This window comes from Canis lupus, chromosome X (genome assembly GCF_048164855.1).
Source record: "Canis lupus baileyi chromosome X, mCanLup2.hap1, whole genome shotgun sequence".
In the NCBI taxonomy this organism is placed as follows: domain Eukaryota; kingdom Metazoa; phylum Chordata; class Mammalia; order Carnivora; family Canidae; genus Canis; species Canis lupus.
Window position 1 is genome coordinate 34,428,027 of NC_132876.1, and position 72,089 is coordinate 34,500,115.

Consider the following 72,089-nt stretch of genomic DNA (forward strand, 5'->3'; position numbering starts at 1 on the left):
GATACTAACCATTCTGACTGGTGTAAGGTGGTATCTCACTGTGGTATTGATTTCCATTTCTCTATCAGTAATGTTGAACATCTTTTCATGGATCAAATAGGTCCTCTGCTCAGTTTTTAATCAGATTATTATTATTTTTATTTGGAACCAGCATTGAGTTGTAGCAGCTTTCCATATTTTTAAAATATTAACCTATTAGATAAATCATTTGCAAAGATCTTCTCCCATTCATTAGCTTGTCTTTTGTTGGTTTCCTTCATTGTGCAAAAGATTTTTATTTTGATATAGTCCCAATACATTATTTTTTGTTTCCCTTGCCTGTGGAAACATATCCACAGATATATGTTGCTAAGGCTGATGTCCAAGAGATTACTGCCTATGTTTCCTTTTAGGGGTTTTATGATCTCAGGTCTCAAATTTAGGTCTTTAATCCATTTTCAGTTTATTTCTGCATTTAAGAAATTGACCCGGTTTCATTCTTTTGCACATAGCTGCTTAGATGTCCCAGCACCATTTATTGAATAGACTGTCTTTTCCCCAGTGTATATTCTTGCCTTTGTCATAGACTAATTGACCATATAAACGTGGGTTAATTTCTAGGTTCTCTATACTGTTCTATAGATCTCTGTGTCTTTTTGTGTGTGTCAGTACCATACTGTTGTGATTACTATAGCTTTGTATTATATCTTAAAATCTGGGATTGTGATACCTCCAACTTTGTTCTGCTTTCTCAAGATTCCTTTGGGTATTCAGGGTCATTTGTGGTTCCATAGAAATTTTAGGATTACTTGTTTTAGTTCTGAAAAAAATACTATTACTATTTTGATAGGAATTGCACTGAATCGGTAGAGTGCTTCGGGTAGTATGGACATTTTATTTTTCTTTCTCCTAATCTTTATTTAAATTCCAGCTAGTTAACATACAGTGTAATATTAGTTTCAGGTGTAGAATTTAGTGGCCCATCACTTACAACACCCAGTGCTCATCACAAGTGCCTCCTTAATATCTATCATCTGTTTAATTCATTCCCCACCCCCAACCTCCCCTCCAGTAACCCTCAGTTCGTCCTCTATACTTAAGAAACAGTAGAGAGTCTGTTTCTTGGTTTGCTTCTCTCGCCCTATCATGCTCATTTGTTTCTTAAATTCCACATATGAGTGAAATCATTTAGTATTTGTCCTTCTCTTATTTTGCTTAGCATAATATGTTCTACTTCCATCCATGCCATTGCAAATGGCAAGACTTCATTCTTTTTTTATGGCTGAATAACATCCCATTGTGACGTGTGTGTACACACATACATAGGTACATACCATATCTTCTTTATCCACTTATCAGTTGATAGACATTTGGGCTTTTTCTATAATTTGGTATTGTTGATAATGCTGCTATAAACATTGGGATGTATGTATCCCTTCAAATCAGTATTTTTGTAACAATATTAATTCTTTCAGTCTACAAGCATGATATATCTATCCATTTGTGCCATTTTTTTCTTTCTTTTACCATTTGTGCCATTTTTTATTTCTTTTACCAATGTCTTACAGTTTTCAGAGTACAGACCTTTCACCTCCTTGGTAAATTTATTCCTAGGCAATTTATTCTTTTTGGTGTAATTGGAAATGGAATTGTTTTCTTAATTTCTCTTTCTGCTCCTTCATTAGCGTATAGAAATGCAATAGATTTATTTGCATTAATTTTGTATTCTGCAACTTTACTGAATTCACTTACTAGTTTTAATAGCTTCTTGGTGGAGTCTTTAGAGTTTTCTGTAAACAGTATCATGTTATCTGCAAATATTTTCAGTTTTACTTCTACTTATCAATTTGGATGTCTTTTACTTCTTTTCTTGCGCCAGGCTAGGGCTTTTGATACTATATTGAGTGTGGATATCCTTGTCTTGTCCCTTATCTTAAAGAAAAAGCTTCCAGTTTTTCCACCAAGTATGGTGTTAGCTGGGTTTTTCATATGTGCCCTTTATTATTTTGAGGTATGTTCCCTCAAAGCCCACTTGTGGAGAATTTTTATAATGAACAGATGTTGTATTTTGTCAAATGCTTTTTCTGCAATTATTGAGATGATCATGTAATTTTTCTTTTTCCTCTTTTTAATGTATTGTATCACACTGCTTTGCAAATATTGAACCACCCTTGCATCCCTGAAATAAATCCTACTTGATCACAATGAAGGATTTCTTCAGTTTATTATTGAATTTGAATTCCTAATACTTTGTTGATTTTTGCATCTATGTTTATCAGAGATATTGAACTGTATTTTTTTTTGCAGTATCTTTGTCCTCATAGATTGGATAATGCTGACCACATAGAATGAATTTGGAAGTTTTCCCTCCTTTTCTATTTTTTGGAATAGTTTGAGAAAAATAGGAATTTTTTTAAAGGTTTGGTGGAATTTACTTGCAAAGTCATCTGGTCCTGTACTTTTCTTTGTTGAGAGTTTTTTGATTACCAATTCAATTTCATCACTGAGTCTATTCAAATTTTCTATGTCTTCCTGATTCAGTTTTGGAAGACTATATATTTTAAGCAGTTTAGCCAATTCCAGGGTGTCCAATTTGTGTGCAATATTTCCTAGTATTCTTTTACAAACATTTGTATTTTTGTGCTGTTGGTTTTTTCTCCCCTTTCATTTCCAATTTTTGAGTCTTCTTTTTTTCCTATGTCTGGCTAAAGGTTTGTCAATTCTGTTATCTTTTCAAAGAAACAGCTCTTGGTTCCACTGATCTTTTGTATTTAGTCTCTGTTTCAATTATTTTTGCTCTAAATTTGTTTCCCTTCTTCTACTAACTTTGGGTTTGGTCTTTTTCTAGTTCTATTACATGTAAGGTTATTTTATATATAACTATTTTATATTTATAAGGTTAAAAATATTTAGATTTTTCTTCTTTCTTGAGATAGGCCTGTATTGCTACATACCTCCCTCTTAGAACTGCTTTTACTGGGTCTCAAAGATTTTGGATCATTGTGTTTATAACTTCATTTGTCTCTTGTGTATTTTTTAACAATTTATTATTTCAGAGACAGAGAGGGAACAGGTGAGGGACAGAAGGAAATAGGGACAGAGAAAATCTCAAGCAGACTCACCACTGACCACAGAGCCCAATGTGAGGCTTGATCCCATGGTCCTGAGATCATGACCTGAGTTGAAATCAAGAGTCAGTCACTTAAGTGACTGAACCAGCCAGGCACCCCGCCCCATGTATTTTTATTTCCTTCCTTTGTTGACTTATTGGTTATTCAGTAGTATATTGTTTAGCCTCCACTTGTTTGTGCTTTACCCAGTTTTTTTCTTGTAATTGATTTCTAGTTTCACACCATTGTGATGAGAAGAGATGCTTAATAGTATTTTAATATTCTTAAATCCACTGAGACTTGTTTTGTGGCCTAGTATGTGATCTATCCTGCAGCATGTTCCATGTATACTGGAAAAGAATGCATATTATCCTGGTTTGGGATGGAAAGTTCTGTACATATCTGTCAAGTGCATCTGGTCTAATGTGCCATTCATAGCCATGGTTTCCTTATTGATTGAACTATCCATTGATATAAATAGGGTGAGTAGTCCCTACTATCATTGTATTACTGTCAATTCCTCCCTTTATGTCTGTTAATATTTTCTTCATATATTTAGGTGCTCCTATGTTGGGTGCACAGATATTTATAATCACTACATCCTCTTGTTGAAATAATCTATTATGTAATGCCTTTCTTTGTCTCTTGCCATAGTCTTCATTTTAACCTTTATTTTGTCTGATGGAAGTACTTCTACCCAGCTTTTTTTTCTTCCATTTGTATGGAATCTTTTTCCATCCTTTCACTTTCAGTCTGTGTCTTTAGGTCTAAAATGAATTTCTTGTAAGCAGCATATAGATGGGTCTTTTTATCCAGCCACCCTAAGTCATTGGAGGATTTAATCCCCTTACATTTAAAGTAACTTTCCTCTTACAACTGTTTTTGCTGGGTCTCAGAGATTTTGCTACCATCTTGTTTTGTTAATTGCTTTCTGGTTGTCTCTGTAGTTCATTTTTGTTGTTCTCTCGCTCTCGTGGTTTGATGGCTTTCTTTAGTGTCATGTTTAGATCCCTTTGTTTTTATTTTTTGTGTATCTGTGACAGGTGTTTTTATTTCTTGTTACCATGGAGTTCGTATATAACATACTAGGTGTTTAACAGTCTGTATTAAGGTGATGGTTGCTTAAGTTGGAGCACATTCTAAAAGCACTAAATTGGGGTACCTGGGCAGCTTAGTCAGTTAAGCCTCTGCCTCTGGCTCAGGTCATGATCCCAGGGTCCTGGAATTGAGCCCTGCATCAGGCTTCCTGCTCAGCAGGGAGCCTGCTTCTCTTTCTCCTGGTCCCCCTGTTTGTGCTGTCAAATAAATAAATAAAAATTTTTTAAAATAAATAAATAAAAGCACTAAATCGTTACTCCCCCCTCCAACTTTATGTGTGAAATCATAGTTTATATCTTTACATATTTTGCATCATTTTGTGTATCCCAGCTCTAATTTATGTAGTTAAAATTGAGTTTATTACTTTTGTGTTTTAGCCTTTTTTTTAATTTATTTTTTATTGGTGTTCAATTTACTAACATACAGAATAACCCCCAGTGCCCGTCACCCATTCACCCCTACCCCCCACCCTCCTCCCCTTCTACCACCTCTAGTTCGTTCCCCAGAGTTAGCAGTCTTTACGTTCTGTTTCCCTTTCTGATATTTCCCACACATTTCTTCTCCCTTCCCTTATATTCCCTTTCACTATTATTTATATTCCCCAAATGAATGAGAACATATAATGTTTGTCCTTCTCCGACTGACTTCACTCAGCATAATACCCTCCAGTTCATCCACGTTGAAGCAAATGGTGGGTATTTGTCATTTCTAATAGCTGAGTAATATTCCATTGTATACATAGACCACATCTTCTTTATCCATTCATCTTTCGATGGACACCGAGGCTCCTTCCACAGTTTGGCTATCGTGGCCATTGCTGCTATAAACATCAGGGTGCAGGTGTCCCGGCGTTTCATTGCATTTGTATCTTTGGGGTAAATCCCCAACAGTGCAATTGCTGGGTAGTAGGGCAGGTCTATTTTTAACTCTTTGAGGAACCGCCACACAGTTTTCCAGAGTGGCTGCACCAGTTCACATTCCCACCAACAGTGTAAGAGGGTTCCCTTTTCTCCGCATCCTCTCCAACATTTGTTGTTTCTTATCTTGTTAATTTGCCCCATTCTCACTGGAGTGAGGTGGTATCTCATTGTGGTTTTGATTTGTATTTCCCTGATGGCAAGTGATGCGGAGCATTTTCTCATGTGCGTGTTGGCCATGTCTATGTCTTCCTCTGTGAGATTTCTCTTCATGTTTTAGCCTTAATACTGGCTTTATAAGTGATTAACCCACTACCTTGACTATATGTTGCTTTTGCCAGTGAAATATTTTCCTTTCATAATGTTCTTCATTCTAATTATGGTTTTTCTTTCTACTCAAAGACTTCCCTTTAACATTTCTTGTAAGGCTGGTTAGTGGTTATGAACTCAACTTTAACTTTTTTCTGGCAAACTCTTGATCTCTACTTCAATTATAATTGATAATTGTGTCAGAGTATTCACAGTTGGAAATTTTTTTCAATAATTTGAATATATCCTACCATTCTGTTTAGGCCTGAAATGTTTCTGCTAAAAAATCAGGTGATATCTCTAAGGAGTATGTGGGGTGGGGCTTAATCATTTGCTTTTCTTTTGCTGCTTTTAAAATTCTCTTTTTACCTTTAATTTTTTCCATTGTAGTTATTATGTGTTTTGGTGTGGACCTTCTTGCTTGGGGCTCTCTTTGATTCCTGGACCTGACTTTTTCCTTCCCTGGGTAGGGAAGTTTCAGTTAATTATCTCTTCAAATAAATTTTCGGCCTCTTCTCTCTCTCTTCTCCTTCTGGAATCCCTATAATGCAAAGATAATTACACTTAATCATGTTGCAGAGATACCTTAACCTTTATTATTATTATTATTATTATTATTATTATTATTATTATTATTATTTTCCTTTCTGCTATTCAGCTTGGTTGCTTTCTATTACCTGGTCTTTCAGATTGCTGTTCAATTCTTCTGCATCCACTAATCTGTTGATTCCTTCTAGTATATTTTTCATTTCAGTTATTGTATTCTTCAACTCTTGTTCTTTTAACATTTTGTTTCTTTGTTGAAGTTCTCACTGAGTTCATCTACTTTTCCCTCAAGTCCAGTGAGTATCTTTATGATCATTTTAACACTTTTATCAGGCACATTTAACTTAACTCTAGTTTTGTCTTGTTCTTTCATTTGGTATATATTCCTCTGTATTCTCATTTTGTATAACACTCCGTTTGTATGTATTAGGTAGGTCTACTATATCTACTGTTCTTAAAAGTGGTGGTCTTGTGTCAAAGAAGTCCTGTGATGCCCTGTAGTACAATCCCCTCTAGTCACCAGAATTAGGCTCTCCAGCAGTGTCCCCTGTGTGCTCTGTATCCACACTATTATTATAATTCGGCTATGATTCATTTGGGCATGCTGGTAGGTGGGGCTGACCCTCACCCCAGCTGGCTGCAATAACCTACTTCACCTGCTATAGGCATATTGGACAGAGTTTGCTTCCCATGCTGTTGAGGAGCCTGGCTGTAGCACCATGGGCTAGCTGATGGGCTAGGCTGGCAGCCCAACTGTCTACAATTAGCCACTGCAACACCTGCTTTCACTCTGAAAAACATGGCTTACTCCCTACACAGCCAGCTAAGAGGATCAGCTACAGAAGCTGTGAGTATGTGGAGTTATTTCCCACCACCTGCCCCCTGCTACCCACTCAGGGCAGGAATCACTTTGGAGTGTGCTGGTACTGTCCCTGCTGGGTGTGTTGAGGCAGGAGCCACTTTGGAAGGGTGCCTGCTGAGGTGGCTGGGTTGGGGATAGCAGGAAAGCAGGGGAAGGCCAGAATGGGGCATGCTCTGCTAGCAAGGTAGATGGGGAGTATTAAAACTGGCTCCTGCCAATGTTCATATAGTCTAGGGTATGGTGAGAAAAATGATGCCTGCCCTTTTGTTCCCAGAGAAATCTCCTGCAGATTTCTGCCCCTCTAGCACACATTCTAAAATTATTCAATAAATCTTCATGTATACCCCAGATGCTTTTCAAACTCCTGCTTCTGTGCTGGTTCTTGGACTGAGTGATATAGAGTGCTGGCTCTTTAAGGGCAGAGTCTTGGTCTCCTATAGCCCTCCAGCTCTTCTGGAGTTAAGCCCTGCTAATTACTTAAGCTCCTAGAGTTAAGCCTTGCTGCTTTATAAAGCCAGACATGATGGAGAGTCTTCCTCCCAGTGCAGGCCAGTGATACTCATGTGGGGTCTGATCGCCTTGCTCTTCCATTTGTGGTTAGTTGCATGGGGTATTTGATACCCGACTGTGTCTCTGCCCTTCCCTTTTCTCTGTGGCCTTCTCTCTAGGACTAGCTGTGGAAGTTCAGTTCTGCCATTCTTTAGATTTTTAGTTAGTTGCAATACATGTATTTGTTGCCTCAATGCATCCATGAGATGAGATGGATTCAGGCTTCTTTTATTCAACCGTCTTCCCCACATTCTCCAAACTATCTCATTTAAAGCATACAATTAATAGCTTTTAGTATATTCATAAACTTGTGCATCCATCACCAAAATCAATTTTAGAACATTTACCCTAAAAAGAAACAAACATCACACTCCTTAACCACCACCCTCTAAACCCCTAGACCCTTCCCATAGGCAACCATTCATCTACTTTGTCTCTATAAAGCAACTTTCTATTGGATAAAATATTAAATGTTAGTTATGAGAGACACAGAGAGAGAGGCAGAGACATAGGCAGAGGGAGAATCAGGCTCCATGCAGGGAGCCCAACGTGGGACTTGATCCTAGGACCCAGGATCACAACCGAGCTGAAGGCAGGTGCCCAACCACTGAGCCACCCAGGCATCCCTATTTTCTGGTTTTGAAGAGCTCAGTCCTATCCTGAATGCTATCTGGAAAAAATATCTGAAGTAATCAACTTTTGCCAGGGGGAGGAAAAACAAGGAAAAGGAAAAAGAAAAAGAGCAGCACCATGTTTTCTAATACGAAGTCTACTATCATTATTTAGCTGGCAACTATGCTACCTTCAGTTTGGCTTTCACGAATTTAAATGCACTCACACAACAGAACTTTTGTCTTTGTCATCAGGCAAAGGCCACCTAAATCTAGTTTCTCAGAACATTGATAGCAAAATCAGGTAATGATCTTTTTCCAGGAAATCTCAGTGAATGGAGCAGGGGCTTCTGGGGGAGGACCGTGTTCTCTACTGGTTACATCTCCACTTACTGGTTTCTCGAGATCTCTGGGGAACTCAGGAGTTCTCACTTTATTTTAAGGTAGGCAGAAGAAAGGGATCTTCAAGATTCTGGTAGAAGCTGGGTCTTCAGGAGTTATTCTTCTTCTTCCCACCTTGGAGACAATGACAATGTGGTAGAAAGATCAGGTCTGGCATGACTGCTTTGAATCCTAGTTCCATAAACAAGATGTAGGACATTATTTAATTGCTTTCTCAGTTTCTTCATTGGCAAAATAATGATGCCATCATCCAATAATAATGGTAGAGTTATGAGAATTAAATGTAATGGCATATGTGGAAGTGCCAAAGCTTTGTGTTCATCAGTAAGTGAAGACAATGGGTTTAAGTGGTTCCATTAGTAATGAACTAGGATATTAATTTAATTACTTAATTTGTGGCTACTTTGGTTTTCTCATATCTCAGAAGGTGATCACAAAGCTTCAAAATATGCATATGAATCACCTGGGTATTATTTTTAAATTGCAGACTCTGATTCAGTAGCTATAGTAAACAAAATTTTAAGGAGATTCTAAGGTTCCTGTCTCCACTTGTGTATGTGCTCTATATAAACCCCTCACCTTGAGTATGAGCAGTACCTATGCATATATGTCACACTCATGATCAGGTTATATGACAAAGATGAAGGGATTTTGCTCATGTAATTAGGGTCCCAAATCAGTTGATTTTAAGTTAATGAAAGGGAGATTATGGTGGGTGAGCCTGACCTAATCAATCAAGCCCAGTAAAGAGGGCCTAGAGGTCAGAGACTCTCTCTTACTATCCTAGAGATAGTGAATTTCCAGCAGTTCTACAGCTATAAGGAAATAAATTCTGCCAACAACTATGTGAGCCTGGAAGAGGACTCAGTGCCTCAGATCAGACCCCAGCCCTAGCTGATAATCTTGGTTGAAACCTTGTGAGATCTTGAGCAAAGGATTCAGGTAAGCTGTGCCCAGGTTTCTGATCCATGAAAATTTTGAAATGATAATGTGTTATTTTTAGCTGCTAAATCTGTGGCAATTTGTTACACAGCAATACAGAACTAATACAGTTGGTCTGAGTGAGGCATTTTTTTTAAAGATTTTATTTATTTATTCATGATAGTCACAGAGAGAGAGAGAGAGGCAGAGACACGGGCAGAGAGAGAAGCAGGCTCCATGCACCGGAAGCCCGACGTGGGATTTGATCCCGGGTCTCTAGGATCGCGCCCTGGGCCGAAGGCAGGCGCCAAACCGCTGCGCCACCCAGGGATCCCTGAGCGAGGCATTTCTAATAAGATCCCAGATGACTATTGATTATGCACCAGCATATCCACAGTCTGAGTAACAGGGATGTATCACACAATCATTCCAAGACTTAGAGTGATAATGGATATTAGGGATGAACAATTAGGTGTGCTTTTATGATGATTTCTTCAACTTTAAAAATAAAGTTTAATGATTCATAATTCTTCGTGATAACCTCTATTTTATAAATTCTTCATTTATAACCTCAATTTTCTAAACTTGACTCTCATGTGACTTTTGTGGGAAATTCCTACTTAAACGTCTAGACATCTATTTCCAATTAGAATTTCATTCCTTTATAATCTCCTACTCTTGCAAGAAAATTAAATATATTCCTAATCAAATGCAAATGGCACAACACAGAGAGGTAATTATCATTTTATCAATTCAGTCCAATCCACTTTAACCACACTCAGTATTATAAGTAACAAGATCTTAATGATTACACTTGAGGATATTAAAAGAAGATGGAGCAAAAATGAATTGTTTCTTGGTTTTGCCAAATAGGAGTTATTATTCACAAAATAAGTTTTTCAGCTTACTGTCTTATTAAACCATTTTTATTGACTTTCTTGTTTAAACTGTATGGTTGGATACTACTAGGTGTAAAGGAACATCTGGCTGATTTACTTGGTCAAACAGGAGTTTTAGGACTAAAAGATTTATCTACATGAAACTACAGATTTCATAATTCTATTAGCTGACTGCTATTAGTCATGGCAATTTATCTTGTGTTGATGAAGAGTGCCTACCTGGATATCAGTAAATATAGAACCTAATCACTCAACTATTGTAGATCCCCCTTTGGACCTGTTATATGAAAAGAGGAAGTCATTTTCTCCAGATTCTTTCCTTTACATTTGTTAAATGGATCTCACTAAACTTTCAGTGCATTCTAATTCAATTCCTTTCAAAACTTTTTATTTAGTGCATTATTGTCCTAGGAGCTGGAAAAGCAGCATGAATAACACATAGTGCCTGCTCTTATGCAGTTTATGATCTGGTAGGAAACAATAAATAGACATGCAATTATAATATAGCATAACTACCAAGAAAGGGACAACTGCAATGTAAGTAATAACTAATTTTGAGTTTAAAGTATGAGTAAGGGGCACCTGGGTGGCACAGTGATTGAGCATCTGCCTGTGGCTCAAGTCATGATCCCGGGGTCCCAGGATCAAGTTCCACATTGGGATCCCCACAGGGAGCCTGCTTCTCCCTCTGCTAATGTATCTGCCTCTCTCTAGGTCTCTCATGAATAAATAAGTAAAATCTTTAAAAAGATAAAGTATGAGTAAAATTTAGTCAAGTAAAGAGAGGGAACATGCCTAGCAGAAGGAACAGTGTGTTCTATGGGTGAAAAACAAGAATTAGAAAATTTAAGGTGATTAGAACATAGGTAAGAGGCAGAGAAAGAAAGCTAAAAAAAGCATGCAGGGCCCAAAACATGATGGCTGGTGAAACATATAGCAGAGTTTGAACATTAATTTCAGGTAATAGTTTGCAAACTTTTCGGTCTCAAGAACCTGTTACATATATATAGATATGTGATCCCACGACCCTGATATCATGACCTGAGCTGAAACCAAGAGTTGGATGCTTAACCAACTGAGGCATTCGAAGAAACTATTCTATTCTTAAAAATTCTGTAGGGCTCCATAGAGCTTTAGTTTCAGTGTTACATGTATAAATACTTACCATATTAGAAAAACTGAGAAAATTTTTAAAAATAATTAAAAACCCATTACATGTTAACATAAAAAGTTTTTTTGCAGATCTCTTCAATATATGGCTTATATAGAAAACAAGCTGATTCTCACATCTGACTTGTGTCAATTTATTGCAATGTCACATGTCACTTAACCTATGGAAATCTCTACACTTAATGAGCAAACAAAAGTGAAAATGGCAAATTTCTCAATATGATTATGAACATTGTTTTGACTTTGCAAAGTAGAAGATCTCACAGACCTCTAGGGGCCTTCTTGACTTTAATTTGAGAACTGTGGTCTGAAGACAATGAGAAAACCCTGAAGTAGGGCAGCCCGGGTGGCTCAGCCGTTTAGCGCCTCCTGCAGCCCAGGGCATGATCCTGGAGACCCAGGATCAAGTCCCACGTCGGGCTCCCTGCGTGGAGCCTGCTTCTCTCTCTGCTTTGTCTTTCTCTCTCTCTCTCTCTCTCTCTCTCTCTCTCTCTCGGTCTCTCATGAATATATAAATAAAATCTTTAAAAAAAGAGAAAATCCTGAAGTATTTAAAGAAGGGAACTAGATATGATTGGAGTTTCATTTTTGGAAACTTAGTCTGCAGAGAAAAGTTTTGTTGTAGCAGAATAAGAATAGAATCAGATAGGCTAATGTGAATTCCAAAAATGTGTATCTGATCATGTCTAGCCTTACTGAGCTACTCATAAAGGGTTTTAAGTAATATTATGTGCCAAATATTTATTATAGTGTTTGTATTCAGTGCTGTTAACTATAGTAATCATCAGCTTTCTATGATTCATAAGGGTCAAATCCAGTTTAGACCTAGAGTCATAAACAGAGTAAAACTTGGCAAGAGGTGCAAATTCCTTGGAGACTCTCAAGCATTGCATTGCAACTCAACCAACAATCCACTCCCTCTCAACTAAATGCTATTCATCAAAGAAATGGGTGAAAGTAAAGATGTGCTTAGTTAAGGCCCTGGTAAAGAAAGCCCTGGATCAGTAATGAATGGGCATAGCAAACTAATAATAATAATAATAATAATAATAATAATAATAAACTTCTACTACTAAGTAACAGTTTTTAGCACTTACAATATGCCAGGCACTCTGCTAACGGCTTTATAATTTAAACTTAATCCTCATAACAACACTACAAAGTAAGTAAGATCATATTACCTCCAGTATTACTATTATCATCCCCATAACCAGGATGGGAAAACTAAGGTGAGAGGAAGAGATGACTAGGCAAAGGCAAACCCAAATAACTCATTCTGGGTTCTAAAACTAATAACAGAGCTAGGATCTGAACCTATGTCTATCTGACTCTAAAACCCATTTGTAGCCAGTGTGCTATCCTGCCATACTATAAGTCACAATGTAAAATTCCTTGTGAATAAAGCTAGATTCTGTATTAAATAATTTATGCAAAAAATAATTTATGCTAAGGTAAATCCTGATAAATAAAGTAACATTTTTCTACTTCAGAAACAAGAGCTCTAAAGTAACAGTTCATTGTGGAGAACAGTGGACAGTATATATGGTGAAGACATACCTTCCTGGGGAACAGATCCACAATAGTTTACATTTGATTATTGTCTACGAATTCAAGAATATTCCCTTTTCTTATAATTGGGAGGCAGTAGAAGAGACTAGTTTAATCAGACTGTCCAGATTTGAATTCCAACTCTACCATTTACTAACTCTTAAACATTGAGCAAGTCAGTGAGCCTATCTATGCATCAGTTTCTATGGCCCTGAAAAAGGAGCAATAATACCTAACTCAAATGGTGGGTTTTAGGATTCAATGATATATACAAAGTATTGGTTACAGAGTATATCAGATTAAATCTCAAATATTAAATATCACAGACCAAATGCTCAAAATTATTAACATTATGATTAAATCATACCCAAAGAGTTTCTCCTTTATAATTATTTAGAATACTAACATTTTTAAAGGCCTAAGTTTTTTCATAAGTAAAGGTGTACAAACAGATGTCTAAAATCCCTGCCAGTTTCAAGCTTCTGTGTTATCAAGTTGACCTAAAAATCTCATGCTCCTTCTCTCTACACTGCCACAATGGAGGTTTTGCCAAAATAATCAGTCCAATACTCATTCCAATAGGGACATTTATAGTCATGCAATCAAACCAACCAGATTAGGAGCTGAATTTTTGATAGAACAGACTGGATCTTTTGGCATGTTCTGAATAGAGCTGTAATTTGTCAAGCTTACCACAATTTTTTTAAGAACTTAAAGTAGATTTGGATTTACTGAGAGGTTAATACAACCTAAATGTTAGGTAATTATAATAATTTTTACCTAGGACATTGGAAAAACTTTTTAATTCCATGTACTTCAATCAAAATCTTTATTTTAAGGTGCACTTATCAGCATAAGGCACAACATCAACGTGGTATCAAAAGTTTCTTTCTTCTATTTCGGAAACATGCACACATACCCCCACTTGCCTATTTGCCAGACTTTTATTATTCTCTTTTGCTTATTTAGGGACAAAATCTGCCATTTTAGGATTGAAGCAAAGTCCTTTTGGCTGTAGAGAGGGAGTAATAATTTTTTTCTTTATACTGCACTGGCAATTCAATCTTAGTTGAGAGATTTGCTATATCTGAGGGTTGCTTTCTTAAGGCTGGAAATCAGTGCATTTGTTTTCTTAGTTACCAAACTACTTGGAATCATTGATATACAAAAATTCAAGTTCAGGCTTTGTAAAATACTCTTAAAGCTACAAAACATTTTTTTCTAAAAAAAATTAGGCTGAAGTCTGACCTAGAAAGACAATAGAAAAAACAAACAATCCAGCTTAACATAAAACTTTTCTTTTTTTATAGTGGTCAATTGTAGCAGAATAATCTAGAAAGATGCTACAAGACACTGGGGCTAGGGGAAACAAAATGATTAAGGCAGAGTATAGACAGCAGGTTTGTTTGGGTTTACAACTTTGTTCACTGGAACATATTCTGTTCTCACATATAAGTAATACCAAGAAGTTGTAAAAGAATAATACATTCTTCATCTCCCAAAATGAGGAGGAGGAAGAAAGAATAAAGGAATCTTATTTGCAAATGGAATCTTATAGCTGGAACAGATGTTTAGGACCATCTAGTTTAATTTCCATATAAAGTGACTTCCCAAAGGTCACACATTTATTAATAGAGCCAGGACAACAATTCCAGCTTTTTGATTCATGATGTAGTGTTCATATTGGTCTACCATGGGTCCTTAGTAAAAGTTTATTTAGAAAAGACTTTATAATGTACTTACTAAATCAGTTATTTGTAAAAGAAGTTCTTTTTTTTTTTTCTAGTAGAGCTAAACTTTATTTCCATGTTTATTACATGTTTATCTTTGATGTTGGATACATATTAGAATTAACATACAACTTGGGAGAAAAGCTGGACATTCTCCACTGAATGGGTTAAAAAGGAATGTAAAACTACAAAATACTTGTTTAAGTGTTGAATTTCTAAATTATGGCAAACAGAACAAGAATTACCTTGCCATGTTTCTCTTTCTAGTTTTCCAAGATGAATTTCATTAGAAAATATTTTCATAACAATTTATTTCAAGAAAGGAAATAAGGGATAATCATTAAAACCATTTGACTTTAATTATAGAGTACAAATAAAGAGTCTTAACACAGAACTCCTATCTTCTATTTAAAATACAAATACTGGGATCCCTGGGTGGCGCAGCGGTTTGGCGCCTGCCTTTGGCCCAGGGCGCGATCCTGGAGACCCGGGATCGAATCCCCACATCGGGCTCCCGGTGCATGGAGCCTGCTTCTCCCTCTGCCTGTGTCTCTGCCTCTCTCTCTCTCTCTGTGACTATCATAAAATAAAAATAAATTAAAAAAAATAAATAAAATACAAATACTTCATGATATTATGAATGGAGAAGGATTAACTGATATCAGCTGCAAATCTCTAATGATTTAAGCAAACCCATACATGCCATTTGCTTTTATTTGGAAGAGTTAGGCTGATTTAAAGGTGACAGCAGAATTCTATTTGATAACTATGTCAACTGTTTGCTACTGAGAATGGGGATGGCCAAATACTAAGTGCTTAGTCATAGAAATTCAGATTAATCAGTTCCAAGTGGCCGAGAGAATTAATCATTCCACCCCCTCTCCACTCTATGGCCACGTACAAATGTACAGATTTTAGCATTCACTGAAAGGTTTAAAATGAAACTCCTCTAGCTACTCTGAAACTCTTGAAATTCACAGTACACAAAGAATATTGTCTGTAGTGTGATTCCAATGTTTTAAACAAAATCAAAATTATGGGTGGTTATCAAAGTTGTTATTTGGTAATAAATATGGTTTTAATTCTCTATAAGCCCCTTAGCACATTTTGTGAAGAAAGCTGTGTTTTTAATACTACTAATTTTTACTTAGATACGTTTAAAAGAATCAGAATTATTTTCCAACAGGAATTATAGGATGAAAACTCATAATAAAACTGAATAATGCTTATTAGTCTCATTAAAGAAGTGTTTAGAATTATCTGCAAAAACCACGTTCTTTTTAATGATGTTTATAAGACATTCTACTGACAAGTACCTTTCTCATGTAACTGTTTAGGACAGATGATTTATGGCTTTTCAATTTTTAAAATGTCCCAGCTACTCGGGAGGCTGAGGCAGGAGGATCGCTTGAGCCCAGGAGTTCTGGGCTGCAGTGCGCTATGCCGATCGGGTGTCCGCACTAAGTTCGGCATCAATATGGTGACCTCCCGGGAGCGGGGGACCACCAGGTTGCCTAAGGAGGGGTGAACCGGCCCAGGTCGGAAACGGAGCAGGTCAAAACTCCCGTGCTGATCTGTAAAAGAAGTTCTAAATTATCACAATAAGCATAGGTCCTGGTATGGTAGAAGTACCAAAGATAATATCCAAATCAACTTCTGGTAGACAAAATTCACCAACTGGTAAATCTGAGGAATACCAACTTAAGAAAAAAAAAATACTGCACCCATCAAAATGCATTATAAACAAGAAAAGCTCCCAAGAAAACAGTAAGAACAGAGAAGAGGCAATCAGAAATAAAAACAGGAAAATTGTGATCAGTCCAGTAATAGCTCAAGAAAATTAGAAGATGTCAGCTATGAATATGAGAGATCTGTTTCCAAACACCTTGCCTCCATCTGCTTTGTCTCTTTTTGAGTTTAGTTATTTTTTTAAAGATTTTTACTTATTGGGATCCCTGGGTGGCACAGCGGTTTGGCGCCTGCCTTTGGCCCAGGGCGCGATCCTGGAGACCCGGGATCGAATCCCACGTCGGGCTCCCTGCATGGAGCCTGCTTCTCCCTCTGCCTGTGTCTCTGCCTCTCTCTCTCTCTGTGACTATCATAAATAAATAAAAATTAAAAAAAAAGATTTTTACTTATTTATTCATGAGACACGCAGAGAGAGAGGCAGAGACAGGCAGAGGGAGAAGCAGGCTCCCTGCAGGAAGCCCAATAGGGACTTGACCCAATATGGTCCCAGGACCCCAGGACCACGACCTGAACCAAAGGCAGATGATCAACCATTGAGCCACCCAGGTGCCCCTTGAGTTCAGTTCTTATGCTGAAATCTCCAACTCCTACAACTCTCACTTTATATTTTCCCCTGACTTTCCTCTTTTGGCCAACACCACAAAAGGATTTGTGATGGCAGTTCAAGGTGTTAATTTAACTATCAAAACCCCTTCTCGGGATCCCTGGGTGGCACAGCGGTTTGGCGCCTGCCTTTGGCCCAGGGCGCGATCCTGGAGACCCGGGATCGAATCCCACGTCAGGCTCCCGGTGCATGGAGCCTGCTTCTCCCTCTGCCTGTGTCTCTGCCTCTCTCTCTCTCTCTCTCACTGCGTGCCTATCATAAATAAATAAAAAAAAAACCCTTCTCCTTCCTACAGTCTTGGTTATGATACAGAAATGTATCAGTTAGCATTCTGATGGATATTATGAAAATAGCTACTATACAGTAGGTATCTTATAAATATTGCATACTTGTGTGCATTCCACTAACAGAGATGAAGTCCTATGCATCCTGGAGGCTATGGAATCTCCTAAAATCCCAACAATCATGAAAATGACTCTGGAAAATAACATGCCCTCAACTTTTATCACATAAAAACTTAAGAAAGTTATTAATTCACAGTTTCTGAATGTAAGATGCTAGAATCAGGATATCTGAGAGGATAGGGGCAGAGAATGGAAGGAGAGGGCCACGAGGTAGAAAAAGAACCAAGAAAGAAGAGAATCTAAAAAGCAAACATCAAAATTTCATTTCCAGTTATGTTGACCTAAGTGGTACCAGACTTGCCCTCCCAGTTATAAAGCTGAACAAAGTATATGAAGCAATTGTTTTCAGGCACTGGACAGAAGGCAACACAGACACCGCACTTAAAGGACAGATAGATGAGCACCATGTTCACTCTAGGCTGTTAGCATACAATTCCAACCTTAACACAGAGAAGTATAGTCCAAGGAGACCATTACAAAGACAATAAAGAAAATTAAACACTATAAGATATTTGATTAATCCAAAGAAAGCATGAAAAGAGGAATGAGTGAATAAAACACATAAAACTAAAACACAACCAGCAAATGACAGAATCAAAATGAGCCATACATTAAATACACATGGGGGTAAGAATCATTTATTCTCAAACTAGATTAAAAGGAGATCGAAATATACACTGTCTGCAGGTATTGCACTTTAAATATAAAGACACAGAGATTGAAATAAAATAATGCAAAAAATTGTCTACATATTCAGACAAAGAATATTATAAAACAAAGATTAGCACAAGAGTTAAATACGAATGTTGCAAGTGAAAAAAGAACACTTCGAAATAAATATATAATAATCCTGAACATGTATGCTACTGATAACTGATTTACAAAATACATGAAGTAGGGATGCCTAGGTTGCTCAGTAGGTTAAGTGTGCAAGTCTTGGGTTTCAGCTCAGCTAATGATCTCATGGCTCATGAGACTGAGCCCTGTGTTGGGCTTCACACCCAGTGAGGAATCTACTTGAAGATTCTCTCTGAATCTGCCTTCACTTCTGTGCACATTCTCTTTCTAAAATAAATAAATCTTTTTTAAAATCTGCAAAATATATGAAAAGCAGACAGAACTGAAAAGAAAAATTGAGAAATCTACAATAATGGTTAGAGATTTTGCACACTTTTCTCAGTAACTGGTTGAAGTTGAAAAGAAACTAAAACAAAAAAAAAAAACATAGGAACACTATCAAAGAATAGGACCTAAATAATAATTATAGGATACTGCACTCAGTAAAATCAGAAAACAACTTTATTTTTTTTAATTTTTTTAAGATTTTATTTATTTATTCATGAGAGACACACACAGAGAGAGAATGGCAGAGACACAGGCAGAGGGAGAAGCAGGCTCCATGCAGAGAGCCCGATGTGGGACTCGATCCCAGGTCTCCAGGATCCCACCCCAGGCTGCAGGCAGCACTAAACCGCTGAGCCACCAGGGCTGCCCAGAAAATAACTTTAACTTCACATAGAATTTTCATCAAGAGAAACCATATTCTAAGTGATAAAATATAGCTCATTAAATTAAAATGTTTGAAATCTTACAAAATATATTATCTGATAAAGGAATTCAGCTAGACATTAATATCTAGAAAATTTCCAAATGTTTGAAAATTCAATATCACATCAAATAACCTAAAAATCAAAGAATAAAGAAAAATTAAAAATACTTCAGTTGAAAGATCATGAAAACAATATATTAAGGGAAAATGTATAACATTAAATGCCTATATTAGTAGAAAGGTTTAAAATCAATTACATGTGCTTTTGCCTTAAGGATATAAGAACCTAATGATCAACAAACTAAATCAGAGGGGAAATTGTTAAGAAAAGCCCAAAATTCAATTAAATAGAAAGAAGAGTAATCAGAAAAAGTTCTTTTGAAAAAGTTCTTTTGAAAAAGTTAATAAAACTGATAAATCCTTAGCAAGATGATCAAGATACAAGAAACACGTTTTAATAATATTAGAATTAAAAGAGAAAATCATTACAGATCCTACAGACATTAAAGGGTTATTATTGGGAAAAACTTTAGGCTGATAACTTCAACATCTTGGATTGTCAAATTCCTTGCAAAACATTATTTAATAAACACGGGGATGAGTGTAATGCTAAGTGAAATATGCCAGTCAGAGAAAAGCAAATGCCATATGATTTCACTCAGATGTAGAATTTAAGAAAAAAATCACACAAAAAAGACAAACCAAAAAAACAGACTTCACTGTAGAGAATATATGACGGTTACCAGAGGGGGCAGAGGGTAGGGTGTCGAGTGGCAGGAGATGGGTGAAATAGGTGAAGGGGCTTAAGAGTACATTTCTCTTGATTGCACAGGGTTAATATATGAAACTTGAATCACTATATTGTACACCTGAAACTAACACTGTTAACTACCCTAGAATTAAAATTATAAAAAATTACTTAAAATGGATATACAAGAAATAGAAAATTTCAATAAAATTATATTAAGTGAATATAATAAAAACTTTCAAAAATATTTAGACCCAGTTTCACTGATGGATTATATCAACCATTTAAGAAACAATATCAATCTTGCATAGAGCTGTTCAGAAAAATAGAAAAAGAATATTTCATAACTCATTTTACAAGGTCAATATTACCCTAATACTAAAACCTGACAAAAACGTTACAAGAAAACTACAGAACGGTACTTCTCATTGAAATGAATGTAAAAATTCTTAACAAAACATTAGCATAGAATCCAGCAAACAAAAATGTTTAATACATCAAGACAAGTGTAGTTTATTCCAAGAATGCATAATTTGTTTGATATTATTCAGTATTATTATCAATTTATATAATATACTACATAAAGTAAAAAATGAAAAATATGACCCTCTCAAATTTAGGGAAAGCATTTGACAGAATTTGGCATTTGTTGATTTAAAAAAAATCAGCAAAATGTTAAAAACAAAGGAAATTCCTTTAAAAAAAATAAGGAAAATTTCTCAAGCTGACAAAGACCAAAGAAAAATTAGCAAATGGCATCATATTTCATGGTGAAACATTAAACCCTTTGCCCCTTAAGTTGAGAATAAGACAAGGATATACACTTTCATCATTTAAAAAAAAATTGACAGAGAGTGAGCACACAAGCAGGGGGACTGCAGGCAGAGGGAGAGAGAGAAGCAGACCCTCCACCAAGGAGGGAGTCTGATGCAAGGCTTGATCCCAGGACCCTGGGAATCATGACCTGAACTGAAGACAGATGCTTAACCAATGGAGCCACAGGCACCCCTACTTTCACCATTTGTATTTGGCATTGTACTGGATATACTAACCAGTGCAATAAGGCAAGAAAGAGAAAAAATAAAACTAGAAATTTTATTTCTTTTAAGATTTTAGTTATTTATTCATGAGAGACACAGAGAGAGAGAGGCAAGAGACACAGGCAGAGGGAGAAGTAGGCTCCATGGAGGGAGCCTGACGTGGGACACAATCCCGGGTCTCCAGGATCAGCCCTGGGCTGAAGGCGGCGCTAAACCACTGAGCCACCGGGGCTGCCCAAAACTAGAAATTTTAACACAGTCCTCACAAATGATTGTTTAATTAGAAAATCTTAAAATCTTAATATATAATATCAATATCAGAATTATTAAGTGAAATTAGTAACTTTGTAAGATACAAGTTAAAAAGAAATCAACTTTAGTTCTTGATTCTAGCAACAAACATTTGGGAAATAAAAACAAAACCCTATTATACAATTATCAAAGAACATGAAATATTTAGAAATAAATGACAAGCTTTGAGGTACTTCATGGTAGTGCAATACTTCTGAAGACAAAATAGAGATAACTTTCATAAAACATCTATACACTGAAAACCTATGTGTAGCATATTATGAATATCATTGGCAAAAATTAGGAATTCCTAAATAAAAATGGAGAATTATATACTTTATTAAATTTTTAAAAATCACCATTTTTAAGATGTCAATTCTTCCAAAACTGAGAGTCAGTGCAATTCCAATCAGAATCCCAGCAGGCATTTTAATAAATATTAACAAGCTTGGGGGGGAGGAGCAAGATGGCGGAAGAGTAGGGTCTCCAAATCACCTGTCTCCACCAAACTACCTAGAAAACCTTCAAATTATCCTGAAAATCTATGAATTCGGCCTGAGATTTAAAGAGAGACCAGCTGGAATGCGACAGTGAGAAGAGTTCGCGCTTCTATCAAGGTAGGAAGACGGGGAAAAAGAAGTAAAGAAACAAAGGCCTCCGAGGGGGAGGGGCCCCGCGAGGAGCCGGGCTGAGGCCGGGGCGAGTGTCCCCAGGACAGGAGAGCCACGTCCCGGAGACGCAGGAGCTGCACCGACCTTCCCGGGGGAAAGGGGCTCGCGGGGAGTTGGAGCAGGACCCAGGAGGGCGGGGATGCCCTCGGGCTCCCGGGGAGAGTAACAGCAACTGCGCGCCCAGGAGAGTGCGCCGAGCTCCCTAAGGGCTGCAGCGCGCACGGCGGGACCCGGCGGGACCCGGAGCAGCTCGGGGGGCTCGGGCGGCGGCTCCGCGGAGGGGGCTGCGCGGCCCCGGGAGCAGCTCGGAGGGGCTCGGGCAGAGGAAGAGGCTCCGTGCGGAGGGGGCTGCGCGGTTCCAGGAGCAGCTCGGAGGGGCTCGGGCGGCGGCTCCACGGAGGGGGCTGAGCGGCCCGGGAGCGCGAATCCACCAGCGCAGGCTCCGGAGCACAGGGCGCCGGGACACAGCCCAGGATCCCGCCTCCCCCGGGACAGGCAGAGGCCGGGAGGGCCCAGGACAGCGAGGACGCTCCTGCCCCAGCTGAGCACATCAGCGGCCCCGCCCCGGAGCCTCCAGGCCCTGCAGACGGAGTTCCTGCCGGAGCTGAATCCAGGTTTCCAGAGCTGCCCCGCCAATGGGGCTGTTCCTCCTGCGGCCTCACGGGGTAAACAACCCCCACTGAGCCCTGCACCAGGCAGGGGCACAGCAGCTCCCCCAACTGCTAACACCTGAAAATCAGCACAACAGGCCCCTCCCCCAGAACACCAGCTAGACAGACAACTTCCAGGAGAAGCCAAGGGACTTAAAGTACACAGAATCAGAAGATACTCCCCGGTGGTTCTTTTTTTGTTTGTTTGTTTTTGTTTTTGTTTTTGTTTTTGTTTTTGTTTTGTTTTGCTTTTTGATTTGTTTCCTTCCCCCACCCCCTTTTTTTTCTCCTTTCTTTTTCTTTCTCTTTTTCTTCTTTTTTTTTTTTTTTCGTTTTTTTTTTTCTTTTTCTTCCCTTTTTTTTTCTCTTTCTCTTTTCTTTCCTTCTTTCTCTCCTCTCTTTTTCTCTTTTTCCCAATACAACTTGCTTTTGGCCACTCTGCACTGAGCAAAATGACTAGAAGGAAAACCTCACCTCAAAAGAAAGAATCAGAAACAGTCCTCTCTCCCACAGAGTTACAAAATCTGGATTACAATTCAATGTCAGGAAGCCAATTCAGAAGCACTATTATACAGCTACTGGTGGCTCTAGAAAAAAGCATAAAGGACTCAAGAGACTTCATGACTGCAGAATTTAGAGCTAATCAGGCAGAAATTAAAAATCAATTGAATGAGATGCAATCCAAACTAGAAGTCCTAACGACGAGGGTTAACGAGGTGGAAGAACGAGTGAGTGACCTAGAAGACAAGTTGATAGCAAAGAGGGAAACTGAGGAAAAAAGAGACAAACAATTAAAAGACCATGAAGATAGATTAAGGGAAATAAACGACAGCCTGAGGAAGAAAAACCTACGTTTAATTGGGGTTCCCGAGGGCGCCGAAAGGGACAGAGGGCCAGAATATGTATTTGAACAAATTCTAGCTGAAAACTTTCCTAATCTGGGAAGGGAAACAGGCATTCAGATCCAGGAAATAGAGAGATCCCCCCCTAAAATCAATAAAAACCGTTCAACACCTCGACATTTAATTGTGAAGCTTGCAAATTCCAAAGATAAGGAGAAGATCCTTAAAGCAGCAAGAGACAAGAAATCCCTGACTTTTATGGGGAGGAGTATTAGGGTAACAGCAGACCTCTCCACAGAGACCTGGCAGGCCAGAAAGGGCTGGCAGGATATATTCAGGGTCCTAAATGAGAAGAACATGCAACCAAGAATACTTTATCCAGCAAGGCTCTCATTCAAAATGGAAGGAGAGATAAAGAGCTTCCAAGACAGGCAGCAACTAAAAGAATATGTGACCTCCAAACCAGCTCTGCAAGAAATTTTAAGGGGGACTCTTAAAATTCCCCTTTAAGAAGAAGTTCAGTGGAACAGTCCACAAAAACAAAGACTGAATAGATATCATGATGACACTAAACTCATATCTCTCAATAGTAACTCTGAATGTGAACGGGCTTAATGACCCCATCAAAAGGCGCAGGGTTTCAGACTGGATAAAAAAGCAGGCCCCATCTATTTGCTGTCTACAAGAGGCTCATTTTAGACAGAAGGACACCTACAGCCTGAAAATAAAAGGTTGGAGAACCATTTACCATTCGAATGGTCCTCAAAAGAAAGCAGGGGTAGCCATCCTTATATCAGATAAACTAAAATTTACCCCAAAGACTGTAGTGAGAGATGAAGAGGGACACTATATCATACTTAAAGGATCTATTCAACAAGAGGACTTAACAATCCTCAATATATATGCTCCGAATGTGGGAGCTGCCAAATATATAAATCAATTATTAACCAAAGTGAAGAAATACTTAGATAATAATACACTTATACTTGGTGACTTCAATCTAGCTCTTTCTATACTCGATAGGTCTTCTAAGCAAAACATCTCCAAAGAAACGAGAGCTTTAAATGATACACTGGACCAGATGGATTTCACAGATATCTACAGAACTTTACATCCAAACTCAACTGAATACACATTCTTCTCAAGCGCACATGGAACTTTCTCCAGAATAGACCACATATTGGGTCACAAATCGGGTCTGAACCGATACCAAAAGATTGGGATTGTCCCCTGCATATTCTCGGACCATAATGCCTTGAAATTAGAACTAAATCACAACAAGAAGTTTGGAAGGACCTCAAACACATGGAGGTTAAGGACCATCCTGCTAAAAGATAAAAGGGTCAACCAGGAAATTAAGGAAGAATTAAAAAGATTCATGGAAACTAATGAGAATGAAGATACAACCGTTCAAAATCTTTGGGATGCAGCAAAAGCAGTCCTAAGGGGGAAATACATCGCAATACAAGCATCCATTCAAAAACTGGAAAGAACTCAAATACAAAAGCTAACCTTACACATAAAGGAGCTAGAGAAAAAACAGCAAATAGATCCTACACCCAAGAGAAGAAGGGAGTTAATAAAGATTCGAGCAGAACTCAACGAAATCGAGACCAGAAGAACTGTGGAACAGATCAACAGAACCAGGAGTTGGTTCTTTGAAAGAATTAATAAGATAGATAAACCATTAGCCAGCCTTATTAAAAAGAAGAGAGAGAAGACTCAAATTAATAAAATCATGAATGAGAAAGGAGAGATCACTACCAACACCAAGGAAATACAAACGATTTTAAAAACATATTATGAACAGCTATACGCCAATAAATTAGGCAATCTAGAAGAAATGGACGCATTCCTGGAAAGCCACAAACTACCAAAACTGGAACAGGAAGAAATAGAAAACCTGAACAGGCCAATAACCAGGGAGGAAATTGAAGCAGTCATCAAAAACCTCCCAAGACACAAGAGTCCAGGGCCAGATGGCTTCCCAGGAGAATTTTATCAAACGTTTAAAGAAGAAATCATACCTATTCTCCTAAAGCTGTTTGGAAAGATAGAAAGAGATGGAGTACTTCCAAATTCGTTCTATGAAGCCAGCATCACCTTAATTCCAAAGCCAGACAAAGACCCCGCCAAAAAGGAGAATTACAGACCAATATCCCTGATGAACATGGATGCAAAAATTCTCAACAAGATACTGGCCAATAGGATCCAACAGTACATTAAGAAAATTATTCACCATGACCAAGTAGGATTTATCCCTGGGACACAAGGCTGGTTCAACACCCGTAAAACAATCAATGTGATTCATCATATCAGCAAGAGAAAAACCAAGAACCATATGATCCTCTCATTGGATGCAGAGAAAGCATTTGACAAAATACAGCATCCATTCCTGATTAAAACTCTTCAGAGTGTAGGGATAGAGGGAACATTCCTCGACATCTTAAAAGCCATCTATGAAAAGCCCACAGCAAATATCATTCTCAATGGGGAAGCACTGGGAGCCTTTCCCCTAAGATCAGGAACAAGACAGGGATGTCCACTCTCACCACTGCTATTCAACATAGTACTGGAAGTCCTAGCCTCAGCAATCAGACAACAAAAAGACATTAAAGGCATTCAAATTGGCAAAGAAGAAGTCAAACTCTCTCTCTTCGCCGATGACATGATACTCTACATAGAAAACCCAAAAGTCTCCACCCCAAGATTGCTAGAACTCATACAGCAATTCGGTAGCGTGGCAGGATACAAAATCAATGCCCAGAAGTCAGTGGCATTTCTATACACTAACAATGAGACTGAAGAAAGAGAAATTAAGGAGTCAATCCCATTTACAATTGCACCCAAAAGCATAAGATACCTAGGAATAAACCTCACCAAAGATGTAAAGGATCTATACCCTCAAAACTATAGAACACTTCTGAAAGAAATTGAGGAAGACACAAAGAGATGGAAAAATATTCCATGCTCATGGATTGGCAGAATTAATATTGTAAAAATGTCAATGTTACCCAGGGCAATACACACGTTTAATGCAATCCCTATCAAAATACCATGGACTTTCTTCAGAGAGTTAGAACAAATTATTTTAAGATTTGTGTGGAATCAGAAAAGACCCCGAATAGCCAGGGGAATTTTAAAAAAGAAAACCATATCTGGGGGCATCACAATGCCAGATTTCAGGTTGTACTACAAAGCTGTGGTCATCAAGACAGTGTGGTACTGGCACAAAAACAGACACATAGATCAGTGGAACAGAATAGAGAATCCAGAAGTGGACCCTGAACTTTATGGGCAACTAATATTCGATAAAGGAGGAAAGACTATCCATTGGAAGAAAGACAGTCTCTTCAATAAATGGTGCTGGGAAAATTGGACATCCACATGCAGAAGAATGAAACTAGACCACTCTCTTTCACCATACACAAAGATAAACTCAAAATGGATGAAAGATCTAAATGTGAGACAAGATTCCATCAAAATCCTAGAGAAGAACACAGGCAACACCCTTTTTGAACTCGGCCATAGTAACTTCTTGCAAGATACATCCACAAAGGCAAAAGAAACAAAAGCAAAAATGAACTATTGGGACTTCATCAAGATAAGAAGCTTTTGCACAGCAAAGGATACAGTCAACAAAACTCAAAGACAACCTACAGAATGGGAGAAGATATTTGCAAATGACATATCAGATAAAGGGCTAGTTTCCAAGATCTATAAAGAACTTATTAAACTCAACACCAAAGAAACAAACAATCCAATCATGAAATGGGCAAAAGACATGAACAGAAATCTCACAGAGGAAGACATAGACATGGCCAACATGCATATGAGAAAATGCTCTGCATCACTTGCCATCAGGGAAATACAAATCAAAACTACAATGAGATACCACCTCACACCAGTGAGAATGGGGAAAATTAACAAGGCAGGAAACAACAAATGTTGGAGAGGATGCGGAGAAAAGGGAACCCTCTTACACTGTTGGTGGGAATGTGAACTGGTGCAGCCACTCTGGAAAACTGTGTGGAGGTTCCTCAAACAGTTAAAAATATACCTGCCCTACGACCCAGCAATTGCACTGTTGGGGATTTACCCCAAAGATACAAATGCAATGAAACGCCGGGACACCTGCACCCCGATGTTTCTAGCAGCAATGGCCACTATAGCCAAACTGTGGAAGGAGCCTCGGTGTCCAACGAAAGATGAATAGATAAAGAAGATGTGGTTTATGTATACAATGGAATATTACTCAGCTATTAGAAATGACAAATACCCACCATTTGCTTCAACGTGGATGGAACTGGAGGGTATTATGCTGAGTGAAGTAAGTCAGTCGGAGAAGGACAAACATTATATGTTCTCATTCATTTGGGGAATATAAATAATAGTGAAAGGGAAAATAAGGGAAGGGAGAAGAAATGTGTGGGAAATATCAGAAAGGGAGACAGAACGTAAAGACTGCTAACTCTGGGAAACGAACTAGGGGTGGTAGAAGGGGAGGAGGGCGGGGGGTGGGAGTGAATGGGTGACGGGCACTGGGTATTATTCTGTATGTTAGTAAATTGAACACCAATAAAAAAAAATATTAACAAGCTTGCTAAATTGATATGAAAATATAAAACCAACTTGAATAACCAAACTGGTTTTGGAATTTGGAATAGCCTAGAAAAAGTCTAGAAAATAACATTTAAAGGAAAAAAGATGGAAAACTTCCACTACTTGATGTTAAGGCTTTTAATGAAACCTAAAATAAGACAGTGTGGTATTAGCCAAAGATAGACCTATATAAATGGAACTGAATAGACACATGTGAAATAGATCCACATGTAGTCAACTTTCTTCAAAGGCATTTAAGGTTCTCAGTGGGAAGAGGATTGAATTTTTAAAACATAGCTGACATAACTGAATATCCATATGGAAAAAAAATCTCTCAATTCTTACTATGCAACAAAAACAAAACAATTAACTCAGATTATAGCCTTAAATGTGGAAGCTACAATAATAGAGCTTCTAGAAGATAACCTAAGAGTAAGTCCTTTGCATCTTATGGTAGGCAGATTTTTTTAGATAGAACCAGAAAGCATGAATCATAAAGAAAATTGATAAACTGGCTTCATGAAAATTAAAACCTACTGTTCTTTGAATAACATCCTTAGAAAAATAAAAAGAAAAGCCTCAGACTGTAAGACAGTATTCACATTACTTATATCTGACACGAGACTTGCATACAGAATATATAAAAATTCTTCCATGTAAATAATAAACCAATTAAAAACTGAGCAAAATACTTGAACACTTTTCAGAAGACTATATACAAATGGCTAAAAAGTGAAAAAGATATTCAATATCATTAGTCATAAAAGAAATGCATACTAAAGACTCAAGAAGATACTAATTAATCTAATGCATGACAGTTTTTAAAAACCCAAGAATCCAATTATTGGAGAACATGTGTAACAACTGGAACTCTCATATATTGGAGATAGGAATGTAAATGGCATTTCAGTCAAACATTTATCATAGGCCTAGAATGCTCATGCATAGACATTTTTTTTAAAAAACAATTTATTCAGTGGAGTTTTAGGTTCACACAAAGCTAAGACTAAGGTACAGAGACAGCACATAGGGATCCCTGGGTGGCGCAGCGGTTTGGCGCCTGCCTTTGGCCCAGGGCGCGATCCTGGAGACCCGGGATCGAATCCCACGTCGGGCTCCTGGTGCATGGAGCCTGCTTCTCCCTCGGCCTATGTCTCTGCCTCTCTCTCTCTCTCTCTCTCTCTCTCTCTCTCTCTGTGACTATCATAAATAAATAAAAAATTAAAAAAAAAAAGAAGTAAATCTTAAATGTTAACTCACACTCACAGGCGCACTCACACACACCCAGAGTGGTAATTATGGTAGGGGATGGAAGCATTAACCTTACTGTGGCAATCATTTTGCAATATATACGTGTATCAAATCATTTCAGTTTATGCCTTAAACTCACATATATGTCCATAATATCTCAATAAAGCTTGAAGAAAAAAGCAACAATGCTCAATAGCATTAGTCATGAGGAAAATCGAAATTAAAAGCACAACCTGATAGCACTTCATACCAACTAGGATGGCTCAAATGTAAATTAGGTTTCTAATACCAAATGCTGGCAAAGTTGCTGAGCAAATAGAACCCTCATATATCACAGCAAGGAATGTAAAATGATGCAATCACCTTGAAAAACTATTTGGCAGTTTCTTAAAAGTTAAGCATATATGTGCCTCAGGTTTTAAGTATTTATCCAACAGAAATGAAAACCACCAAAATACTTGTGTAAGATTGTTCATAGCAATTTTAAATTTAAAAAAATCAAAACTGGAAAGAACTCAAACATCTGTGAACAGAAATATGTATAAACAAATTGTGATATGTTCATAAAATGGAATACTATGGAAAAAGGAATCATCTTTACATATACAACATGAAGGAGTCTCAGCAACATTTTGCTGAATGACATACTTTCAATAGAGTACAAGCTGTATGATCACATTTATATGAAGTGTTTTAAAAAAAGTGAAACAAAAAAAAAGTGAAACAAACTTATGGTAAGAGGCAGGGTGGTCACCCAAGTATCAAATCTGTCAAAATTAATGGAGCTGTACACTTAAAATCAGTGCACTTTATTGTATGGAAATTATACTTAATTAACAAAAAAAGGAAACCTCGTATAATTTAAAATTTTGTCAAACACCAGCAGTATACTCTTGAAGTTCAGTGTTTTTGCAATTCTATTTGCATGTGAGAAGCACCTGGTTTTTTTTTTTAAACATACAATCCTCTCTTTACCAAATATTGAGAATGCCTGACCTGCTATAAAAACCATTCCTATAATCAACTGGGAAGTTACTACCATAACGGTTTGATTTTCACAGCAACTTCTAGTACAGGAATCCATCCCCATGTCCAAATCAACTAGCTCATGCTTGCTTAGAATTGTGAATTGTTCGCACAGGAACATGGCCACAATATTATCAATTATATCACAAATTTCAGAAACATACCTCCTGACTGACATTAAACTATCAAAAGAAGACTTCCATTTATTATTTTTCTTCTAAGTGAACATGAGGGGTGGGACACCTACAGAATCCAAAACCATGCTACAGAACTACCAATGGTTCTGTACATCTAGCCTCCTCCTCAGATCCTGTATACAATTTTGTAAAAACACCTTTGATTAGTAGGCTTGTTTCTCTGAAATGACAATAGAACTCTCTTCAAGGATATATAGTCCAGTGCTAGACATTAGCAACAGAATCTCAAATAGAATTTTTGTTAATAGAATGGGCCCCAGAGAACAGGAAATGAGACCACCACTAGAAGAAGAAATAGAAGCAATAGGAAACTGGTTTTGAAGGCAGTAAGAAACCATCAACGTGCTTCTCCACCTTAGAAGGACAACCCCAGGGATGAGATTCAGAACTCATTTCTAACACAAACCAAACCACACTGTCAAAAACAATACAATTTAAATACGTAGTGTAGTGGAAAGAATCTCTGATTAATCCCCTGGTAACCTAAATCAGAAACTAATTCAATTGACTTTTGGAAATTTCCTTTTCCTCTGAATGTGGTTTCCCCTTTGATGAAGTGAGGGTAAGGATTACATAACTTCCAAGCCTGGTCTACTTGAGCTATCATGACTCAGCTCTAGTTCCAACATAAACTATCTTCCTGGATGTGAATGCACTTGCAGGACAGGGGTCCATTTCTCGGGCCCCAGGAGCAGAGAGGCAAAACCAGGGGCTTTGCTTTGGTATCACAGACAGAACAGGTCAAATAGCATCCAAACAAACCAACACAAACTCCAGTTCGATTGAACGGTTCCCCATCATTCTTTGCATCTTGCACCTTTAAATCTCTCAACACGAAAATGGGGCTTATCCTCTGTTCTGTGTTAAAGCAATGCCCAATTTATAACTTCTGCCTGCACTTTCCTCTTCAAGAATGATTGCTGTTTGAATAGAAGTGACAGTGCATTTTCATTAGAGATCAAGATTTCAGGCAATGCATTTGGGTGTGGGTTTAGAGTTGTCTCATTTTGTGAATTGAATTCTCAGACGTGCACTTAAGCTTGAAATATCAAGCAGTTTGATGGCGAATGTTTAACTTGAGGGAAGAACTATGTATGCAGACAAATGGCACAGGGCAACTGAAAAAATAACACGGTTTTGAAATGGGGGGGGTGGCACCTATGTTTGTAGGTTCTAGTCAGAAGCTTCACATCCAAAGACCAGCGTTGTTATGGTCAAATGATGAACAGTCGTGCCCTTTAAGTCACCTCAAAGGGAGGTTTTGCCTAGAGACAGTGGCAGGCTAATTAGCTTCTCTGCTGGTCATCTTACTCAAAAAAACAAGCTTGTCCAGGAATAAACCTCCCTCATATATACACATAGATTATACATGAAGTCCCACACAAGTCAATAATATCCCATATCAAGTCAAAAATCCCACACAAGTCAATAAGAACACAAACATTACCAGCAACTGAACAAAGGAATCAGAAAAGCCATGAAAGATTATGTACCGATGGCCAATAAACCCCCATGAAAACATGCCAAGCACTATTCATCACTATTGTCTCACACACACAAAGGAAATCCACGATCTAATATTTAAAGGGCTCCCAACTGGACATATAGGGGCTAGGTATAACTCTTAAGGGCTAGACCATTTGCACCCAGAGGAACTTCTTCGCTAGTGTAGGTACGGCTGGTAGGGAAATCCTGAGCCATGAGTGCACCATGGTCCAGGCTTAGAATTCTCACCTAGCAAGCAGGCTAGGGAGGAAAATCTTGGCCACCATGAACAGGTGTATCTGATGAGACTGGAGGAAACCCTCAGCTGGCATTCTGCTGAGACCAGCGCATACCCTCTGTGGATGCACACCCAGGAAGCATCGCTGGGGCCAGGTTAAACTTTAGCAGATTACAAGGCTGAGGACAGAACTTTTAGCTAGCAGCCCCCAGGACTAGAAACACTCACCCAGTGCAGGTCTATGCAATTCCACGACGCAGAGACAAATGAGGCCCATCAGGTTGGGACTGTGGTTATCATGTGGGAACTGAGGCACTGCTCAGACCCCACTTCAGTGAAGGACTTGTTGCCACAGCAGCTGCAAGTGCTATGTGAGGACAGCCCTTAGCCGCAGCTGACCTAATAGTTGCTTCACCCTTCCCAGGTGGCCCACATCCAAGGTACAGTTCATGGAGACTACAAGGGCCCAGCAAACTTGCCAAATTTGTGACAATTATGAAGGATTATTCTTGTGCTATAGCTCCTTGTAGGATTCTTTTTGTGTTAAGATTAATTTATTTATATGAGAGACAGTGTGCCCAAGCAGAGGGAGAGGGACTGCACTGAGCACAGAGCCTGACACAGGGCTTGATTTTACAACCTAGAGATTGACCTGAGCCAGAACCAAGAGTTGGACGTTCGACCAACTGAGCCACCCAAATCCTTGTAGGATTTTCTTGGGTTTGGATCATGCCTTGACTCTTCCCTGTGCCCAGCCCTGCTTCCTTCATTTCCCTTTCACAAGTGTTACCATTAATAACACAGTTTAGTGAATATCCTGCCCACTAAGCTCAAATGGGTCCCAAGGAATGCTTCCCAAAGAAACTACCCTAGGGAGTGGATAAATAAGTGACTGTTGAGAAGAGATCAAGATATATTAGATGTGAGATATTCATTGGGCATGAAAATGGACATATTAAATAAATGGTGGAATATACAAGCATGAAACTCAGAAAAGAGGTACAGAATGGAGATATAAATTTGGAAATGCAAAATGTACAGAGCCCCCTCCCTCACCCAAAGGAATGATAAGTGGCCACTGGAAAGCTGGCAAAGGGGATCTCACCTCAATAAGCACCCAGACAGGAAATGACCTGAGACTTCTCTACCTATCCAAAGATACCAGGTCAGCACCAGCAAGACAAATCCAGATCCTGCCATGACAAGCCATGGACATGGAAACCTCTCTTCATCACCCATGGACAGGGAATATCCCACTACATCAAGCACCTGCTCAGAAAGCCCAGTGGGCCAGACTCTCCTCCCCCAACTAGACACACCCAGGTGGCTCAGCTTGAAGCAGCTCATTCTATCCCCTCAAAATACCACCAGCAAAACCAGTGAGAGCTTGTAAAAATAACTGGCCATTTTGTGGGAAAACATTTTGTTGTTGGAAGAGAAGCCTAGAAGCAAGGAAACCTATGAGGACACCATTGTAGTAAGCCAGGTACACACTGATACTGGCCAGGAGTAAGTTAGTTGTTTACGGAGGTGAAGAATATATGTATTTGTGATGTGTTTGGGAAGTAGAACCAACAGGGCTTAATAATGGAGCGGAGGCAAAGGGAGAACACAGGAGGACTCCTAGGTTTCTGACTTGAATCTCTGCAAGGAGGAGGATGCCTTAGTTTGAGTGAAGGAATATCAGGAGAACAACAGGCTTAGGAAAGAAATCAAAATGTATTAGATTTACAATATCTATGAGACCTCAAGATGCACATATTGGAGTAGCTGGGTGGCTCGGTGGGTTAAGCATCTACCTTCATTCAGGTCATGATCCCGGGGTCCTGGGATCCAGCCCCAGCTAGGGCTCCCTGCTCAAGGGAGAGCTTGCTCCTCCTCCTCCTTCTGCGATGCCCCGCCAAGCCCGTGTGCCAGCTCTCTTTCTCTCTCTCACTCTCAAATATAAAAATAGGGATCCCTGTGGCTCAGTGGTTTAGCGCCTGCCTTTGGCCCAGGGCGCGATCCTGGAGTCTCTGGATCGAGTCCCATGTCGGGCTCCGGCATGGAGCCTGCTTGTCCCTCTGCCTGTGTCTCTGCCTCTCTCTCTCTCTCTCTCTCTCTCTCTCTCATAAATAAATAAATAAATAAATCTTTAAAAAAGCAAATATAAAAATAAAAATCTTTAAAAAAGATGGACATATAAAATAGATAACAGAAGACATAAATAAATATGGAGCTCAGATATAAGATGCAAGATGGAGATAGTGATGGTGTATAAATGGCAGTTAACACCTGTGACTTGATGGGCTCACCTAGAAAAAACAGAATTTACACAACTTAAGCCTGGACAATAATTCATACAGAGACTGGAAAGAGAGCATAGCAGAGGATCCTAAGAAGGAAGAGCCAGTGAAGTAGGAATGTGAGGTCTTAGAAAACGTAGAGAAAATGTTGCAGTAAAGTGGCTAATTCTGTCAAATTTGCTGAGGTAAAGTCAGATCAAAATGGAAAAATAGGGGCACCTGGGTGACTCAGCGATTGAGCATCTGCCTTTGGCTCAGGTCGTGATCCCAGAATCCTGGGATCGAGTCCCACATCAGGCTCCTCGCCGGGCATCTGCTTCTCCCTCTAGGTCTTTGCCTCTCCCTGTGTGTCTTTCATGAATAAATAAATAAAATATTTTAAGAAATGGAAAAATAGCCCAAGGATATGGCATCAGGGATGGTGAACTTGACAAGGGTAATCTCAGTGGAGGTGATGGAGTAGCTTTAGAAAATAATTACTAAGGGAAGAAGTAGAAATAGTAACTTACACTGTGGTTTAAAGACAAACAGGAGGGAGTGTGGGGTTTCGTGTTTTTTTCTTTTTATTCATTTTTTAAGGATCTGAGATACTACAGCATATTTGTATGCTAATAGAAAATGGAAAGCAGAAGAAATTGATGATTCAGGAGAGAGAAGAGAATTGCAAGAATAATACCTTTGGAAATGTAAGAAGGCTGGGATCTGGAACCCACATGGAGAAGTTTGTCCTTTATATGGAGTAAGACCATTTGTTCTCAATTCTAAAATATGCTGATGCAGATTGGAGGGGAGATTAGGCAGTGGGAGGATGAGGACATTCTATCTGGTAGTTTCTATTTTCTGAAGTTTATCAGAAATGATGACTGTAGAGTCAGAGAAGTCTTTGTTAAATCCTGCTTCTCCCACTCCCTGGCTATGTGACTTGCATGGACCTGGACCCTGTGACCTCTGTGACCTTGTCTCCTACCACACTTGCCTCCCTGCTCCACTACAGTCATGCTGGCCCAAAAGGCAAACTCACCAACATACTCTTGCCTCAGATCTTCAAACTTTCTGTTCTCTTTTCTTGGGAAGCTCTTTGAAATAAAAGCTAGAGGCTTACTCAAATTAAGACTGCTGTTTACTGCTGACACTCTGCATGCAAGAACAGGAGAGAACAGAAACGCACCACCTATAGGTGGACAGCAATACACTTTCAGTTCTTCGGTACCTTCAAGTTACAAATAGGTCATAAAATGAGGCACCTGGCTGGCTGAGTCAGTAGAGCATGCGTCTCTTGATCTCAGGGTGGTGATTTCAAGCCCCACATTGAGTGTAGAGCTCACTTCAAAAAACAATGGGGCACCTGGGTGGCTTAGTTGGTTGAGTGTCTGCCTTTGGCTCAGGTCATGATCCCAGTATCCTGGGATTGAACTCCATGTTGTGCATCCTGGTCAGTCAGGAGTCTGCTTCTCCTTCTCCCTCTGCCTCCCCCCTCCCTCCTTCATGCTTGAGCTTTCTCTCTCAAAAAAATAAATAAAAACTTTAAAAACAACAACAGATATGTCATAAAATACAGAAAAAATCTATAGAACTAGCCTAGTCATTTGAGCAAGCTCTCAGAGAAGGGACCTCGTAGGAGTCCCTTCTCTCACTTCTTTCTCTGTGAAAACTGTTTTCCTCGGTGATGAGTGGTCCTTTATTCCAATGATTGTTTTTGTCTCTTTTTTGTGACATGGGTAGCTTGTGACAAAGGGGAACTTTGGGTGGAGGTATCTTATGGCGCTGAGATTGACTGGAGGTGGTAGATTGTTCTGGCAGTGGAACTGTGAACAGATTCTTCATCAACCCCCCCTTTATATCCTTAGGGACCCTACTAAAAAATATCACTTTATCAGAGGGCTTCCCTGACTACCCTTTCTAAAAGAGCTCCTACTCTATTCTTTTTACACAATCTTTTTTTTTTTCTTTTTTTGGTATTTTTTTTCCTTAGCACTAATCATCACCTACAAATACCCATTTATTTAGTTTTGATCTGCCTTCCTCCACTAGCATGTAAGCCCTACAATAAAAGAAATTTTGTTGGGTTCCCCCAGCACCTAGAGCTGTGCCTAGCACATAATCAATCAATGCTCAGTGCATCTTTGTTGAATGGATGAATGTATGAAGGAATGAAAGGATCTTCTCTAAGCCACAGTTTTCTCTTTCATGAAATGACGTGAATGACACCTACCTATATGAGTTGTTGGAAGAACTAAAGAATATAACGTGCATAAAAGGCCTACCACTGTATCAGCACACACAAGCACCCCCAAAATGATAGTAAGAATAATTGTTACTATTCCAGAGGGATTGAATTTATACCTACAAATATGAACAACATGGGGAAAATCTCACCATGAGTGAGTGTATCAGTAATGCAGTAAGGATTTGTCCCCAACTCCCATAATAGATACTCTTTGGGCTCATTAATTGCATTATCCACACTAGCCTTTTGAACCCCAGAACATTATGTCTGGTTCCAGATTTCAAAAGATGGGATTTAAATTCTTGCCATCATATATACAAGTGCCACCAGGGCACTGGAATTATCCCCATAGATAGAAATTAAATGTCTTTCTCCGGGTCACCAGGCATGTGGTGTCTGAACCATCAATCACACTGAAGAAAGCCCAATCCATCAAAGGAGGCTTTCAAAGCACATCTAGATTGCTGAATAATGCACAGTCATTTTTAGGCACTTTACTGATTCTGATGGTCCAAGAAATGACTGGCGACATGTGTCTATTATTGCTGGAGTGAATGTAGGTCAGCACTTCACTTCCATACTCTGCTCTCCTTAGCACATTTGCTGTTGGGTGGATAGGAGGGAAACATGGTTTTGCACATCCTTAAACCACATCTAACTTCATAATGGCAAGGCAGTAGAAATCAAGGAGACATACAGCATGCAGCAAGTCACTGCCTGATTCCTAGACCACCACCCCCACCCTCACCCCACAAAAAGATTCAAGGATACCAGGCTCCTTTACTTCTTTTTTTTCCAGGTGCCCATACTTTAGCTCAGGTAGTTCTTAAACCTAATTATACTTCATAATTGTGGAGTTTGCTCAACAGGCAGACTCCAGAGCCCATCCTATATTTATTTAAATCTGAGACAGACTTTGAATGCTCTCCCCAAATAAATTTTTACCAAACCTTCAGGTGATTCTGATGATAACTCAGGTTTCAGAAACATTAACACATTAGTGATGATGTCTCTTTCTAGAATATTTTTCCCTCTATCTCTGTATTTGGAAGTCTAGTTCATGCCTCAAGGAACAGGTGAAATTCAGTGTGATGTCTTTCTTGATGGGATATCTCTTTGTGGCAGAAAAGAGGGGGCATCGTTCTCAAAGTACAGGAGGGCACTGGTATATGACATCCAGAACAAGGGTGGAAAAAAAGCTCTAAGTTTTACACTGATATTTCTCACTAGAGTTTGTGCACTCAGATCAAAACAAAGCAAAAGTAATGTGCAACAGGCCTATGATTCCAACCATCTAGCCACCTTAGTTGGGAGGAAGATTGGAAGCTACTTCATAATTAGGAATTTATGTTTAGAAAGAGTAAATAGTCATGAGCAAATAGACTACTACACGGGTACAATATATGTTGGGGAGAGGTTAAAATCCTGAAGGGGACTTAGCTCTGGTTGAGTAACAGGAGAGCAGAAAGAGGTTGGGACCAGAGGGGAGATAAAGATCATCTTCACATATCTTAGGCCAGTGTTTTACAATGTGTTGTCCCCAGACCACCTGCATGAGCACCATTAGGATTCTGAGTCAAATTCCAGTTCTCCTAAATTAGGTCCTTTGGGAGTGAGACCTAAGAACCTGTAGTTTAAGAAATTTCCAGGTGTTTTTGAAAATCTGCCATATCTCATAAACTCTGGACTCGAGTTCCTCATACCTTCTCTAGTACTAATCCTCTAGTACTTTAGTACTAATTGTTTCATCTCTTATAACCCTAGTTTCCAAAATGATGTGTTGTAAGATTCTGTGAACACCACCAGTATTTATAGCATAGTCTTCAATTCATAAATATCTCTTGCCATCCATCCTTGATTATTGCCCAGTTCCACAACAGACCTGTTAGAAGCAAGAGAGAAGCTCCAAATAAGTGACCTTGTGCAGAAGAGGCCTTTCTTTTTTTTTTTTTTTTTTTTTTTTTTTTTTTTTTTTTTTTTAGAAGAGGCCTTTCAATGCATGAAACATTTTTGGTTTAGTGGGGCTGCAGCAAGCAGAGCACCAAATCCTCTGATTCCACTGACTTCAGTCCATACTGCTAATTATTTTGTCCATCCTCCCTTTCATCGGCATGGACAATAATGAAATACCTGGCACAGGGAAGAAATAAAAGCTATGTGTTGACTGTAGGACAGCCAAATAAAGTTTAGGGCACCCAATTAAATTTGAATTGCTGATAAACAACAAATAAATTTTAGCAGAAGTATGCCCCATGTGATATTTGGGATATACGTATATTTAAAAATTATTGTTTATTTGCTAAACCTGGCCAACCTAGTTGAATGGGTGAGAGACTGAAGGAAGAAATGTCTCTCATTTGTCCGCACACTTAATTTCACCTTCAGCAAGAAGTAGCATGGTTTAATAGAAAGGTTAGACTCAAGGAAGATGAAGAGCTCTACTAGCTGAGTAAATGACCTCGTAGGAGTCCCTTCTCTCACTTGGCCTCAGTTTCCTCCTCTGTGAAATAAGAGAATTAAACTACATAATTTGCCAGTGCCCTTTCTGCTCTGAGAATCTGGTGTTTTAAGACCCTTGGAAAGGGGGTCCATCTCCTCTGCTTCCTTGGTATGTTTGAAAACCTATGTACATGGGATCCCTGGGTGGTGCAGCGGTTTGGCGCCTGCCTTTGGCCCAGGGCGTGATCCTGGAGACCCGGGATCGAATCCCACGTCGGGCTCCCAGTGCATGGAGCCTGCTTCTCCCTCTGCCTATGTCTCTGCCTCTCTCTCTCTCTCTCTCTCTCTCTCTCTCTCTGTGACTATCATAAATAAATAAAAATTTAAAAAAAAAGAAAACCTATCTACTTGATAGCTGATCTCCAAGTGAGGATGTAGCATATAGGACTATCTCCATACAGTATTGGGCTATACTCATCATTTTGTCAATAACTCTCATTGTGTAATAGGTAAGAAACCACTCTACGTACTACCCATTGCCCTTGAAACAACAATGTGGGAAGACGTACATATTGGGATCATCAAGATCTCAGGGCATATGTGTTCCAAGAGAGCACTAAAGAAAGGCTTTTCCCTCCTTCCTCCTTTGGCAGCTTCCACTTCTGCAGTCCCTACTTCTGTAAAACATTTGCCTTGAGCTAAATAGTTAGATTGCACATTTCCACCCACCTCCATTCCAGAATAGGTTTTAACCTAATCCTTCTATTATCATCTGGGCGTGAAAATTACATATTTGCCCCCAGCCTAGGAGGAAGTTAAATTAATGAAGAAAGAAGGGTGTCACTTTGCCAGCATTCATTTTTACACTGTCCCTCCAAAGAAGGATATTAGCGTTATCATCCTTGGTCACGGATTCGTTTGCATTTCCTTCACCAAAAACAATTTCATTATCTAATAAACCACATGATTTTCAATTCTAGTCTGTGCTAATTGATTTTTCCCTATTTATATCTTCAGCGGCTGGGAGAGCTTTTCTCCAGATAAGGTAGATTTCATTTTCAAGTCTTCATTATGTTCAGAACTCCGTTTTGTTGGCAAGTTCCTCCATTACAGCTGAAGATCACTGTTCCTGAACTCCTTCCTATTAATTAATCATCATCTTTATACATGTAATAAATAGTATGACTGCCATCAAGAAGAAAAGTTTAGTCTTAAAAGACAGGGCTTTTTTCTCAGGAAGCTACTCCATACAGCATAAAAATTGGCCCCAGTATGATGTTCTGTCCTATAAATAACAGAAATGGTCTTATTTTCAAAAAACAAGTTGAGAAAAGACAGGACTACTATTGCAAACTGAAACATTTCACAGCAAACTAAGGCTGGAGTCAGCTCAAAATGGCACAATTGTAAGCACTTTTGTTAATTAGCATCCTATCTACACTTGTCATGAACTGTAATCTTTTGTTTCAATGGGAGTGATTTTTACATCTGAGTGGAAGTAATGTTTAATAATAAGCTTAAATTTGACAAGTTGTGAATAGCATATTCTGCGTTTCCTGAGGAGCATCTACCGTGCTTTGTTCATGTGCAATATTATGCTACAGGCTTCTTTTTTATGTTTTTATTTAAATCCCAGTTAGCAAGCATACAGTGTTATGTTAGTTGCAGGTGTGCAATATAGTAATTCCACACTCCCATATATCATCCTGTGCTCATCCCGACAAGTACCCTCCTTAATCCCCAATCCCTATTTCCCCCATCCTCCCAACCCACTCCACCCACCCACGCCCATCCACGGGCTTTGGTTCTCAGAAAGGCCCAGGTCTTAAATGGGTAAATAATCATGAGCCACAATACAACAGGAGCCTCATTCATGCATTTTCTATTAGCTATTATTTATAGACATCAGATGGTGATCTTCAAGTTAACATGGATCTCAAGTGATTAAAAAAATTCACAATTCTAATGGAAGGGCCTTGTATGTATGTGTGGATTCATAGTATTTCAGCATCTTCAAATTGCTTTAGCCTACAAAAGGTAGCTTGATGGAGGGCAGGGGTAGTCGAGACAGGAAAAAGTATACAAATGAAAATCTTGTGTTTCATCCTTAAACTAGAGGATGATCCTTAAACTTCCAAATGATATTCCATGAATGTGCCGCTAATGTGCACGGAGACTGTGCTCCTCAGCCCCAGGGGTGGCTGACTGGGATCTGGGGCATCCTTCTCATCACTTCACTGTGCCGTGATTTCATTATCTTTTTCTATGTATGCTGTGATGTGAAAAAGGTTAGTAAGACTTTTTCCATGCCCTCGGGGTCAGATCAGAATTACATTCATGCTCCGACAATATGATAATCATTGCGTAGTGAGTCACCAGTTCTCTTGGGGGTTTATTATATCCCTCAGATGTGTCATGTGTTGGGCTGGATATAAGCTTGAGAGCAACCTTACCATACTCCGTGTGTGTGTGTGTGTGTGTGTGTGTGTGTGTGTGTGTGTGTAGGGAACATATAAGAGAAATCCAAGGAAATAGACACTGTAAAATAAAGGTATTATGAACATATATATATATTCATTTCTGCCTATAAGGCCGTGCTTTGTCATTCATCTGTCTGTTCCTTGTCTCAGGCCTGGTCATACACCAGGTATCCATAGAGACTTTATTATTAAATAGATTGCCTTCAAAATGAGAACCGGGATACCTGGCTGGCTCAGTGGGTGGAACATGTGACTATTGATCTTGGGGTTGTGGGTTCTAGAGGTCCATGTTGGGTGTGGAGATTATTTAAAATTAAAAACTTTAGAAAATAATACAATAAAATAAAATCTTAAAAAATGAGAACCTAGAGCCCCACCAAAAGGTAGTGTTGGTGCAAGCAATTTCAGACACCAATATGTAGTAGATACTGTTTAGGATGTGGGAGATAAGTTCCTGACTGGAGGCTTTTGCCTGGGCAGTCTGACATTGAAATTCAAACCCATTATTCTCCTGTGTTTTATCTGTCTTTCTTTGCCTTTCCTGTCTCCAGTCCTTCATTTCTCTCACTCAGCTCCATCCTGCCATTTCTTTCTTCTTCTTCCCACCTCTCTCTTTTTCCCTTTACCTTCCACAGAAGGTCTGCATTGGTAGTGATAAGGCGTCAGTTCATTAACTCCTTTCCATCATCAAGTTAAAGTCATTTTACCCTGACCTATAATTGGGAAGAAAAGCAGGCTTGACTAAAAATGTCTTTTGTGCTATTTTGATAAACAATATTAACAAAATCTATTCATTTGTTCTGCTTAGAATGCTCTTCCCCCAGATATTTGCATGTCTCACCTCCCCCCTCACCACCACCACTTTCTTCAAGTCCCTGCTCAACAGAGAAACCCTCCCTTACCAAACTATATATTAAAATAACAGGACTTCATACCACCCATCACTCTTATCTAGATCCTTGCCTTGCTTCTTTTTTTTCTAAAGATTTTATTTATTTATTCATGAAAGACACAAAGACAGAGGCAGAGACATAGGCAGAGGGAGAAGTAGGCTCCCTGTGGGGAGCCCAATGTGGGACTCATTCTCAGGACCCCAGGACCATGACCTGAGCTAAAGGCAGATGCTCAACCACTGAGCCACCCAGGTACCCTACCCCTTACCCTGCTTCTTTGTAGGATTCACCACAATCTGAAATATTCAAGGACTGTTTGTGTATGTTTGTTGTCTTTCTTCCTTGACTAGATTGTAACATGAGCACAAGCACTTTGTTTCATTATTTTACCCATAGTGGCTAGCACATAGTTGGCATTCACTAAATATATTGGTTCAACGAATGAATGAACATCAACATTTATAACCATAACAATATGTGGATCCTGTTGGTGGGAATGTGAACTGGTACAGCCACTCTGGAAAACTGTGTGGAGTTTCCTCAAAGAGTTAAAAATAGATCTGCCCTATGACCCAGCAATTGCACTGCTGGGGATTTACCCCAAAGATACAGATGCAGTGAAAAACTGAGATACCTGCACCCCATTGTTTATAGCAGCAATGTCCACAATAGCCAAACTGTGGAAGGAGCCTTGGTGTCCATCGAAAGATGAATGGATAAAGAAGCTGTGGTCTATGTATAAAATGGAATATTATTCAGCCATTAGGAATGACAAATACCCACCATTTGCTTCAGCATGGATGAAACTGGAGGGTATTATGCTGAGTGAAGTAAGTCAATTGGAGAAGGACAAATATATGGTCTCATTCATTTGGGGAATATAAAAAATAGTGAAAAGGAATAAAGGGGAAAGAAGAGAAAATGAGTGAAAATATCAGTGAGGATGACAGAACATGAGAGACACCTAACTCTGGGAAACAAACAAGGGGTGGTGGAAGGGGAGGTGGGCGGGGGTATGGGGTGACTGGGTGACGGGCACTGAGGGGGGCACTTGTTGGGATGAGCACTGGGTGTTATGCTATATGTTGGCAAATCAAACTCCAATAAAAACCTCCAATATGTGCATCAAGGCTATATTTTAAGAAAAACCTCTTAGTCCCTATGAATAATTTTAACAATGCATTTTTTGTTATTGGCATAAACCTTATCAATAAATGAACTGATATGCAAAGCACAGTCAGAGCAAAAATCAGAGTGCATTAAAATACCATCCTGCTCAAGAAGTTTCTCTCAACATAAGACTCTCCAAAACAACCCAAACGTCCTTCAGTGGGTAAATGGATAAATAAACTGTGACACATCTATACAATGGGATATTATTCATCAATAAAAAAGAATGAACCACTGATCCACACAACTTGAATGAATCTCAAAGGCATTAGGCCTAGTAAAAGAAGACAGTCATAAAAAGTCACAAACAGAGAAACTATAGTGATGGAGGATGAATCAATGGTTATTAGGGTTTAGGAGTTGGGGGACGAGGAGACAGAATGATGGAGATTTTTGGTATGATTGAACTTTTCTGTATTGTGGTCATGGTTACATCAATCTACACATGTGTTAAAATTCATAGAGCTATTCACAAAAAAGTCAATAGATTACACTATATTATTTTGTAAGCTACTTTTTTCACTCAAAACTGTAGCAAAGCATCTTTTCTTATTACTAAATGTGAATCTATATCGTTTAAAAAATGATTAAAAAGCTTTTTTAAAAAAAGACTGTCCAAGGAGATCTTTCCAACTTCTTAATTCAGGTATCATTTTGCACCACTTATGATAAGCTACCTCAAATATTGTTACACAAGCTCATCTGATCCTTTGGCTGGATCATAACCATTGTGTAGAAACAGAGGGCATGTCTTATACAGTTCCTTTATGTTTCACCCTGTAGCACCATGCTGTGAATATATTAGATAGTCTCTAAAGATGTGATAGGTTTATTACTTATTTACTGATTATCACCGTAATGTGGGTATCAGGGCATAATCTTGTTACCTCATCTGTCCAAGGGAGGATTGAACAAAATCATTTGTAGGGTCTCTCTAGCTCTGATTCAAAATCATTCTATATGCAATATACCTTCAAAACATTTATTTCTTCTGTAAAAGGCTTTCTTTTGCTTCAACTATAAAAAGTTAGAAGCATTGCTACTTAAGTCTTAACAAAAGACATTTTGTTAAATTGGTTAAAAATTAGCAACTGTCTGAGATGTCAAGCTGACTGTAATAATGAGCTGAGTTAAAAATAATTTAATGAATTCATGTATCCTTTTAACACAGAGAATTTAGAATGGGCTAAAAATGACTTCCATGAAAATGGACCATGCTCAAAAATCTCTACCATATAACTGTTAATATTTCCACCTTGTTAGATGAAGTCCATACTCTGTCCAAAACCATTAAAAATAAATAATTTTGATTTTCTAACTTAATCAGACCTCTTTGGTCTCAGAGTTTGAGCCTGGCTTTACCTTCACCTTTTCTAGAGCCTCCATCTCAGATGCTAACCTATCATTTTATTGAGATCTGCCCTCTTTGGCCATGTCATGTTAGTGTATTTGCATGTTTTCACTCTTACTCTCACTCTCTACTTTTCCTCTGACTCCTGAGCAACCATGAGAGCAAAAATGAGGGGTTCTCATCCCAATTCCATAATAAGAAGCTACTGTTACCAGATCAGTACTTTTCAAGAGCCTCCTCCCACTTCTTGAAGGCAGACATTGAATCAAATCTAGGATCAGCTGAATTCACTCTTCTCCATCACTTTTTTAGAATCAGAATTCCCCTTGTCTCTATGGAAAAGACAGTAATGGATTATATGTCAGGCCACTCATCCCTTTTGTTAAGAGATGGCAATATCCTAGGATGTTTGTCTCAATATTTATAATAAAAGTTAAATATTCTTTTTACATGAAAAATCTCATTCCATCCTTATACTAACTCCAAGAGTTATTTCCACTATAAAATTATTAGTACCATTTTACAGATGTGAAAACTGAGACTCAAAAATAGTTACTTACATTGACTTGTAAATAATACACATAGTACCCGGACCCTAGTCTAACGTAACAGCAAAGCTCATATTCTTTATCACTAGATTGAATTACCAATTCAGAAGGAGGCCAGCACTGGAATGCTGGGTGCTCCCTGGACAGGTAGCTTTCAAAAGCTCAGTGAACACCTACATTAATTACCTTAATAGCTCATATATCATTATAAACCAAAAACATGAACAAAGATCCATATGGCAAGAGAGAGTATTAACTTTGTATGAGGAGCTGTGCTATACGTTTTTAGAGTATTGGGAGTCATCTTACAATTCTTGGAAACAAAGTTATTTTAGGTATACTTGTTTCCCTTACCCCACCCCTTGGGTATTCGTAAATGTATATGAATATACACATACATACGTATATAGGTGTGTTTGGAAGGTGTGAGTGTGTGTATATACACACACACGTCACACACAAACATACACACATACATTGCATGGGTATATAATTACACTCCCCAAATCATAGGTCACTAAATTATTTCACTAGATTATGGTCTAATGTATGTAATATTTTATTTATTTTTTCATATATTATCCCATTTGACACTTCTATTAAGGGGAAAATAAATCAGAGGCCCAATATTTCAGTAAGAAAATTGACTCCTTGCTAAAATATAGGATGTTCTTTGGACCTCTATCTGCTATGGAGCTGGCTTCCTAGGGAGGTCTAGGAATAGGCATAGTATACCTGTGATGTTCCACAAATCCCCTTTATATATGTGTCCACACTGCTGTCATCCCCCATCCAAGCCCAGAGCTTCCATTATGTTCAGTTCTTCCTGTCACGTGGTAAAATTCTTAACATCTCATAATGCAAATATTTCCAGGATGTGTAACATACAAAAAAGAACTAGGAAGATAGTAAAATATGAATCTAAAATGCCAGGATTATAGACACAAGAGAGGGAATAATCATTATGCTGCCCCTCAAACTACAACCAAACCAGTTCATTGTGATTTATCTGTATGGCCATCCCTGGTCTCCTGGTCTAGCACCATGTGTATGAATATTAATAGCCTGAAATAGTGTTTTCCAAATTTGATTGAGTGCAACCATCACCAGGAGAGACTTATTAAAAATACATATACCTAGACCATTCCCCAAGATTTTTGCACTTAGGTCATCTGGAGTGGGATCAGGAGTCTGTAACAAGCATTCTAGGTAAATCTGTTGTTAGGCCAGCCTTGGGAACGCTGACCTTAAGAGAATCTAGAGAGTGACCATGGATTGTAAGATTATTGTAAAATATGTGCTCAAAATTTTGCCATTGCCATCTAGGATAAATGCAATCAGGTAGATGAAGTACTTTACTTTCAGAGCAATTTTAATTCCTTTCCTGCCCAAGTTGAGAGTGAATCATGCTTCCAGTCTGAATTTAGCTCATCTCTGTTGGATTGCTGTACTATATTATCAAATATCTCCACTCATATATTCTGGTGAGAAAGCAGTTCAATATTCCTTTGTCAATAAAAAGCTGGCATTCCTATTTCCATAGCTCATTCAGTATAATAGGAAATGTCCTATCATTTGTTTTTAATGGAGTTTAAAATAATAAAGAATATTTAATGGCAAGCCAGACAATATTGTACTTTATAGTTATATCCTGATTTATCTAACAGTAGTCTAAATATTACTTTCACAGAGAAATATTATTTTATTTTCTACACTAGGTGCAATTAGTGATGTCATCATGCAAAAGCATGCTATTAAGTCAAAACAGAATTTTTAAATAAAAGCAAGTTATTAAACAATCACAAAGCTAACAATCACAAAGTCATGCTATTATGACATCTAAGACAGACTTTATGCCATCCAAGTGTCCTTTTTTTTTAACCTACCTCAGAAAAGGAAATACACAGAGCACAGAAACTACTTATCTCCAGTAACCAGTAACTTCATTATATTTTTAAGGGGGACCAACTAAATAAAGTAGCTTCTGCAGTCTCTGGACAGTTTCAGACAATGTTGGAGACATAGTAGTTGCTCACTAAATAGCAATTTAAAAAAGGACATACACAATTTTTATTGTTATTTTCATTCGGTCTGTTTTTTTTTTTTTTTTTTTTGAGGAAACTCAAGCAAAGCTCAGCAAAAGGGACTCTATTTGATTTGATCTTTTGCCATATGCTTTGGGCATGGATAAATCAAGTAAAATAACCACTAAAGCTTCCTTTTTCACATTGAACTTCATGTAACAGAAAGTTTTCTGTATAAACATAAATAACCTTAAGAGAACGAGAAAAACTTTATTATACTCTTGAATACCTTAATGAATTAATGCTAAGGTTCAATAAACATTTATTATACAACTTCTCTAAAGAAAGCATTGTGCTAGATACTGGGGAAGGACAGTGTATTAGTTAAGGTTCTCCAGAGAAACAGAATCAATAGGATGTGGCAGGGAGAGAGGGGAAGAGAGAGAGATATTTTAGGAATTGGCTCATATGACTGTAGGCTTGGCAAGTTCAGAATCTGTACGGCAAGCCAGAAGACTGGAGACCTAGGTAAGAGTTGATATTGCAGCTCAAGTCTGAAGGCTGTCTACAGGCAGAATTTCCCCTTCCTGGCAGAAGTTAGACTCTTTTTTTCCCTTAAGGCCTTCAACTGATTGGATGAGGTCCATCCACGTTAAGGAGGGTAATCTGCTTTATTAAAAGTCAACTGATTTAAATGTGAATCTCATCTAAAAAATACTACCACAGACTGGTGCATAACCAAATATCTGGGTACCAGGGCCTAGCAAAGTTGACACATAAAATTAACTATCATAGAGAATTCTAGAAATACAAATATATATGTATTAATAGCCTATAAATTATTCATATTTTTGAGCCAGTAATCTCATATCTTAGTATTCATTCTAAGAAATAATAATAGATGTGCACAAAATTTTCAAAACAAAATTATTCTAACAGCTTTATATTTTTATATCAACAAATTAGGAACACCCGTGCTGACCACCAATAGTGGAACAACCAAACAGAATATATTACAGCTACACTATAGAAGAGTATACACGGGGGTTTTTTAGATGCATGTTTTTTTGTTTTTTTTTTTTTAAAGATTCTATTTACTCATCATAGACATAGAGAGAGAGAGAGAGGCAGAGACACAGGCAGAGGGAGAAGCAGGCTCCATGCAGGGAGCCCGACGTGGGACTCGACCCCAGGTCTCCAGGATCGTGCCCTGGGCCAAAGGCAGGCATTAAACCGCTGAGCCACCCAGGGATCCCTAGATGCATGTTTTCAATGGAATTTAGGCTCAGGAAATCGGCTAAGCAGAATTAGGGTCCTAGACTCTATCTACACATGATCCCAATTTTGTTTTGTACCGGTACAGAGAGAAAACTCCTGGAAGGATAGATACCAAAGCAAAGCTAGCAGAGGTTATCTCGAGGTTGTGAGATTGATATTTTTTGTGTGTGTGTTCTTTTTCCCCTTGAGTTTTCATAAGAAGTTAATTTTTTTTTTTTATTAAAGATCTTCTGACTTCATAGGCAAGCTGACTGTACGCATTCAGCTCCACTATCTCCAAGGACCCCATTGAGAAACAATAAAAAAAAAAACATATACACACAAAACACTTAATAGAATACAATTGAATGAATGGGTGGCATCAGCAAATCAGCACTATCCAGAAGTTCCTGGAAGCACACAGAGGAGTGGTAATTTAATAAAGCATGGTTAAATAAGCCACAGCCTGGAAGAAAGTACTCAACCTCTGCTGCCTGTTGGAATCCCACGGAGCGCTGTCGCAGCCACAACGCCCAGCCCTACCCCCCAGAGATTCTGCTTTAATTCGTCCAGGATGAGGCCTGGACATGGTGGGGGGGGTGGGGCAGGTTACAGCTGCCTGGGTAATTCTGTCACTACAGCTGAGGTTGAGAACCAATGGCCTAGAAAAAGCAGTGCTTTTCAAAAGTGGTTTCACATAGGTGAATATGCATATGAAACATCCTGGGATCTCGTTAAAATGCAGATTCTTCGGCAGGGGTGTGGGGGTGGGGCCCGTGAATTTGCATCTCTAACGAGCTCCCTTGTGATGTTGGGTACTGCTGGTCTACCAGCCACCCTTAGCTTCTGTAGCCCGGTGGTTCTCAGGCTTGATGGTGCTTCAGAAGCCCCTGGGGGGTTTATTAAAACACAGATCTCTAGACTTCACCCACGTAGTTTCAGATTCTCTAGGTCTGGGGGTAAAATAGAGCCTCAGCTTTACATTTCTAACACATTTCAGTTGATGCTGATGCTGCCCGTCCGGGGACAACACTTTGGAAGCATTGCCGTGTGCAGCTTAGGAGGAAGCTACTATACTGTAGAGCGTCTGACCTCAACAGTTAAATTAAAAGTCTGTATATAGATGAGAGACTTCTATCCTGACTTGTCTCTCACTCAGAACTCCAGACAACCAGGCTTCCCCTTTTCATATAAAACTCAAAGACCTCTTCCCTAAAGAAACTGCACAGCCCCAGAGCAATTTTCAGAAGTCTGGCATTTAGCAATCTCCTGGTTTGGTTTATCTTCTTAAAGTCCTCATTTAGTCCTTGTCCACTGACCCTAAAGCAGCAGCAGTTCTGAACCGTCATGGTGCTCAGATGATCAGCTGGTGAGCTTTAAAAAACAACTCTGAGAAGGCTCTTGCAAAGTGCTAGTGGGAAGGACTGAAGCCATTTGAATACAGATCTGACACTAAACCAATGTATTATGGTTTTTGTTTTTGGGGCTTTTTAAAAAGAGTTTATTTATTCATGAGAGACACACAGAGAGAGGCAGAGGGAGAAGCAGATTCCCTGTGGGTAGCCTGATGTGGGACTTGATCCTGGGAACCCTGGGATCCTGGGACCTGAGCCAAAGGCAGACGCTCAATCACTGAGCCACCCAGGCTTCCCAGTACTATGGGTTTAGAACATAACATTGTAAACATTGAAAAAGTAAAAATAAGGAAAATTTCACAGCAGACAGAGTGTTAGGGTATTCATTGCCTCACTTTTCATAGAAGATGCTTAATACACTTTAGCCTCTTTAGAGGTAAAAGGTGACGTTGAAATGTACAAGGATTTCCTCAACTTCCTAATTCATTTTTTAAATAAGTTTTTAAAAATCTTTATCCAACTTTCAACCATCACCAATGGGCTGTTGTGTTTTGTTTTTCTAAGTAATCTCTATACCCAACTTGGGGCTTGAACTCATGACCACGAGATCAAGAGCTACATGCTCTATTAACTGAGCCAGCCAGGTGCCCCAATTTTTTAAAAATAATTTCTAATAATCTTCTGTATAACCATAGTGAGATCTTTTAGAAATGAATACCTCCTGTGCTAAAGAAATATGTATCTGAAACTCAGTGATTATATTAGTTTCATTTCAGTTTCTTTTTCTTATCTTAATAAAACTACATACCTAGGAGTTTAACTGTCAAACTCTTCAGTGGCCAGGTCATTCATGAATGGTGCCAAGATGCCTCTGATACCTTAGGCATACATTAAGTAACAGGAGAGATCACCACGCTGATAACCTCCAAGGGGAGCTTAGGCATGTTACAGAGAGCAATGGCTCTTTGCCTCAGGTGGCAGAGCCTGGGACTGAGGCACAGATATTTAGGAGACTTTGTGCCAAGTCTTATGCTTCCAACTTTTAGGTTAGCCAGAGTCAGAAGGAAGGCTGCTGATGACACATGGAAAGAAACCACTGTGGAACAGAGGAGGGAGGAGGCACCCAAAATGATACAGGTGGTGGAACATAGAGGCAGCCACAAAAGGCTCTGTTGTGCAGGGACAATGAAAGCCAGAGTCCCTGGAAAATACTGTGGCATCTGTGGCACCTACTCCAGCAGATGGAAGCCCATTGCCTTGCAGGAAGTAGAAAAAGGAGATGGAAACCGTCAATGAGGTAATAAACACACAAGCCAGGCTGTATGGTAAGACACTAACTACCCACAGGGTGAGGGAATCCAGCCGGAGTCAAAGAGCCAAGGCTGTCTCTGGGTAGAGTAGCCAGATTTTGGAGAGCTAGTCTGTGTAGCAAGAGATGGTCATGGACAGGCTAAATGTGGGAACCAGAGGAGCCAAAGCTGTGTTGAAATGGAGTATCCAAGCCACCAGAAGAAGCAAAGGAAATTGGTCCCGGGGGTCAGTGACTCTACTATAGTCATATGCAATTTTTAAGAAGATTTTTTAAATTTATTCATTCATGAGAGACAGAGAGAGGCAGAGACATAGGCAGAGGGAAAAGTAGAGGGAGAAGCAGGCTCCCCACAGGGAGCCCAACACGGGACTCTATCCCACACCACGGGATCGTGCCCTGAGTGGAAGGCAGACGCTCAACCACTGAGCCACCCAGGCATCCCATCATATGCATTTCTTAAAGATTTATTTATTTGAGAGAGAGAGAGTAAGTGTGCATAAGCAGGTGGAGGGACGGAGGGAGAGGGAGAGAGAGAAGCAGGCTCCCCATTGAGCAGGGAGCTCAAGATGCAGGGCTTAATCCCAGGTCCCCGGGATCATGACCTGAGCCGAAGGCAGATGCCCAACAGACTAAGCCATCCAGGTGCCCCATATGCATTTTGACTGCATTGTCCTCATTCCGGCTCACTGTGTTCACATTTCCTCTCTCCCTCCCCTGACATACATGTTCATTCTCATGTTATAAGTACCTGATAAATATTTAATATTGCCAAAAAATAACTGATGAAAACAGTCCTTGTCTTCATTCCCAACCCCAGTTATGTTCTGAGCCACTACATGGGTGCCATGAAATCTTTAAAAGGAAGCTTTTTATGTCTCAACCTGGATGAGTAGTGCTTCCTAAAGCTGAGAAATATTTATTTTCTAGTTGTATCTGCTTACCCCAACCTCATTTAATTACAGGGACTGATATCTACACCTGCAGGTTCATTCTACTTCTCCCTCTTAGATTATGATAAGCACCCCACAAATATGTTCCCCTCCTCCCCACTTCAAAAGTTTCAGCGTGCCTCACAACTGACTTCATTTAGATTTTCACTTCCTTGATGCAACTGCTACTAGAGACTTTAAGATCTTTATTATTTGTGATTTTTAAGTTTAAAACAATAATAAGTTGTATGCAGCAGCATAATTATACCACTAGTGTCCTTTTATACTGTGACTGAAATTCTAAGGTAAAGGAAATGTTAAAGGTCACAGGGCATTTGATAGCTACTTTCAAGCTGGTCAGGAAAATGAAATGAATTCATAGGCAATCAGCAGTCCAGCGGTCTTTGCCGTCACTGCTTAGATCTGGGTTTGTAAGATTTGACTTTTAAGGGTCTTTGGTTTCTTCCTTACCTCATTGTTTGAGATTCACAGAGGCCAGCAGGTGAAGGGTGACACACCAGGTCATGTCCATATGGTCAAAACTAGGGTTCCATACAGGCATGGAAAATGAAGTAAAATGTGCATCCATGTAATACTTTTGCCCACAAGTAAGTTTTGTGAAGCAAATGCTGTTTTAATCATACCACCTATGTTCAGAATTATAAAATATAGGGACAGATTAATAGAAATAGGCCTTGAGGCAAAATCCATTTCCTTACCCAACCTACGGTGTTTGCTCTGTTTCATCTAACCTCACTGTCTTAGCTCCGGTTACAATAATAAAATAACACAGACTGGGTAGCATAAAAACGGAAACTTATTCCTCATAGTTCAGAAAGTTGGGAAGTCCAAGGTCAAGGGGCTGGCTGATTCCATTCCTAGTGAGAGCTCTCTTCCTGGTTTGTAGAGAGCAGCCTTCTGGCTGTATCCTTACATGGAGCGGACGAGCACTCTGCTCTCTTGATATAAGGGTATATAAATTTCATCATGAGGACCCCAACCCTTACAACATCATCTAAACCTAAGTATCTCCCAAAAGCCCTTCTCCAAATCTCATCACATTGAGGGGTTGGATTTTAACATATGAATTGGAGGGGGTTTGAGGAGGAGATGGGCATGGGATTCAGTCCATATCACTCACTGGGTTCCACTGCTTGCTTTCTTTTTTGTTAAGATTTTATTTATTTATTTATTTGAAAGAGAGAGAAAGAAAGAGAGCAGGAGCAAGAGCAGGGGGGAGAAGGGAGGAGCAGAAGGAGAGGGAGAAGCAGATTTCCCACTGAGCAGGGAGTCCAACACGGGGCTGGGGGCTCAATCCCAGGAATCCGAGATCACAACCTGAGCCAAAGGCAGATGCCCAACTGCTGAGCCACCCACCCTTCCACTGCTTTCTTATGAAGAGAAACCCAGAACCCTTCATTGATATTGATTCAGATAGTTAGAAGCTATGAACCTCAACGAATATAAATGGGTGTCCAAGTTCTTCAGTTTCAAATGCTGCTCTGACCCTGAACTGAAGACCTTTTGTTAACAAATACACTCACTCTGCTCTCCAGGGATCAATTTCTTTCTGTCTCCCCACTTTTTTAAAACAAATAAATAGCAACAGTCAAAGAAACATCGCAAAAGCAAATTTGCACCATGATTGCACATTCCAATCATAACTTTTGCTAGAAGACTCACCTGTTCTGTCCATAAGGCCTAATTTTATTTAAAACTCTTATTTCCATCACTTAAGGTTATTGATTTACTACTTGAAAAGGTCTCCTGATTTCTATCTAACAGCCCTCTTTGTTGTTGTCTGTTTGAATAGGTCAAGACAGCTTCTCCTTGTGCTTAAGATTTGTAGGTAGTGCAGAAAGAACTCCTGATTATCAAAATCATCTTTGCAAATGTACATAGACAATTACATCAACCATATAATTTTTCAATATGCCATAGCACGTTATTCATGCACATTCATTATATGTGTAATCTGTAAACATTCAATTATTTAGCTGCCTATTAACTGTTAGCATTACAGTAAAGGAAAGCACCATGTTTTGATCAAAGTAATAATATTCCATTTAAGAAATCGCTTTTCTCAGGCCCATGTACTTAATTCTGTTGCACTATTGCATTTTATCTTTCTCTATAAATTTATGTCACCAGAAACTGTTGGCTACTTCTGCCCTCAATATATTGGGATAAATTTACCTATTACCTGGTTTTTGCATTACGGTTCCATGTAGATTCCTAGAATCTCTGAGAACTGACTCCTTCATATATACTTTTTTAATATTTTTATTATTCATTCATGAGAGACACAAAGAAAGAGACAGAGACATAGGCAGAGGAGAAGTAGGCTCCCTGTGGGGAACCCAATGCAGGACCCAGGACCCCAGGATCATGACCTGAGCCAAAGGCAGACATTCAACCACTGAGCCACCCAGGCGTTCTGACTCCTTCATATTTTGAAAAAATGGCACATAGCAGGGTCACGGTGGCATAGCAAGCAGAACTGGGGACAGTGGCGGGTGGTTTGACAAACTAGGAAAAATCCCAAAGCACTGCTCGGCTTTGGTCATTTTTTTCTCTTAGAAAATAACACGCAAAAAAAAAATAAATAACACGCAGCCATTTATGTTTTAGGAGAAAGACATCATCTCTTGTTCCTAATTTTCCTGCTTGTGATGGAGCATATCACAGGTTAATTTTGAGGCTTAAGGAAGAATGAAGCATAGGCGGTAGAAAAGGGCAGGTGTCTATCTTACTGCACAAGTGCTTCATTGTGTAATTGTTGCTAGTGAGCTCACAAATTATTTTGTATCACAGACTTAAGTGGCTGTATTCACTTGTCAAATCTGTGTCTCCCTCACCAGCATCCTCTAGAAAATCAGAGCTAAAACATAGCAGATTTTTCCCATTTTTGCCAGCTGCATGTGCTATCTTAGCAAGCCATCACCTGAGAGGTTTTTCTGTGTGATGACTCCAATGAGGAAATTTTGAGCAGAGGTGAGGTACTTTAATAGACACTTCCCTACAGTGCCCTCCTAAAGGCATCAGTGGTCTCTTGATCAACTAAAGCAGTATTCACGACTCAAACTCAGTCTGAGGGGCTCAGGGGTGGCCTAGTTGGTTAAGCAGCTGCCTTTGGCTCAGGTCATGATCCCAAGGTCCTAGAGCTGAGCCCCGAATGGGCTCCCTGCTTAGTGGGGAGCCTGCTCTTCCCTTTCCCTCTACCCCTCCCCTTGCTTGTGCTCTCTCTCTCTCTCTCTCTCTAACAAATAAAATCTTAAGAAAAAGAAAAAGAAAACTCAGTCTGAAAACAGTTAGGGCATCATGTCAAGCATAACAGCCCGATCAGTGCCTGACTCATCCCCTTCCCTGATGGCAGATAAGGTTAGCCTTAGGCATTTGGATCAGGACAAAGGATATATAATATATCAGTATGTGAGTTAAAAAAAAAAAAAGAAGAGTGCTTTATATATTAAAATTGTGGGGACCTAGCTATACCTACCTTTGAGCGGGGCCAAAATTAGTTGGCAATCCACTGACACAGTTCAAGGTTCTGAATAGACTCAGTTATCCATTCTAGATGTATATTAATCATCTTGGAACCATTCTCAGTGAGAGAGCAAACCGAGCAGGTCTGGAAACAATCACAGTCTGCCTTACATCTGAGAACTCCCAGATGTTTGCCTGATGCGGGCTTCCCTGGCAGGTGTCACCATAAGAAGGAGGTTCCAGCCAGGGTGCTGTCAGCACTGAGAAGGCATGTCATACACCTTTTCACAGTGGTGGAGAAATCAGCTGTTTCCTCCAGATTGGAAACAAGGACCATATGGCATTTATTTTTAAAGGATGTCACTAAGGTATCTTTCAAGGTTATCAAGTGATTCCCCCCACCTCCCTTTTAATAATAGACAGTTGCTAATTCTATCATCTGGGATGTTTGAAGGTAAAAGTTTTCTTTCTGGGCTTCATATTTGTTGAAGTCCACACTGTGTATAACAAAGCTCAATGCTTATGGATCCTACAAGTTGAACTGTTTGAGGCTTTGGTCAAAATATTGAAGAGACAGAAAGTGATTTTTAGGACAAAGAAAACAAAAATGGGAAGATTAATTCTCTAACATTGGACTTCTCATTTCAACTCCCCTGCTCAGTACTAATGTCTTAATGATTTTAAGAGAAGATTGGAGCAGGGGTATATCTCAAGGTGACAGCAAAATCTTCTGGTGTTTACTTATTACACATAGTAGCACATGTGCGCATGAGTACACAGGCACACATACACACACACACACACAGCCCCAGTGGACTACAAACACAACCCTGTGCCTGCAGAAAAATTTAAATATCCAACCCTAGGGACAAGATTAAGCTTAGGAATCTATACTCGGTCTAAGACAGTGTTTCTCAGTAAAGTCCTTGGATCACTTGTATTAGAAGAATATCCTGGGATGCTTGTCCAAAGATATGCAAGTTCTGGTATCTACATACTGATATCTACATTACTGATATTCTGGATCAGTAAGATCCAGATCATCTGGGGTAAGGCCTATGGACACTGAGTGATTAAAGGCCCACCTGTAGTATGAAAACCATTGCCCTAGAACAACCTAAATGCTATTTCATTCAAGTGAAGTTGGGGTCCCAGTTTGGTCTTGAAATTCATTTCTTATCTCCTCCATTATACCAAAGGAATTCCAAGAGCTCTCTCATAAATGCACTCACTCAGGATACCCCCAAGGATTCAAAAGCAGCTATAGTTCAGAAAAAAAGTCTTCCAAAATAGAAAACCTGAACAGGCCAATAACCAGGGAGGAAATTGAAGCAGTCATCAAAAACCTCCCAAGACACAAGAGTCCAGGGCCAGATGGCTTCCCAGGAGAATTTTATCAAACGTTTAAAGAAGAAATCATACCTATTCTCCTAAAGCTGTTTGGAAAGATAGAAAGAGATGGAGTACTTCCAAATTCGTTCTATGAAGCCAGCATCACCTTAATTCCAAAGCCAGACAAAGACCCCGCCAAAAAGGAGAATTACAGACCAATATCCCTGATGAACATGGATGCAAAAATTCTCAACAAGATACTGGCCAATAGGATCCAACAGTACATTAAGAAAATTATTCACCATGACCAAGTAGGATTTATCCCTGGGACACAAGGCTGGTTCAACACCCGTAAAACAATCAATGTGATTCATCATATCAGCAAGAGAAAAACCAAGAACCATATGATCCTCTCATTGGATGCAGAGAAAGCATTTGACAAAATACAGCATCCATTCCTGATCAAAACTCTTCAGAGTGTAGGGATAGAGGGAACATTCCTCGACATCTTAAAAGCCATCTACGAAAAGCCCACAGCAAATATCATTCTCAATGGGGAAGCACTGGGAGCCTTTCCCCTAAGATCAGGAACAAGACAGGGATGTCCACTCTCACCACTGCTATTCAACATAGTACTGGAAGTCCTAGCCTCAGCAATCAGACAACAAAAAGACATTAAAGGCATTCAAATTGGCAAAGAAGAAGTCAAACTCTCCCTCTTCGCCGATGACATGATACTCTACATAGAAAACCCAAAAGTCTCCACCCCAAGATTGCTAGAACTCATACAGCAATTCGGTAGCGTGGCAGGATACAAAATCAATGCCCAGAAGTCAGTGGCATTTCTATACACTAACAATGAGACTGAAGAAAGAGAAATTAAGGAGTCAATCCCATTTACAATTGCACCCAAAAGCATAAGATACCTAGGAATAAACCTCACCAAAGATGTAAAGGATCTATACCCTCAAAACTATAGAACACTTCTGAAAGAAATTGAGGAAGACACAAAGAGATGGAAAAATATTCCATGCTCATGGATTGGCAGAATTAATATTGTGAAAATGTCAATGTTACCCAGGGCAATATACACGTTTAATGCAATCCCTATCAAAATACCATGGACTTTCTTCAGAGAGTTAGAACAAATTATTTTAAGATTTGTGTGGAATCAGAAAAGACCCCGAATAGCCAGGGGAATTTTAAAAAAGAAAACCATATCTGGGGGCATCACAATGCCAGATTTCAGGTTGTACTACAAAGCTGTGGTCATCAAGACAGTGTGGTACTGGCACAAAAACAGACACATAGATCAGTGGAACAGAATAGAGAATCCAGAAGTGGACCCTGAACTTTATGGGCAACTAATATTCGATAAAGGAGGAAAGACTATCCATTGGAAGAAAGACAGTCTCTTCAATAAATGGTGCTGGGAAAATTGGACATCCACATGCAGAAGAATGAAACTAGACCACTCTCTTTCACCATACACAAAGATAAACTCAAAATGGATGAAAGATCTAAATGTGAGACAAGATTCCATCAAAATCCTAGAGAAGAACACAGGCAACACCCTTTTTGAACTCGGCCATAGTAACTTCTTGCAAGATACATCCACAAAGGCAAAAGAAACAAAAGCAAAAATGAACTATTGGGACTTCATCAAGATAAGAAGCTTTTGCACAGCAAAGGATACAGTCAACAAAACTCAAAGACAACCTACAGAATGGGAGAAGATATTTGCAAATGACATATCAGATAAAGGGCTAGTTTCCAAGATCTATAAAGAACTTATTAAACTCAACACCAAAGAAACAAACAATCCAATCATGAAATGGGCAAAAGACATGAACAGAAATCTCACAGAGGAAGACATAGACATGGCCAACATGCATATGAGAAAATGCTCTGCATCACTTGCCATCAGGGAAATACAAATGAAAACTACAATGAGGTACCACCTCACACCAGTGAGAATGGGGAAAATTAACAAGGCAGGAAACAACAAATGTTGGAGAGGATGCGGAGAAAAGGGAACCCTCTTACACTGTTGGTGGGAATGTGAACTGGTGCAGCCACTCTGGAAAACTGTGTGGAGGTTCCTCAAACAGTTAAAAATAGACCTGCCCTACGACCCAGCAATTGCACTGTTGGGGATTTACCCCAAAGATACAAATGCAATGAAACGCCGGGACACCTGCACCCCGATGTTTCTAGCAGCAATGGCCACGATAGCCAAACTGTGGAAGGAGCCTCGGTGTCCAACGAAAGATGAATGGATAAAGAAGATGTGGTTTATGTATACAATGGAATATTACTCAGCTATTAGAAATGACAAATACCCACCATTTGCTTCAACGTGGATGGAACTGGAGGGTATTATGCTGAGTGAAGTAAGTCAGTCAGAGAAGGACAAACATTATATGTTCTCATTCATTTGGGGAATATAAATAATAGTGAAAGGGAAAATAAGGGAAGGGAGAAGAAATGTGTGGGAAATATCAGAAAGGGAGACAGAACATAAAGACTGCTAACTCTGGGAAACGAACTAGGGGTGGTAGAAGGGGAGGAGGGCGGGGGGTGGGAGTGAATGGGTGACGGGCACTGGGGGTTATTCTGTATGTTAGTAAATTGAACACCAATAAAAAAATAAATTAAAAAAAAAAAAAAAAAAAAAAAAAAAAAAAAAAAAAAAGAAAAAAAGTCTTCCAGACAGGAATAGAACCCAAAGCTACTCCTGGGAAAATGTGAAAGTAACCCTAGGGACTGGAGGGTTTGGAAGAGGTCCGCTCTCTAATTAATTGTTCCCTAAAGCATGAAGTCCTAGTGCTTCTTTTTAATTGGGCTTAGCAATTTTTAGCTGGTTGGAAAAAACTCATCTCCCAATCACTGAGGCTGAAAGTCTCAGACATCTTTAAGTCCTTAGCTACCATATTAAAGAGCCAGAAAAATCTTCCTTACTTTACTTTTTAAAAGATTTTGTTTATTTATTCATGAAAGACACAAAGAGAGAGAGAGAGGCAGAGACACAGGCAGAGGGAGAAGCAGGCTCCATGCAGGGAGCCCGACATGGGACTCGATCCCCGGTCTCCAGGATCAGGCCCTGGGCTGAAGGCGGAGCTAAATGGCTGAGCCACCCAGGCTGTCCCCTTACTTTATTTTTAAAGTATTTTTTCCCATGTCTTTCTTTTCAGCTTTACTTCTAAAGACCATAGTTTCCATGTCCATCACTTTATGGCTAGATTATTACCATGACCTCCTAACTGTGCCTCCTATTACCATCTTACTCTTTATCATCATTTTCACAGACAGCCACCAAACAAATATGCTAAAAACCAAACCTGCTCAAAGATTTCTTTTTTAAATTTTTGTAAATATTTTATTTATTTATTTGAGAGAGCACACAGAGGGAGAGAGAGAAGTAGACTCCCTGTTGAACAGGGAGCCCAATGCAGGGCTTGATCCCAGGACTCCAGGATCATGACCTGAGTGGAAGGCAGACACTTCACCAACTGAGCCACCAGGCACTCCCTGCTCAAAGATTTCTAATGATTCCCTATTTCCTAAAAGAGTCCATTTGCATCTCACCATCATGAAGTATGTCACAAGTTTTCCTTCTTCTACCAAGGCAGATTCCTCCTGCCTGCATCTTCTCCTTTGGCTCCAGTCTCTCCATGTGAAAAAGCAAATAATCATACCAAGCAATACGTATCCTTTTTCCTTAATTAGATTCTAAACTCCCTGAGGGATGAAAGCAAGTCTCTGGAATCCTCTTCAAAGAAAACATATTGTTTATGTATTGATGAAATAAAGCAAAGATTGAATGACACTGGATTAAGCCACCAACATCCATTCTCACCTCCTGACCTGAGGTACCACCGGGCAGTTTGTGAATTTTCTGTGGGCTGAGCAAGGGTAGGAGTTCAATACTGTTAATCCCCTCACCACTTACACTTTGATTGGAAGAGAATTGCCCCAGAAATTTGGGACATTTTCCTCACACATGCAAAAACCAAACAGTTCTGCAAGAAGATTTATGCTGGGAAAATAGTACAAATTCTATGTCTGACTGGTCCCTCTTAATAGTTCCAAATTCCAATGTGTGAAAAAGATTCCAATCTTTACCACAGTGGAAAGTCTGTGATGTGAGAACTACTCGACGAAATATTCAGTCTCAGATCAATGACAAAGTAGACCATCCAAAGGTTTTAGTGGCTGCAAATGCTACTGATTTAAGGCATTGTAATAATTCCTTCCCAGGCTTTAAGACAAACCATGTCAAGCAATATTTTAGTGATAGTGTGAGTGAAACCAACTCAAAGACCAAGTTTGTGTGAGTAGCAGCATTGCACATGTTGTTTTAAGATAATGCTGTATTTGAAAGGAAAAAAAATATTGTGTCAAATAAAAAATATTTTTATGGTCAAGCATATCATTGTACCATCATTACCATCATCATCATTATCATATTATAAGTTGTCATCAAGAGACCTGAAAAAAAGAGATATGCATAAAATTGTCTGAATATGTATTATTAAAAATCAGACTTTGCCTATTTACACTCATGAGATATCTCCAACACATGTACTTGTGCATGTACACACAGACAAAGAATTTGCTTAGCACTTAATTTTTTTAATTGAAATTAAAACTAAATTAAATTAGAATTTTTTAATTTAAAAATTGCAATTGGAGTATAATTGAGGATAGCCTTGCTACAAAATTAAATTACAAATTCAGGGAACAGATTGGGTTTTAAAATGTGATGTTTAGAATGCTAAACTTTAAATAACATTATATATATTCTGACTTGACTGTCATACTTCCAAATTTATCCTCTGAATATTTGTACCCAAGAAAATGCTTTCTCCCATGAAGTCTTAAGCAGATTAAAATAGTATTGAAGACACATGCAATCATTCTGAAAATATTTTCAAAACAAAATGTTTGAATTTCAAAAATTATCCAAGAAGAATCAGAAAAAACTTAGTGTTTTATAATAACTGTTTAAAAAAATCACTAAAAAAATCACTAATTCCTCAATGAAGCCATAATTTCCTTTAAAGTCATTTGAGTAATAGTGCTTGGATTTGGCAGCTATACCAAATGAGCATCCAGATGCTGCCATTCCCTGGATTTAACTTTGCGTGGCAGTTCTGTTACTAAATGCATATTTAGTGCCTTGTTATCTTAACTTAAATTGGGATAAGCTCAAGGCAGGAGAGAAGCATTTTTGGACAGAGACTGTTTCCATTGGATACTTCAGAAGCACAAGAAAGGTGGATACAATTAGAGAAACAGCATCTTTTGAAATGCTACATGATGGAATAAAACATAATGAAAGATCTACAAGAGTCCTCTTAAAGATAGAGAACAAATTGACGGTTGATGGAGGGATGTGGGTGGGGGATAGGCTAGATGGGTGATGGGTATTAAGACGGGTACTTGTTGTGATGAGCACTGGGTGTTATATGGAAGTGATGAATCATTGAATTCTACTCCAGAAACCAATAGTGCACGGTATATTAAGTAACTAGAATTTAAATTAAAATTTGAGAAGAAAAAGAGTCCTTGGGAATCATCAGTCCTACCCTTTTACCTTATACATGGGGAAACCAAGTCCAGAGTGGTGAAATGAATCATCTGAGGTCAGCCTCCAGGAAAAAATTAAATGTCCTTTTCATTTTCACACGTTTTCTCTTAAAGGTAATTTTCAAATTTCAGGTTTTGTTTGCAAGGTGACCTTAGGTACTTGCTAGGCTAAATTTATAAAATTACAAAACATTAGTCTTAGATAGGTACTATAGAGAACCTTCTCTCAAGTATAAATCAGGGAGAACATTTTTAACTAAGTTTTGTTAAAATATATATATAAAGAAATTAAGAAGTCTGAGTTGTAAAGTTAAATCTAAATTTCCAAAACTTTGAGGTGCCTGGCTGGCTCAGTCAGTGTAGCTGGCAACTCTTGATCTCAGAGTTGTGGGTTTGAGCCCCATGTTGGATGCAGAGGCTGCTTAAAAATAAAATCTTTTAAAAAATAAAAATGAAAAAATTAGCTCTTTGAATTTCCTCAAGTTTTACACCAATTTTTGCAATGCACCTTTTCCCTGTTACCACCATGCCTCCAAATTATCAGTCCAGTTTATTTTCTATGAATATAACTCATAAAACAACTGTTGTTACAAAAACAACTAAAAGGGTAGACTTTGTTTTATTAGAGGGTTTGGAGCAGATATCTTTTAAATAGCTTACAGTGGGCTTAATTTACAGTAATACAACTTACAAAAATTTATACACAAGATTTAAGTGAACACTTATAAAGAAATTACCCATCATTGCCTTGGTACTTCTGCATTCGAGCATTATCTCCTGCTTCTCCTAAGGCCAACTGTGCCTCCCCTGACTCCATAAACTGACCTGCTGAAATAAAACTGGTGGAGAGTGAGAAGATGTGGCTGATTGCCCCACCAGGCCTTGATAGTTTCAAACCCTTTACACCTGTGTCACAGGTAAATCCCGAAAGGGTACATTGCTGAGAGTCAGCAAAACAAAATGGCAATCACCTGAAAGATGACCAGACAACAAGGCCAATCCAAACAGCATGTAGGAAGCAGAATGAGTTTGCCTTTCACCTATGGTGTGTACCATGAGGATGGTTGGTGTCATTTTTGTGTGTGTGTGGTAAAATTACATCTCATAAAATTAATCATTCTAAAGCATACACCTCAGTGACACTTGGTATATTCAAAATGTCGTATGACCATAACTTCTATCTACCTCCAAAAGAGTTCATCACTTCTAAAGAAAATCCCACACCTATTAAGCTATCACAACCCCTGGAAAACCTCAGTCTACTTTTTGTCCCTAAGGATCTATCTATCCTGGACATTTTATGGAAATGTAATTATACAATATGTGGCCTTTTGTATCTGGATCCTCTTTAAGCCTAATGTTTTTTGAGGTCTCTCCATATTAAAGTATGTATTAGTTCCTTTTTTGTGGCTGAATAATATTCCATTGTATGCCATTACGGCATCATGTTCATTTATCAGTTGAAGGAAATTTGAGTTAGGTCCACTTTTGGCTATAGTGAATAGTACTGCTATGAGCATTCATGTACAAGTGTTTGTTTGAATACTTGATTTCAATTATTTGCAGTGTTTACCTAATAGTGGAATTGCTGGGTCATATGGTGATTCTATTATTAACTTTTCTGAGGAATCAGTGATCTGTTTTACATAATAGCTGCCCATTTTACATTTCCACAAGCAATGTATAAGTGTTCCAATTTCTCCATATTATCAACAATACTCGTTGTATTCAATTTTTTGGATGTTGTTTATTATAGCCATTTTCCAAGGTGTAAAGTGGTATCTCATAGCAGTTTTGATTTGCATTGCTCTAATGACTAATGATGTTGAGCATATTTTCATGTGATTCTTGGTCATTTAGAGATCTTTGGAGAAGTGTACTCCATTTTTGAATTGCATTTGTTTGTCTTTTTGTTGTTGTAAGAGGTCATTGTATTCTGGATAATAGACCTTACCAGGAATGTGATTTGCAAATATTTCCTCCCATTCTGTAGGTCGTCTTTTTACAGTTAATGACAGTATTCTTTGATGTACAAAGATTTTTAACTATCAAGTCCAATTTATTTTTTTGTTGTTACTGCATATGCTTTTGTTGTCATACCTAAGAATCCATTACCAAATAGAAGGATATGGAGATATACCCTTATTCCATGAGTTTTATAGGTTTTTTTTTTTTTTTTACTTTTACATTTAGGTCATTGGACCATTTTGAGTTACTTTTTGAATATGGTGTGAGGTAGGGGTAAACTTCACTCTTCGTGTGTGGATATCTAGGCATCTCCAGAACATGTGTTGAAAAGACTATTTTTCTCCATTGAATGGTTTTGGCACCTTTGCTGAAAATCAATTGATAATAAATGTATGGGTTTATTTCTGGACTCTTGATTCCATTCCATTGTATCTATGTGCTTATTGTTACGCCCGTACCACACTTTTTTGGTTACTATAGTTTTTTGACTAACTTATGAAACCAGAAAGTGGGAGTCCTTCAAATTTGCTTTTCTTTTTCAAGATTGTTTTTTCTATTCTTGTTCCTTGCAATTCCTTATGAATTTTATGATCAGCCTCTCCATTTCTGCAAAAATTATTATTGGGATTTTGATAGTGATTGCATTGAATTTATAGATCATCTTGGGTAGTGTTGTCATCATAACAATAGTAAATCTTTGAATAAATGAAAATAGATGACTTTTATTTGCTTAGATTTTTTTCATTTCTTTCAGTGATATTTTGTAGTTTTCATTTTTTTATAATAAATTTATTTTTTATTGGTGTTCAATTTGCCAACTTACAGAATAACACCCAGTGCTCATCCCGTCAAGTGCCCCCCTCAGTGCCCGTCACCCATTCACCCCCACCCCACACCCTCCTCCCCTTCTACCACCCCTAGTTCGTTTCCCAGAGTTAGGAGTCTTTATGTTCTGTCTCCCTTTCTGATATTTCCCACACATTTCTTCTCCCTTCCCTTATATTCCCTTTCACTATTATTTATATTCCCCAAATGAATGAGAACATATAATGTTTGTCCTTCTCCGATTGACTTACTTCACTCAGTAAAAGTCTTGAATTTCCCTAGTTGAATATATTTCTAGTATTTTATACATTTTGATACTGTCATAAGTGAAAAAATTTTTTTCAATTTCCTTTTTGCAATGTTCATTCTTAGTATATAGAAATATAACTATTGTGTGTGTGTGTGTGTGTGTGTGTGTGTGTTGATCTTGTAATTTGCAGATTTGCTATATAAGCAACTTCTTTGGTATATGTGTGTGTGATTTTTAGTATCTCTCTATATAAGATCATTCATCTGCAAACAGAGATTATTCTAATTATTCCTTTCCAATTTGGATGCCTTTTATTTCTTCTTATTGCCTAATTGCTCTAGCAAGCACTTCCAATACTATGTTGAACATCCTCTACTATGTTGAATAGAAGTGGTAAAAAGGGATACCATTATTTGATTCCTGATCTTGGAGTTAAAGCTTTCAATTTTCACCATTGAATATAATGTCAGCTATGGGTTTTTTCATGCCTTATCACACTTTCATGCCTTATCACACCTTATCTAATTTGTTGAGTATTTCTATTATGAAAGACTGGTTGGATTTTTCAAACACTTTTTCTGCATCAATTGAGATCATCATGTGATTTCTTTCCTTCACTTTGATGAAGTTTTGGAATATAGGTAAAGTCTGGAGCCGATGACCAAGAAAGAATTCTTGAGATATCTTTGGTGCAAAATGGTGGTTTTATTAAAGCACAGGTACAGAACCCATGGACAGGAAGAGCAGCTACCAGGGAGTTGGGGCAAAGTAAGCAAAAAGGAGATTTCAAAAAGATTTTCATATGCTAAGGAGGACCTACAAGATACTGGAGGCCTTGCCATAACTTAATCTCAAATTAAAGATTGTTTTTCCCTCTAGCAAGGCATTAAAACATTAAGACAACTGGAAGCTTCCTGAAGAATGTCACACATATCCTACCTTGGGTGGGGGTTGTTGGTGGGATATCAGCTGTGCTTTGTCCTCAGCTAGCCCTGCTCTCATCAACTTTGTTAATGCAATGTATTACATTAATTAATTAATTAATTAATTTATTTTTAATAAGGCGTTTTTTTTTATTTTTATTTATTTATGATAGTCACACAGAGAGAAAGAGAGAGAGGCAGAGACACAGGCAGAGGGAGAAGCAGGCTCCATGCACCGGGAGCCCAACATGGGATTCGATCCCGGGTCTCCAGGATCGCGCCCTGGGCCAAAGGCAGGCGCCAAACCGCTGCGCCACCCAGGGATCCCATTAATTTATTTTTGTGTATTGAACCACCCTTAGATTCCTGGGATAATTCTCATTATTTCATGCTATATAATCCACTTCATATGCTGTTGAATTCAGTTTGTTGCTATTTTGTTAAAGATATGTACATCTATATTCCCAGGAAATATTGGGCTGTCTTTTTCTTGTGTTGTTTTTATCTGGATTTGATACAGGGTAACTCATATATCTGATAAGGAGTTAATATCCAAAATATATAACAAATTCATACAACTCAATATTGCAATGAGATTATCACCTCACACTTGTGAGGATGGCTATTATCAAAAAGACAGAAGTATTGATGAAAGTATAGCTCCTCTAGTGAATTTCTTGTCTCAGTTATTGCACTTTTCAACTCTAGAATTTATATCTGATTTCTTTAATCATTTCTCTTTTTATCAATATTATACCTTCATCAAAAGATCATTGCTTAAAAACAAGATCATTGCTTTACTTTCTTTAATTATTTAGACATGATTCATTTTAGATCTTTGAATATATTTATAATAGATAATTTAAAGTCTCTTTGCATAGAAAGGCCAGCATCTGGGACAGTTTCTATTAACTGGGTTTTTTTCCCTGTGTATGGAACCTACTTTCCTGTTTCTTGTTTTTTTTTTTTTTAAGATTGTATTTATTCACTCATGAAAGACACAGAGAGAGAGAGAGGCAGAGACACAGGCAGAGGGAGAAGCAGACTCCATGCAGGGAGCCAACGTGGGACTTGATCAGGCCCTGGGCTGAAGGCAGCGCTCAACCGCTGAGCCACCCAGGGTGCCCTACTTTCCTGTTTCTATGTGTGTCCCATAATTTTTTTGTTGAACACTGGACCTTTCTGATAATGTAGTAACTCTTGAAACCAGACCTCACTCCTTTTTTGTTGTTTGTTATTATTATTTCTTTGTTGTTTTTGCTACTCTTTGTTTAAATGACTTTTTTGGGCTAATGTTAAATATGTATTCTTTGTTGTACGTGAGTTTGTGGTATGTGCTACATGTAAGTTCTGTTTATTTTTGATTACCTAATGATTAAGCTAAGAGTTCCTTAAATGTTTGGATCAGGTAAGTCTCCTAGTCTTTGCCAAGGGGCTCAGTATGTATTGGAACACATCTTCAACACTCAGCTAGGTAGTTTATAAGTCTGCACATCCTGCTTGTGCAAGGCCTCAAGGTCAGCCAGGGATGAGAGACTGGCTTCCTCTCAGGTATTTCCTGAGCATGCACACAACTCTGCATGTGTATTTGGCCTTCCGCATTGCCTGGAAATATTTCAGAGCTTTTCAAATTCCTTCATAAACATCTTTTGGCTTGCGTTATTTTTCCAAGTTTCTTGGTCAGCTTTTTCTTGGCTCCAACAGTTATTGCTGCCTCAAACAATTGTGATGTTGAACAATTACTACTGATGGTTTTTGACAAACTCGAGGGAATGGGGTTATGCAAAGTGAACACTCAGTCACGCCCTAATTATGACAACACACTAGGAGTGGGGGTCTTCAGGGAGCTATCAGACTAGTCAAACAGTGGCAAAACTCTAGAAATGAGAATGTTTTGAGAATGGAACTTTTTGAGGAGCTCTATACCCAGTCTGCCTGCTCCTGTAGCTGCAAATCTGCTGATTTTCATAGTGGCCAATATTTGTGAGGCTTTCAATTTTTGAGGCTACTACAGTGCTGCAAAAAAGAAGATGGGGTAGTAAGTTAAGCTATAAGACCATAAATCCTGTTTTTTGTTTTGTTTTGTTTTGTTTTTGTTTTACCAATAGTCACTAGTGTTTCTTAAAATAAGTCATCATCAGATTGTTACAAGTCTGGGGGCACGTGGATGACTCAGTGGTTGAGCATCTGCCTTCAGCTCAGAGCATGATCCCGGGGTCCTGAGATCGAGTCCCACATTGGGCTCCCTGCAGGGAGTCTGCTTTTCCCTCTGCCTATGTCTCTGCCCCCTCTCTGTGTCTCTCATGGATAAATAAATAAATTTTTTTAAAAAAAGATTGTTCCAAGTCTGGTTAATTTCCAGAGTTCTGGAAAAGTTAATTTTGTCATTTTTTTGTTGTTTTTATGGAGGAATACCACTTACAGAGGTCATTACTCCACTCTCCAGGAGTTCTACAATGTTTCACATTTGTGGCAGTTATTATTCAGTGTTCTTGTGTGACTTGACTCTTCCAAACTCTGGTAATCAGTCTCATGTTTTATCCCCATGCCAGATTAAAAAGATAAAATGTTAATGTAATTTAAGTATTAAATATAGAATGTTAGCATTGTTACTAATAGGACAGTCCTGAGAACTACGTTTCTCTTTCACACACACATCTACTAAATTCTATCCTCTGTATACTGAAATGATACTACTGATGCAACACCAACAAAGCATGTTAATATCATAATGGCAATGACTCTACACCTATTCATCTACACTTTTAGATCCATTCTCTTTGTGATAAATAAAACATAGCTGTCAGAAAAAGGGATAAACTTGAATTGACCTTATGAGAAAAGAACCCAAAACTTTGGCCTCCATTGCATGGTGGTCCAAGTCCAACACTAACTTTGATGTTAGAGTGAACTCTGTTATTCCTGCAAAAATGAAGCATGGATAAAAGAAAAAAAATAATCTTCATTTGGACAAGGGTTTCAGCCTTCCCTAACAAATATTTGACAAAATTCTTAGCTTTCTTTCACATGGTTATCTTCTGATAAAAGAGCTAACAAATACAGAAGAAAACCCACTTAACAAGTAATTGACTATTGGAAAATTGAGAACTAACATTAAAAAGCTACATACATTTTGGAAGATCATTCATTTGACAGATACCACTTAAAGGAATAAACTGGCATATTATTCTAGTTTCTTATAGACAAGAGGGAAAATTGCTTTTGTAATTAGATATTTACAAGTAGAGTCCCTTAACTAAATTGCTTTTCCATCTTGCAATTTGGAGGGAGGGGGATGCTTCCTCTTTGGCTTAATAATGAAAAAGAAATAAAAATGGGTCAATAAGCCTCATTTGCACTTAGCTCTAGTTATTGCAGCAGTTTTATTCTTCTTACCTCAGGACTGCAAAACCAGTTAAGATATGCTCTACAGAAAATGATCCCTTACCTATGTGTTTCTGTTACATTTCAGAATAGCTTACATAATTGGAAATACAGAAATAGTGGCACATATGTGCCATGGGGAAATTTAGAGACACGTTAAGCAACAAACTATGACATGCCATAAAGCAGTGTGTCTCAAACTTTTATATGCACGCAAATCACCTGGGGGAAACTGTCAAAAAACAGATTTGGATACAGGAGTTCTGGGTAGGGCCCCAGATTCTGCATTTCTAACAAGCTCCCATGAGAGGCTGATGGTGATGTTCCTTGGACCACATTTTTTGTGTACTGAAAAAGTGAATAAACCTGGGCTCTGGTTTGGACTCTCTCATAGTACATCATGCTTATTATTTGTAATTTTTTACTATATTGTTACAAATTATCTCAAATCCTTTCTGGGACTAGGAAAGACATAAAAAATGGAAAAAATACCAAATTATGAATAGTATACACAAAAATATAGCCAATAAATAAAGACATGCTCACACAATTCAAAAACTGAGGAAATATGTCAAAATATCTGAATGACAATACAGCCAGCTGATTTCAAAGTAGCACATACGTTATCCCAGTTTTGCATGGTGCTCTACAAAGAACACTGGATTCAGTATCAGGAATCCTGAGTTATAGCATAGGCTGTACCTTAACTAGCTCTGTGTGTGAGACACTAGCTAGTCCATTGTCCCCCATTTCCATGAATCCAAAACAAAGGATTTAGAATAGTTGATTGCCAAAAGTTCTTTTGTAGTACTAACACATTTCTCTCTGCTTCTTTTATGAAACACTTGGCCAATGTAGGTGATTTTCTCTTCTTCAAAATCTCTTATAATTTTTCCCCTAAATTTAGAAGATGCCATAATTCTTTTAGGTTAAAGGCAAATATAAAGTAGATAACTAAAGTATGCCAGGTTTTCACTAGGCAGTAACTATGGCTGAATCCAATGGGCTTTACTCTCCCTGAGAATCAGCCCAGCTGGACATTACCTAAGACCACAGTTCTATACCCAAGTTTAGAGGAAAATCTACCTCTACCATTTCCCTGGCTTCTCAGTCTGGATTGTTAATTACAGATGAAGTTTTCTGCCATTTATGCCCATGACAGGCCAACAGACAGACCAACTAAATCCTTCCCAGACTTTCCCAGCAACCACTCCTGTAAGGAGATCACTTGGTGGGTTTAGTGATAATGTCTTTGTAGAAGTGACTCTTCAGAAACTTTAGTGAATAACTATCATACAAGTGTAAAGGCATCCTTTTCTTCCAAGTGTAATTGAGAAGCAGCGGAGTGTTCTGGTTACACATAGGAAATAGGGTTTGAATCTTCATTCACACCACAGTATGACAATGGGACAAATTGACCTTTCTCTAGTTCAATTTCATCCTACCTACATCTCCAGTTCAATTTCATCCTGTGTACTATGTATTTGCTTTGATAGCTAAATGAAGTAATGTATATCCTTGCTATTCTAAGTGTGGACCACAGAACAGCAGTACCAGCATCAGTTGAGAGTACGTTAGGACAGAATCTCGGGCCCCAGCCCAGACTTAGTGAATCAGAACCTTCAGGTCATAAAAGATTCCCATATGCTAAATATTCAGCACAGTGCCTGCTTCCCAATTAAGTATCCATTAATCAGAAGTCATTCTTAATAGGATCTTCTTTCTTGCTTTATCCTCACTACCATCTTGTGAGGTAAGCATATGTTATTTCTAGCTTGTCTGGCTCCCTGCTTTCATCACCAGGGCTCACCACTGGCCTCATCACCATAAGGCTATCTGTCTTTCTTCTGCTCCACTGCCTCAACTTCCCTCCATCACTCCTAGATTTTGAAGGTTTGATGGTCCATTTTAAGGAACACCACACTGCCCCACATAGAGATTCCTTCTAGATTTTACACACTTACCACATATTTACTCTCTGAACTCAATCATGTTGTATTCTATTTTATATTTTAGTTATTTTAATATAATAATTAATGGCCTCTGAGGGTAAAATTTTTT